At 39.7% G+C, this 71540-nt stretch overlaps 4 protein-coding genes and 1 non-coding gene across 9 annotated transcripts; 2 read left to right on the plus strand and 3 right to left on the minus strand.

The window, feature by feature from the left end:
• Window positions 1–15035: 15035 nt before the first annotated feature.
• LOC121970705 (pentatricopeptide repeat-containing protein At1g15510, chloroplastic-like) lies at window positions 15036–19885 on the minus strand. Of its 3 annotated transcripts, none has more exons than XR_006109000.1 (2): window positions 17138–19885; window positions 15036–15873 (listed from the first exon to the last, which is right to left on the minus strand). XR_006109000.1 is itself a non-coding variant. In XM_042521597.1 (1 exon), the coding sequence occupies exon 1, from the start codon at window positions 19837–19839 to the stop codon at window positions 17200–17202; it is 2640 nt and encodes an 879-aa protein (XP_042377531.1). In that variant the 5' UTR covers window positions 19840–19885; the 3' UTR covers window positions 17071–17199. The 3 variants fall into 3 exon arrangements, 1 of the variants encoding a protein (XP_042377531.1); XR_006109002.1 differs by lacking the exon at window positions 15036–15873 and adding an exon at window positions 16565–16798; XM_042521597.1 differs by lacking the exon at window positions 15036–15873 and having other exon boundaries at window positions 17071–19885.
• A 14473-nt stretch (window positions 19886–34358) lies between these two features.
• On the minus strand, window positions 34359–36334 carry LOC121970721 (cytokinin riboside 5'-monophosphate phosphoribohydrolase LOG-like). Of its 2 annotated transcripts, none has more exons than XM_042521615.1 (7): window positions 36086–36334; window positions 35818–35921; window positions 35715–35745; window positions 35193–35292; window positions 35025–35095; window positions 34797–34940; window positions 34359–34609 (listed from the first exon to the last, which is right to left on the minus strand). In XM_042521615.1, the coding sequence occupies exons 1-7, from the start codon at window positions 36212–36214 to the stop codon at window positions 34535–34537; spliced, it is 654 nt and encodes a 217-aa protein (XP_042377549.1). In that variant the 5' UTR covers window positions 36215–36334; the 3' UTR covers window positions 34359–34534. The 2 variants fall into 2 exon arrangements, with proteins under 2 accessions (XP_042377549.1, XP_042377558.1); XM_042521624.1 differs by having other exon boundaries at window positions 35818–35915; window positions 36086–36325.
• A 929-nt stretch (window positions 36335–37263) lies between these two features.
• TRNAG-GCC lies at window positions 37264–37334 on the minus strand. The gene has a single exon. It is a non-coding gene; the product is annotated as a tRNA-Gly (tRNA).
• A 535-nt stretch (window positions 37335–37869) lies between these two features.
• Window positions 37870–42574, plus strand: LOC121970735. 2 transcript variants are annotated; one of them, XM_042521644.1, is made up of 3 exons: window positions 37870–38051; window positions 39609–40260; window positions 42176–42574. In XM_042521644.1, the coding sequence occupies exons 2-3, from the start codon at window positions 39722–39724 to the stop codon at window positions 42243–42245; spliced, it is 609 nt and encodes a 202-aa protein (XP_042377578.1). In that variant the 5' UTR covers window positions 37870–38051; window positions 39609–39721; the 3' UTR covers window positions 42246–42574. The 2 variants fall into 2 exon arrangements, with proteins under 2 accessions (XP_042377578.1, XP_042377570.1); XM_042521636.1 differs by having other exon boundaries at window positions 37873–38051; window positions 39588–40260.
• Window positions 42575–42811: 237 nt separating this feature from the next.
• On the plus strand, window positions 42812–46074 carry LOC121970746 (light-harvesting complex-like protein OHP2, chloroplastic). Its single transcript, XM_042521657.1, has 2 exons — window positions 42812–43305; window positions 45803–46074. The coding sequence occupies exons 1-2, from the start codon at window positions 42926–42928 to the stop codon at window positions 45915–45917; spliced, it is 495 nt and encodes a 164-aa protein (XP_042377591.1). The 5' UTR covers window positions 42812–42925; the 3' UTR covers window positions 45918–46074.
• Window positions 46075–71540: the final 25466 nt, after the last annotated feature.

Genomic DNA, 71540 nt, shown 5'->3' on the forward strand with positions numbered 1-71540 from the left:
AAATTAATTAGGACTTGAATATCAATTAGGATTGATAATTTAATTTATGTTTTGAAAAATTATTAAGATTTGAAAATTAATTTATGTTTTGAAAAGTAATTAAGATTTGAAAATTAATTTATGTTTTTAAAAGTTAATTAAAATTTTAAAAATTAATTTAAATTTTAAAGATTAATTATGATTTAAAAATTAATTTATATTTTAAAAAATTAATCAATATTTTTTAATTAATTAGGATTTGAAATTTAATTCAGATTTGAAAATTAATTTATGTTTTGATAAATTATGAAAATTTGATAATTATTTTAAGTTTAAAAAAATAATTAAGGTTTTAAAAAAATATTACATTAGAAAATTAATTAAATTTGATTAAGTTTGAGTTAAGTCTGATTTAAGATTGATTAAACTAATTCTCAATTTTAAAGTAAATCCATCTCATCATTTTCTAGATTTTTCAAACAGGTAACTATTGGTGCAGGGAGCACTAGATGATCAAACCTAAGTTTTGATTATGACAAAGTGTTTAAAGTTAAAATGTCTTGTTATCTAACAAGTATGAATGAGCATGCAGGAAAGTCCTAAGTGTCTTTAGACAAAAGTCCTAGTGGATTATGGGCAGGTGGAAACCCTAGGAGTAGGTAACCCTAGATCATAAGGGGTGGTAACCCTAGGTTATAGAAAGTCCTAGATATGGTTAAGCAACTACGTCCTGGTGCAGGGCACTGGGCAAAGTCTTAGCGGGTCGAGGACTTTGGCCGAAATCCTAGAGTCGAGGACTCTAGGTGAAAATCCTAGGGGTCGCGAACCAGGTGGAAGTCTAGACGGGTCATGGAGTGGACGTTCAACATGAAATCCTCGAGTCTCAAACGTTGAGCAAAAGTCCAGACGGTCTGGATGACCTGTTTGGCAAAAGGTAATTTCTTCTTAGAGAAGTAGGTAAGGACGTGTTCTCCGAAGAGGGAACAATAGGTGTCAGTTTGACCTAGGATTTTCGGGAAATCGGAAAGCCAAAACCAGATAGTCCAGAGACTGTCAAAAGTTAAATTTCATATTATTTTCTATTGTTCTAACTCTATTTTGTAGGACGACTAACATTTTTACAAGGTCAGATTTTACCTTGTTCGATTAACCTAACGTCTGGATCGGTCGACCAAACCCACAAACAAATGGATCAAATTTCCAACGAGTTGATCGGGTTCAACCAAGGAATCGGTCGACTGAACCTTGGGTTCAGTCGAATGAAAGGTGGATAGACACTGACTCGATCAAACCTGGTTTACCGGACCAGATAAGCTAGCGAGGAAAGTGAGATCGGTCGACCGAACGAAGGCTCTATCCAAAGCGACAGAATTTGGATGAGAAGCTGGGCAGGTTCAGAAGGTTCGACCGACCGAATACCTAGATCGGTCGACCGATCAGTGTTTAGTCAAAAATTGATCCCGAGATCAGTGGATTTGGATCAGGTCTACCTCGGCTATAAAAGGGGGTTCGACCAACATCTTTGAAACATCGAATTTTAACAATCATTAGCATCTATGCGTTGCTCCGAGAACCTCTATGATGCTCAAACTCTGCTCCAACGATGGAAAGCTCGACCTTTCAAATCCTTAGAAGTCGTCGATATAATTTTAATTAAGAATACTTCAATTGTATTATTCGTGTACTTCATATATATATTTGTAATTTTCAAATTGATAGTGAATTACCCAATGAAAGCGATCAACGATTGCGGACCTTAGAGTAGGAGTCGTCAAAGGCTCCGAACCAAGTAAAACCAAAAGTGTTAGTGCTTGCTTTATTTTATCTTCTATATCTGCTGTGTTTTACTCTTCGATTATTTTTAAATGAGTAAAAAAGTCATGAGTGTTATTCATCCCCCCTCTAGCACATCTTGATCCTACAAGAACCTTATGAGTTTTGTGATAAGGTTATTAATTTTATCTTTAATTTAAATTGAAATATAAGAATTGATTTATATTTGAGTTAGACTTAGGTTTAATAGTTAGTCGGTTAAATATCTATTTCGATAATTAGATTCCAGGCTATGGCGAGCCACAGGAGCCTTCTTAGTTATCGAAACAACGACCACTTCTAGACAAAGCCTTTTAAAGAAATTGAATATTTAGTTTTCTTTCTAAAAATCCTTAGCCTAACTAATCAAGTGTCGATTAAGCCTAAATCCTTATCTAACTATCCTAATCTAAGTAGAAATAGGGAAAGCAATAAATCAAATAATCAAGAAAATTTATTTAATAATAAAGATGGTCTTTCTATTGACTCCTCCTAAATCATAGCCTTGATAAGGTCTATCAAGGTAATGGATTTGATCTTTGGGGATCAAAAATTGATTAAGTCTCACTTGATTCGTCAAATTAGACTTAGAGACTCATGCTTGGTCTGGATTTCTATTGGTTTAATTCACTAATGATAAGTAAAATTTGAATCGATGTTTAGCTTTGTATCGGAGTTCGGTTCGGTTGTATATGACCCTTTGCTTTTCAAGAATCATATAAAGGTTCTTGCAACCCAAAGTGAACCATTTCAATGAGTCCTTGAGTTCTTTGACTTAAGTTTTTTAATTGGAATTCTCTTCCTCAAGTTGTTGGACTTGAGTTGAGGTTTCATCTTAAACTTGGTCAGTCAAAGGACTTGGGTTAGTCTCCTCATTAAGAGTTTTGATCTCCTTTTAGAGTGACTTGACCTAGATATTGGATTTAGCTAATTTACACATCAAATAATTTATCAAATTATGAAACTTATCTACTTGAGAACTTACAGTGTTGTTTGACCCTTCATAAATGGATACGAATCCGTGGCTTCACTCTGACTCGGCATCCGATTTGGTTCGGACCTGGTCTTAACAACGTGAACTTGTACTGGTAGAGCAAGGAAGCTTGCTTGAGCTTGTTCTTTTTCTTCAGTCTTATGATGACTCAGACCACATTGCTTTCAGGACTTTTCTTTTTCTTTGCTTCTTTAGCAATTTTCGAACTCGTCTGACTAGTTTGGAGGTGATCTTCTTGTTGCCTTCTAAGTCCAATTCGAATTCCAGTTCGGGTTAGAATTTGAGCTTTGATTTCTTAGTCTTACTTGTACCTACAACCAAAGTAATACCTTTTTCTATCATAAGTGTATTAGTCTGTTCATGTAATTCAAATTTGGAAAATATTTCATTTAATCAAATATTTGAAAGATCTTTGGATACCTTGTAAGTATCTACCATCGATGCCCACAAAGTATTCATTCGAAAAGCGTTTAACACATACCTTATTACATCGCAGCTCTCCACTTTATGTCCAATCTAGTGGAGATCGATGAGTTGTCCCCAGGGCGTAGCACAGCTGGGGGCGCATGGTTTCGTGGTCGAAAGGTCCAGGATTCGATCCTCGGGGTGTCATTGCATGGGGTTAGCGTCCCGGCTATGCGCTTTTAGCTGTGTACCTGCATTTACCTCCCTCCATATCTGTGGGACCGGCTCTAGGGGGGCTGCTGATGTGGCGGTTCCACATTTTTTTTTAGTGGAGATCGATGAGCAGATCTTGGATCCAGGCGTGTAGTTGACTTGCCGATTCACCATCCTATATTTTAATATTATATAATTTATTTAAAAATAGATCTTTTTACATACCTTTGCGCCGGAGGTTCCTTCGTGATGTTTAATCAATTTTTGCCAGAGATCCTTTGTGCTTGTGAACAAACCGACTCGGTTCAGTTCCTCTTTGGTTAGTCTGCATTGTAGGACTCAAATCGTCTTAGTGTCAGCCTTGACCTTCTTCATTATGTGAGGGTCCTAGTTGTCGCATGTCACCAGTTTTCTAGTACCGTCAAGTAGTAGTGAGAAGTCCGTTTGGATGATGATCCACATCTCAACTTGAGTCTTCAAATAGTATTCCATCCGACCTTTCCAGTATCCGAAATCCTCGGTGGAGAAGAGGGGAGGGCATGTAGTACTGTAACCTTCTTGATGGGCCATTTAAGAATCTCACACAACAAAAATGAAAAGCAAAGTGTACTAAGACTTGGTCTTGGATTACTAATACATGAGTAGAAAAGGTGAAAAAGTGGCTCGAGTGGTGTTACACTAATTTCAAGAAAAATTGAAGAATCGACAAATTTATTAGGAGAGGTTATTAGACCAATTCTGACTTCTGGCGAAAATTTAAAAATATAAAAAAGACATTGTACCAATTAAGAGTGACCCCACTTTAATGCCAATTATAGAATCATTGCACTAGAAGGGGGTGAATAGCGCTCTTGGCTTTTCATATTTTTTGAAAAACAATATATCAGAATAATGAAGCAAAATAGAAAGAGTAAAAGAAAACAAACAGTTGAGACACGTTGGTTTTACTTAGTTCGGAGCTTATGACGACTCCTACTCCAAGGTCTACGATCAACGATCGCTTTCGTTGGGCAATTCACTAATCAGTCGAAGAGTTACAAGTGAGATTTTAATTAAAATGTAATGCAAATATGTAAAGTTTACTGACAACTAAGGTTTTGAAGATTCGGCTTTTGGTTGTTGGAATAGCGTTTCGGTGTCGTAGAGTCATTTTCGGAGCAACGCACAAGAGTGGAAGTTGTTTGAATTGATGTGTTGGAGTTGCTAGTCGAACTTTCTTTTAATAACCCACTCTGGGGGCTCGGACCCCTCCCCGAGCACCCCCATAGGGCTAACATGATTGCACCTCGTCGAAACTTCATCCAGGAAGTTTATCCATGTCTAAGCGCCCGAACCACCACCGGGCACCTGGACCCGCTAACATGGGTCTTCCAGTCGATGCGCTCCAACTCAGCCTGCGAATGAATTTTGCCGGTCCGGGCACCTGGAGCAACTCCGGACGCCTGGATCGTCTGGGTGCCTGCGGTGACGGAGGTTGGTCGCCCGAGTGCTTCCTTGAAGCCCTTGACCTAGGCGCCTAGAGCAACTCCAAGCACCCAGATGTCAGGGCGCCTGGACATGCTCCATGCGCCTGGACTCCCCTTTTTCATCCATTAACTTTTTACAACACAAGGTTAGCACAAGCACAAATAATATATATAAAAGCAGGGTAAATTTTGATAGTCTCAAGATTATCTCCGGACTCTCCGGTCCTGACTTCGAGTTTCGTTGAAATTCTAGGTTGGACCAATGTCTACTATTCCCTCTACGAGGAGCGCATCCTCACCTACTCCTTTCAGGAGAGATTACCTTTTGTCAAACCGATCCTCCGAACCATTTGGACTTTTGCTCAGCATTTGAGAGCTCGGGACTTTCCGCTGGACGTCCAAACCCCGACCCATCTAGTCTTCCTCCTGGTGTCTATGACCCCCAGAACTTTCACCTAGTGTCCTTGACCCTAGGATTTTTCCCGATGTCCTCTACCTACCAAGACTTTGCCTAGTCCCATAGACCAGGACTTCATTGCCTAGCCGCAGCTAGGACTTTCTACCTACCTAGTGTTCACTAGGACTTATTTGCCTAGTCTCAACTAGGACTTTCACCTTGCCTAAGATCATTAAGGACTTTTCTGCACACTCAATTAAACTTTGTTAGATTACAACATAACTTAATTTTGAACCTTTGCCAAATATCAAAACATAAGTTTGATTAGCTGGTGCTTTCAGCACCAACAATGTATTGAGCGATCTACATTTTTCCATCCATATTTTCTTCATTGAAGTGTCACGATACTTCCATATTCTGCTATCATAGCTTGGTCCTAATTTCTTCCACATTCTGACTGGGGTCGTGATTATATTTCACTTGTATTGCATTCCATTTTCTCCTCATTTTTTACATTTTTTTTCTTTTACCAAGAGAAAACGGAAGATGAAGTCTTCTTCTTTTGCTCCCGTTCTAGGGTTAGTTTAATTAAGGAACTTCCTTTGTCCCACAAAGGATAGAAACCTCAATTTTTTTGTTGTTAACCCCCCAGGCTACATCTCCTGACTAACTCGTTGGCAGCAAGAATTGCCTCCTCCTCCGACTCTGAAAGTCTTTCATTTAGAACGAGGTTACTATAGTGTATCTCAGGAGCTACTCAATTTGCAATTCAACAGCAACATCCTACTTAAGGAAGGATTTCTGCACATGATTGGTCTTAGCCCTCGACCGGCTCCTCTCATGGCTTCATTTAGTTAGAATCCTTATCTTCATAAGTTTTGATGTCTAATTGAAGACATGTTATCTCTTGCAGTTGACACCATGATAAGAACATCTCTTAACAAGGTGATGAAGCTTACGGTTGCAGAGTTGGAAGTGCGCCATGCGGAAATCATAAATCTTACTAAAGAGACGCCCAAGGAGGGAGCATCACCAGCTCCAACTATAACCCCAACAGAGGGGACTTCTCGACTGGCAGCAAGGGCGCCCAACACAATTAGGGAGTTGGGATCTCTTGCTAGTCCTCCCAATGCTCCATATCGACTTCATCCGTAGAATCGAAGGCTTCCCTCTGAATTTCAAGGAAAAGGCGTCGCCCATCTGGTCTCTCAACGGAACTAGAAGGCCCCTCCTCCCCTGTACAAATTTTTGTTGAATCACCAACGCACATGGGATCAAGATGCTACTCGACTACCACTAACTTTCCATTGGTGCACCTCTCCCCTTCCCTTAGAACTCAACCTCCCATCCTCCCATTGAAGCAAGAACTCCCCTCATGGGAGATGGCTCGTCTCGTGTTCCTAAGGATTTACCAGATGAAGACATTCCTCTAGTGGAGCTTGCCCAAGACCTAGTCTAGACCGAGCACTGATAGACCTTTCTTTCTACGATCCAGTAACCCTTGCTTGGGAGGATGAGGAAGCATCAGCCAAAGACATGCCTATTCAAGATTTAGCAGAAGAACTTTTGTGAAATGGTGTCAAGCACATGTCTTAGTTGATGATTTTTGGACGATGATATCCCAAACTCTGCTAGGGTCGTTGAGATTTGAAGGCCAACATCACTGAACTAGAGGCCTAGCTAGCTACAGCTCCTTCCTAAGAGGTTTTGGCTACAGCTCAATAAGAAATAATCGATGTGCAATAGGAGATCGATCAATTAAAGCAACTACAAGCAGGCACTACCTCTGATTAGGTGATGATCAATAGACTAAGGAGGGAGATTGTAGATGCGATGATCGAAAGAACAGTCTGACACATACTCTGAGTTAGCTATAGTTGAAGATAGACACATGACCACTGCTGTAGTTGACCATCATAAGAAATTAGAGGCAACCATAGTTAAGGACGTAGCCACTCAAACTGATTTGGATGTCAATCGGCAAGCTCTAGGGATTCTAAAGGTACAACTGGGAGTTACTCGGGTGGGGGGAGGTTTGAGTTAGCTAAAGTTTTGACAGAAACCCATGGTAGTGACCTAGAAGCTACCATTATTATCGTTGAAGATGGTCGAGATGAGGTGAGGAACCAGAAGATTTTCGTGATGGAGTTGCAAACTTCTGTGGAGAAGCTATAGACCTAGAAGAACCAACTGAAGAGCCAAGTGTTTGAGCTTAAAGAGCATCAGACAAGAGAAGACGAGCACTAGGCCACCAGAAAAAAGGAATTCCTTCAATCAGAGGAATTTTATGAAATGGTCAGCATCCATTTCATTTGAATGGTGCAACATGACATTGATGGAACCTTGAAGTAGTTGGTAAAAAATAGGAAGCTCCCTATTGACTCCCCCCTCCAATCATTGAAGTTTTGAAGATCAACGAGCATCCCCGATGAAGATGCTACTAACTTTTTAACTTCAAGATGTATTTATCCTTTTGTATCTTTTGCTTGCATTAGTGAAAGTTTGAAATCATGATGTTCTCTATTGTAATAGAGGAAAGGAACTCGGTCCCAACTATGTTAGAGAAGTTATGCCCTACAAAGCTAAAGGGAGTATGATACCACAGTCGGGAGGATCTCAACCCCAATTACGTCCAAGTCCGAGAGAGTTTAGGCCCCGAAAAGGATATGATTATAGGATACTCGCTTGACCCATGTACGAATGGGAGTCCGCTACCTCAATTGAGAGGATCACAACCCCAATTACGTCCAAGTCCATAGGAGTTTGGGCCTTAAAAGGGACATGGTGATACGGTACTTATTCAACGCTTGTATGAAGGGTAGTTCAATACAGCAGTCGAGAGGATCTCGACCTCGACTATGTCCAAGTCTGGAGGAGTTTGGGCCCTGAAAAGGACACGATGATATGGTAATTGCATGACTCTTGTATGAAAGGGAGTCCTCTACTATAGTCGGGATGATCTCTGTTGGCGCTACTCGGAATTCCATTCTTTTTCCTCTGTACAAAAATTTGTACAAGCACAGAACTTTTCCTAGTAACTCATGTGCTTTTCAGAAGTTAAACTTGGATTATAAATGAAACTTAACATTATTAATCCAAGTTTAACCCATGTATTCATCAGAAGTTAAACCATATTACAGAAGTTGATTAAATATCTATTTCAATGATTGACTTCAAGGTCGTGTGTGAAACACTTGACCTTCTTGGGTATGGAATCATCCACCACTTCCTAGTCAAAGTCTTTCAAAGAAATTGAATATTTAAACTCCTTACAGTAAACCCTAGGTTAAACTACAGAGACCTCAATCAAAGCACAAGATCGCTAGCCTCTTGTGTTGATACTTCAGGATCCATACAAAGGAAAAATAAACTAGTACACAGCGAAAATAATTAACTAGTTATACCTTCTTTATAGCTTAAAGACATCTTGATCTTCTGCTGTATTCCTCTCCTTCTCTTGGACGTCGTGTGGACGACGATCTACCAAGACGCAAAAACCACCCAAGTCCTTCTTTCTTCCAAGACTTTCGGCCACCAAGGGATCAAAGCTAGGAACACCACCTCTTCTTCTTCTTTCTTCCTTGTAACCCACCGGCCACAAGATGGTTGAAGCCTCTTGATGCCGCCGACCTTAGGTGAGAAAGCAAGGGGAGAATAAGAATATGAGGGGGTCGGCCACAAGGAGAATAGAAGAGGAATAGAAATAGTGTAGATGATTATTTCCTCTAAGACACCATGTATCCTCTTTTATAATCGTTGGTAATGGCTAAAAAGGAAAGATTTTAACAACAATTAAAATCTCTCTTTTAAATTTCCTATTGTGGATGATTACAAAAGGAAAGTTTTAAAATTAAAAATCCCCCTTTTAAACATTGTAAATGGCTACAAAAAGGAAAGATTTTTAAAATTAAAACCTTTCTTTTAAATCATTGTTACAAAAAATACAATTTTTTACTAAGGATCTAAAAAAATTTCCATCAACCAAGACTTGAGAGAAGACACTAACCTACACTTCTAGGGTAACCGAGGGGGCATCCATGGCTACTCGATTAAACCGTTACAAGTATTCTCAAACTCAAACTTGTATATATAATCCTCCGGATATGTAGTATCATTATACTCTTAAATCTACAATACTCAAAATTGTTTTGGTAATTTATGCATTTAGAATGTGTAAAGTTACAATCAGATGAAATCTATACTTTTGGAATACTAAAATAAAATAATTATCATTTAGGGGGTGAACATAAAGAACCACAATAGCTCATTAGCAAATTTTGAGAAAAAAAGGAAGTCAAAATACACCAACCCACTATGTTTTTTTTTTTTTTTTTTTTATTGTTGTTGGTGGTGGATGAATTACACCAACCTATTATGTTGAATTTGGTAAAGGGGATGAATTTAGTCGTTAGAGGACGATCCAAAGGCAGATCAGGATCTTCTTGATTGTTGTGTCATATCAGTATTTGTCTTTTGTCCCCCAGTGTTGATGGATTACAAATTTTCCCATTCTGATTTTCTTTGACTTGGTGCATTGTCTTAATGCTTTCCAGTCCACCAATTCTCATGGCGTGGACCTGTGTATGTTGCTCAAATCCTGTGCTAGTGAAAGGGAAATATGTCACTGGCCTTTTTTTTTTTCCTTTTGTTTTTATCCTATATTCAATTCCGACTAACTGTGGGATGGACGATCCAACCTTATATTTTGTTTACCAAGTAAAATCAGAAACAGGATAATATAGTTCAATTTCGCTGTAGATATCCTATGTCGAAATTGAGAATGTATCATTTCTCCTATCCCCAATCATACCCTGGCTACAGGTCACTTGCCATTGCTTCTCGTCAGTCGTCAAAGTGAAAGTGTGATCCACAATTAATTTCTCTCTATCTCTCTTTTTGGAAAAATTATTGTCAAACTATATATGATCACTTTATAAAAGAGAACACTTTATTTAAAGATGTCTCCTACTTTAAAAGACTTATTTCTACCACATAATTTTGTGAAAGTGATTGATAATCATTAATATGCCGTTAAATATATATATACTATTTGATAAAGAAATTTGACGATCTCAAAGATCTTAAACTCGTGCAACATTGTGTTTTCGGGACGGTGCGGTACGATGATGATTAAGTTATAAAATATTATTATATGAGATCTTAATATTAAAATTTGACGTATCTAAATATGTCATTTTCTTATATCTTGGCCATGTATATTAATAGTTAATAGTCATCCGTGATTTATTTCCTCCTTATTAATCTAGGGACGGATTGACGAGGGTGCTAAAATAAATGAATCATCTTTTTACCACATAAACTCATAAAAAATTGCCCTGGACTATAGTACAACAGTAGGACATCCAAATTAATATTGGAATAATCTGTTGTCGGAGATTTACGGGTTATTAGCTGAATTTAAACTACACTGAATTAAATTCAACTTACAATCCTGAGCGGATAATCTTAGGCTACCAGTAGGGGTTGGTTTCTGCTACGAGCCAAAGAGCAACAGAGCGGATTGAGTCACCGAGTGGGAAGATCAGTTGAGTAGCAGGTCTGTGTTGTCGAGTGAGCAGATCAGCCAAGCAACAGATCACAAAGTCCACTCGGGTAGAGCAGTCGTCTAATTAGATAGGTCGACCGAGCAATACGATCGGGCGGGTAGAATGGTCGATTGAGCAAACAGAAAGAGAGGTCGACCGGGAAGACAAAGAGTCGGTCGGGCGAGAGGTTGGCCCGGGCGAGTAGGCAGACCAAACTAAGCCGGTCGAGCGAAAAGACTGGGAGATTGAGATGGTGGCGGTCGGGCGAACAGACAGGCAGGTAGAGAAGGTGTCGGTCGGGCGAAGACAGGCAGGTCGAGACGGTGTCGGTCAGGCGAACAGACAGGTGGGGTAAAGATACCGAGCGGAGAGGCTGATCGGGCAAGTGGTCAGTCGAGCTTTGAGTAGCAAACCGAGCCTTGCGATTAACGTAGTTTCCTTGAAATAGATCTGCCCACCTCCGGTTGTGCTTCGAGGCTTACTAGGGTCGTCTATTTCTCAGGATACAACGGTTGACCGTAATTTCTATCAAGCACTGGTGGTCACGGCAAACTGAGTGGCACCCGATTGCTATCACGGATACTCTGCTGAGCAAGAGTTGCACGATAGAGGAGGATGGGAATGAAGGTGAAGAGCTTCTGCTTGTGTTGTTGCGTGTTCTCTGTCTGTTATCGCAACCTCCTTATATTTAGGAGCTCAGATCAATGCCAGCGTTAATGGTTGATTAATGACCATTACTCACCGAGCAGTGAAACGCCTAGCGTTTCACTCATTATCACTCGACCGTTTTGATTCTGCAATAATCTCGAATTTAATGCATCCATTTTCCTCGACCGGTTTGGCATTCGGTGCGCGCAGGTCATGCCCGCACACGAGTCAACATGGTTCAGCGCAATTCGGGCCCCGGATTTGCACCCCCCCTGCACACCCATGCGTGAAAGAGAGTTTCTCCTTATGTATTTGTTCACATCCTCAATGCATGTGAATCGATATAAACCAACCAACATGCCATGAAACTCCCAATGTGAGACTAAAATCTCATTCACAATTGAACCTCTTTCCTCTTCCACCTCTTCTCCATTCACATCACTTATATCCAACAATCCCCCACATGAATAGAGATAGGATATGTGATAGCATTCAACAGTTGAATCAAGTATATGATAGGTAGGTTTTACTCTTTGAACCTTCCCTTATGAAGATCTAGTTGTTTACTGGTTAATAGTAGACACAATGTCCTTGAACTATACTGCTGTTTGTGTAAGCAGTGACAAATCTCACCCAAGACTCCCTGATACAACTTAGTTCTCATGAGTGTGTTCGTTCTTGGCCATGAACACGCCTGGTTCTGTGAGAAGCTCTAAGAATTATGCCTCCAATTCTCTTCGAAGCAGCCTCACTTCTTTCTCACATAGGTGATCCCTCGAGAGTAGTCATCTACTCTTCTTGATCATTAAAAGTCATGTGCTTAACCTTCATCCTTCACTGATTCATTGGGTTGTTCTCCCACAGTGTGTCTAGTCAGTGCAAATTAATTATTCCTTTGAATCTAATTCTTGGGATCTCTAGTCAGCATAGGTTCGATGTCCTTTGCATTGATCGTTGATAACGGCATCAAGCTCATTCCTCGTAATGAGCTCGCAACTAACTCTTAATTTAACCCTTTGGTTAGCGGATCCGCTAGGTTATCCTTTAACCTCACATAGTTAACAGTGATAACTCCCGTTGAAAGTAGTTGTTTAATGGTATTATGTCTAAGACATATATGTCTAGACTTATCATTATACAGATGGCTCTATGCCCGACCAATTGTTAATTGACTATCGCAATGTATGCAAATTACCGGCACATGTTTCGACCATCATGGAATATCTTCCAAGAATTGTCGTAGTCATTCAGTCTCTTCACCATATTTGTCAAGGGCTACAAACTCAAATTCCATCATGGATCTGGTTATTATCGTTTACTTAGAAGATTTCCAGGATATAGTTGCACCTCCAAGAGTAAATACATATTCATTCATAGACTTAAAGTATTTTATATCATATATCCAACTTATATCGTTGTATCCTTCGATCATAGCAGGATATCTCGTATAGTGCAATCCATATTCACGAGTATATTTCAAGTACCTCAGAACTCTTGTTATCCCTTTCCAGTGCTCAACACTAGGATTACTCGTGTATATACTTAGTTTACTTACTGCGTAGGTCAAGTCTGGTCATGTACAACTCATCAAATATATCAAACTTCCAATCACTCGAGAGTACTCTATATGAGAGATACTTTCACCTCGATTTTTCAATAGATGTTGACTCATATCTATCAATGTTTGTACCAACGCAGCATCACCCTTGGTGAATTTCTCAAGAATTTTGTCCACGTAATGGGACTGACTAAGAACAAGTCATTCTGTTGTTCAAAGAATTTTGATTCCTAAAATCACATCAACTAGGCTCATGTCTTTCATATCAAATCTTGAGTTCAAACATATCTTTAGTGGATTTGATTATTTTATCATTACTCCCAATGATAACTATATCATCAACATATAGGCACAAGATGACATAGTCATTCTCTATAATTTTAATATAGAAACATTTATCAAATTCATTAATCTTGAATCCACATTCGTTCATGACATTATCAAATTTCTCATGTCACTGCTTTGGTGCTTGTTTCAAACCATATAATGACTTTACCAATCTACATACCTTGTTTTTCTGTCCTTGCACAGAAAATCCCTCAGATTGCTCCATGTGGATTTCCTCTTCTAAATCCCCATTTAAAAAGACAGACTTTACATCCATCTAATGTATTTCGAGATTCCAAATAGCGACAATAGCCAACAATACTCTAATGGAAGTTATCATCGACACTAAAAAATACGTATCAAAGTAATCAAGGTTTTCTCGTTGTCGGTAACCTTTGATTACCAATCTGGTCTTATACTTATCAATTGTGTCATCTAACTTTATTTTCTTCTTGAAAATCCACTTGAAACTAGTGGTTTACTTCCAGGAGGAAGAACCACAAATTCCCAAGTATGATTTTGCAAGATAGAGTCTATCTCAAATGCAATTACTTCTCTCCAGTGAGATCCATCAGAAGAACCTACAGCTTCTGAGTAACTTCGAGGCTAACTTTCTAACATAAAAGTGATAAAATATGATCCATAGGATTTTTCTATCCGAGCTCTTTTGCTCCGCCTAAGCTCAACCTCCACTGGTTCCTCATCATCATCTTCACCTTGTGTTTCATATCCCCGCTTTGAGGAGCTAGCATCCTCTAGGGTCTTATACGGAAACACATGGTCGAAAAATGAGACATTTCTCTATTCTATTATCGAGTTCTTGTATATCTCTAGTATTTATGATTCATACATAACAAACCGTACGCACTGCTATTCTGTGCATATCCAATAAATATGCAATCAACAATCTTTAGTCCTATCTTAATCCTTTTCGGATCAGGTACCAACACTTTGACAAGACACCCCCATATTCGTAAGTATTTGTAGGACAGTTGTCTTCCATTCCACAACTTATAAAGACTCTTATCTATTTTCTTTCGGGACACCTTATTTAAAAGGTAATTAGCTGTTAACACAGCTCCCCCCCCCACATGAACTCTGGCAATTCAAAGCTCAATAGAAGAACATTCATCATCTCCTTTAGAGTTCGATTCTTTTGTTCAGCAAATTCATTTTGCTGAGGAGTACAAGGAGTTGTTGTTTCATGTCTGATCACATGTTCAGCACACAACTCGACAAACGGTGATACATATTCACCGTCTCGTTCACTTAGAACCACCTTAATCTTTCTATTAAGTTATTTTTCAACCTCATTCTTATAAAGAGCAAATTTCTCTATAGCTTCATCCTTTTGAGAAGATACACATAATAATATTTTGTGTTATCCTTTACAAAAGTGATGAAATATTTATTATCACCAAGTGTTAGTGTACCTTCTAAGTCGCACACATCAGTGTGGATTAGGTCAAGTGGTTCGTTACTATTTTAATTATGTTAAAAGGATGACATTGTCATTTTCACTTCAACACAAATCTCGCATTTGTGTTTTGGGTCAAGGTATAATGTAGGTATGTTTTGCATATTTATTAATCTACGCAACACATCGTAGTTAACATGTCCTAGTCTATCATGCCACAAACACGAAGACTCAAGTATATAAGTGGAAAATCTTTCATTTTTATTTCTTTTGGGTCTAATGGCTATTACATGGAGCTTGAATAGCCCATCAGATACATAGCCTCTTCCTACAAACATTTCATTCTTGGACAATACAACTCTATCCGACTCAAAATAATGTGAAAGTCATGCTTGTTTAACAGTGATCGGAACACTAGATTCTTCCGAATCTCCGGAATATACAACACGTTGTTCAGAGTAAGGTTCTTGCCTGAGATCATCTTCAGCACCACCTTTCCTTGGCCCATGATGTCCGAGGTTGTTGAGTTCCCCATGAACAGTTTGTCTCTAGTGACTTCTTCAAAGTTGTGGAGCAGTTCCTTGTTGCAACACCCATGTTTGGTGGCTCCAGTATCGATCCACCATTGTCGCGAGTTAGAACCGACCAGGTTCAGTTCTGAGACCATTGCGCAGAGGTCGTCCATTTTTGGTCTCTTATTCAGGTTGGTCTCCTGCTTCTTCTTTGGCTTCCTGCACTCCGAAGATTTGTGACCTACTCTGTCACAGTTGAAGCACTTCTCAGAGAATTTCTTCTCGTTGATGCCTCATCTGGGTCCCATCTTAGAACACTTGGGGTTCTTTCGTTTCGAGTTTTTACTGTGCTCGACCACGTTGGCTTTCACAGTAGCCTGAGAGAACAGCTTTCTCTCTGAACTCTTGTTGTTTTCTTCGATGCAAAGTCTAATAATGAATTCCTCCACATTCATCTCCTTCCTCTAGTGCTTCAGGTAGTTCTTGAAGTCCTTCCAGCCAAGAGACGTCTTCTCAATGATAGCAGTCATCTGGAAGGTTTCACTCGGAATCATCCCTTCTGAGTGTTTCTTCTTAGACTTTGGGTTGCCAGCTCAATCCTGTGAAAGATATCCACTGTGTTTGTAGGATCTTTGACAACAAATAAGAAATAATAGTTTTTTGCAAGATCTTTGATAACAAATAAGAAATAATAGTTTTTTGCAATGGATTTAGGTAAGCTCTTCACTAGTTATTGTTTCGATTTTCAATATTTCTTAAAAATTTATGATAGATAGATCCTATTATAGATACATCCGTATAATAGATCCTTTAGTTTATTATTGGTGTATCATAATCCTAACATATGAATGACTCAAATAATAAATGTTTAGATGAATTCAAACAATTCGAGTTTTTACATGTCAATAACACATTTTTTGCATGTAGATCTTTGAGAAGTGGGTGTATGTGTGTCAAGCATATAGGTACTTGTATGCTTAAAGGGCACTACTGATCACCATCAACAAAGTGTAAGAATGTGCTATGTTAGTTTCCACATTGATCATGTTAAAGGAACTTCACTACCAAATATATATATATTTAATTTGAAAACTGTTCCACTATGTTTTTTTTACTCTTCTAGCTTTGCAAATGGAAGATTTGGAAATGGAATTCCTTGACCCATAAACCTCAGCTCCATTGTAAGCTTTACTTAGTGGTTAACTTCCATGTCCAAGGTTTGTTCTACTTTTCAAGGATAAGTTTGCTGCAAAATGGCTAAACTCAATCTCTAGTCCGACTAATTTTATAGATAGACGGTCTTCCCCTTAATTTATCTATCAAATAAATCAGAGTATAATTTATGCACGCTCAAAAATTGACTTTCACATATTCATCCTATTTAGGATTCAAAGACAAATCCTCTTATTATTCCTTGAGGCCGTGAGGTTACGCAAGGCTAGCTTTTTTTTCTTTCCTTTTTTTTTCCTTTCGTTGGAGTTTTTTTTTTCCTACCATTGATTTCTTTCCTTCCTCAATCCACACCTAGGAATAAACAAAGCATTAGCATAGTTTATTGAGAGTATTTTGAGTGACAATGGATATGAATTGGTAAATAAATAAATACATAAAGGACAGGAATTTGCTGGTCTGAAAATGGTAGGCATGATTTGGTAGAATACCCTAGTTGTTTAGGTTCACGAAGTTGTACTGAATTTTCATATAGCAAAAAATGACTTCATCTTACCATTTTGAACAATATATTTAAGATAGCAGTAGACCGCTTATTCGAGTTATTCGCATTCACTTTGATCATCTTTCATCTGAATTTGATATGAACTTAAGCAACCAACATTGAAACAAAATCTAAGAGGAGCAACTTACTGGGGGAAAGAGTAAGCCACATATCTGAAATTTAACCGAGCAGCTTCCGTCATATTATCGTTTCAATTGGCACTTCCACTCCAATAACCTTCCTCTCCACACGAGCAGCTTCCATCCTTAAAATGGTGGAATTGTTCGATATCCCTGATTGTTATTTCTCGGCGAACAATCTTTGAGATGGATTTCAGAATGGCATGGCAGCTCCGGCACATATATAAGTTTTTGGTAACCCAGATTGGCATTCCAGGTGTGGTATTCATGAGCCCGAAAGCCACTGCTAATCTCTCACTATGGCCGCAAAAGATATCAGACTCAGATGCTTCCATTTCATCGATGGATCCATTATCAGGCAGAACCATGCCTGCTCTTCCTATCCTTTCATACAAGCCACTTAACACTGCATAAATCTGATTTATCTGAGGGTGTGACTCGTCGAAGCTGAGAAATGCATGAACAGACCCCTTCACCTCTACCCAACTGCACCCTGGATCGACCGCTAGGCCTTTCTCTCTCATCACCTTCCTTACCTTTGCCACTTGATCCCACCTTCCATTATCTCTATACAAGATACATAACAGCTCATAATACCTAGCACTCGAATCATCCAATTCAAATATTTTTCTGGCAGCAAATTCGCCGAGCTCTAGGTTGTGGTGAATTCTGCATCCATTCAACAAGGCTCCCCATATGGCAGCATCTGGATCGAGAGTCATATCTTTTACAAACTGGTATGCTCGCTCCAAGTGCCCAGCACGACCCAAAAGGTCCACCATGCAAGCATAGTGTTTCAGATTTGGAGTTACTGAGTACTTCATTTTCATGGTATTAAAGTAGTCCCAACCTTGCGAGACCATCCCCGACCTACTACAAGCACACAAGATACCCACCATTGTAACCTCGTCCGGTTGCACACCAGCTTCAATCATCTGGCTGAACAGTGATACAGCGAGATCTCCATGCCCTTTCACAGCATAACCTGTCAGCATGATGTTCCATGAGACAACATCCTTGCTCCTATGCACATTAAACTGTGTCCTAGCGTATTTAGTCCTTCCACACTTGGCATATAGGTCGAGCAAAGCGTTTGGCAAATATCCTTCTGATCCTAACCTTCTTCTCAGAGCTTGGGCATGTATCTCCTTCCCACACATCAATGCTCCAACCGAAGCACAAGCCGATAGGGAAGCTACCATGGTGGTGGAGTTAGGCAACACATCTACATGCATTTGGCGCAACAAACTCAGAGCGTCAAAGCTCCTGCTGTTGATCCTCAGACCTGAAATAATGGAGCTCCAAGTAATCACATCCTTCTCAGACATGTACTTGAAGACCTCTAGAGCCTTATCGACGCACCTACACTTGGAATACATGTCTATCAATGCATTTCCTACCATGGTGCTGGGCATGACCCTCATGTCCTGTGCTAGCTTGTGTACCTTGGTGCCAATGTCTAAACGTCCTAAAGAAGTGCAAGATGAAAGAACAGTGGAAATGGCAATCTCATCCGGAATGACATTGTTATCCCGCATTTGTTCAAACATTTCCAAGGCCTTCTCAGGAAATCCATTTTTCTCATATCCTGATATCGTTGCGGTCCATGATATCACATCCTTGGATTCCAGGCGCAAGAAAATTTTCTCGGCTTCTCCCAAATCCCCAAAGGTGGAGTACATCTGGATCAATGAGTTATGCACTGAAACATCTGCAAGAAAGTTCATCTTTATCACATAGCCATGAATCTCCTTACCAAATTTCCTATCGCACAGCAAATCAGAAGCAGAGATCACGCTCGTCATCGTCTCTGGAACAGGCTTCAGGGAGAGATCCCTCATCGTCAAGAACAGCTCCAGCCCTTCAGCGCAATTCTCATTCTCAAAGTAGCCTGAAATCATCGCATTCCAAGAGATGCAGTCTCTCCTCGGCATACCATCGAACACCTCCCTGGCGACGGCAGAGTTCCCGCACTTGGCATACATGGTGATGAGAGCATTCATGGCATCGATTTCTGTGCTGAATCCGAATCTGATGACATGGGCATGGACCTCCCTTCCTCTGATCAAGTCTGGGACGGCGGCACAAGACCTGAGAATGCAGGGGAACGTGTACAGATCCGGCCGGGCGCCGGCCCAGAGCATGCACTGGTATAAATCTAAGGCCTCGTCGAGAAACCCAGCCTTGGCGTAGCCCCCGATCATCACATTCCAGGAGAAGACGTTCCTCTCGACCATCTTCCCGAACACCGACCACGCAGCGAGTAGGTCGCCGAACCGCACGAGCATGCTCAAGATGGCGTTGCCGAGGCGAACGCTCAAGCTGGAAGCGAAAGAGGAGGTGGAGGAGATGTGGTAACAGACGCGAAAGCCTTGCTCGACGGCGACCTTCCACTCGCAGAGGCGGAGGAGGGCGACGTAGGCGTCATCGTTCAGGCTGCGCCCCTTGGCTTCCGCCAAGAGGCGAAGGGCGCCGTCCAGGTCGCCTCTGATGCAGAGGCGGCAGATTTCGGCGTTTGGGTCGGCAGGGCTGAGGGCAGAGGCCTGGAGTGAACTGCGAGCGGCAAGGTGGGAATTTGGGGCGAGTCTGGAGGGAAGACCGAGGGGTTTCGAGCGCGAAAGATTGGCTGGCAGGAGGAGGCGGCGGCGACAAGGGTGGTTGTGGTCGGAGAAGAAGGGCGAATTTGGTGGGCTGCGAGCAGAAAGCGCCATTGGAAGAGAGGAGAAGATGACATGGTCGTCACTCGTCAGCAGGTGATTTTAGTAAGCAAATAGTAGGGTTTTAAACTCTCCAACAAGATTTTGAGAATATAGTTTTTTTTTTATCCCACAAAAATTAAGTGGGCACCATTTTTTTTTTTATCCAAGTCATTAAATTTTATTTTTATTTTAGATTTTTATGACCATTGCCCGACTTTTGAAGCAAGAAAGTTGGAAAAAAAAAAGTCCACTTTTTATTAGAAACATCGAAAAGCGGCCCACTTTTATTTTCAAAACTACCTTTAATTTTGAGATTATTGTAACTACGATCCTATATAATTATAATATTTTTGATGATGTAATTATCCTACGGTTTTAATAGTTGATCCTGTCCGAAAATTGGACAGATGTTGAGATATAGCGCTCCTGTTGATCTCCTGGGCTTCGCTCCAACCTGCAACACAAATGACGTCAGTACCGAACCAGGGAAGGGGTCCCGGCGATGACCCTCCGATGTTCAAGTCAGTCTCCGACGAAAAAGAAGCAAAGAGCGAAGCAACAAGAAGACTGTAGCGCAACAGTAAAATATTGCATACCTCCGCCGATGCTTGGACCCCTTTTAACAGATACATCCTCTTAATTTTTTATTTTTATTTTCTAATTGACAGGAAGTTTTAGACAAGATTTTTATAAACTTATACAATTTGTCAAGAAGTAGAGATCGTACCTGACTTACTTCATCGATCCCTTTATCTGAAGCTCCCCCTGTAGTGCTACTTCCTGTTAGGGATCGTACGGCCGGCATGAAGAGGGGTTGGATAGACGACGGCCCCAAATCGATTGATCTTCCTACACTTGTTAGTATGTGCAGCGGAATATACAAAACAAACAAGCTAAAGGAAATTAAACTAAAGACAAGAAAGAATGCAAACCAAGCTACACGATCATTTACATGGTTCGGAGATAAAGCTCCTACTCCACGGCGTGTCCTTGAGGTGGGCGATCCCTATCCATCGGTGGATTACTCCCCGGAAGACCTCTGGCTAGCTTACGTAGCTCCTTGTGGGTGGAGAAACCTCACCACAACCCTCACCAAGGAATCTTTACAAACTATGACACAGGTAGACTACTAATAGAGATTAACCACCTCTATTTCGTCGGGCCATAACCAAGCTTCCAAGCTTTGGTTATATAGGTCGTGGGTTGAAAACCCCGCCTACCAGTCGACTGCTAAAACATGTAGTCGACTGCCCTCTGTGAAAATTCGACCGTTACATCCCAACATCTCGATACCAGTCGACTGCTAAAACTAGCAGTCAACTGCTCCACATTGGTTGAGCGAACAGAAGCATTCTGTTCACTCCCAGTCGACTGATGAAACATGCAGTCGATTGGTACCGAGTACATTCTCTCACAGCACTCGGACCCTCACCCTTACGACTCATTTGACGCTTCCTTCACAGCCTTGACTTTTTGCCTTCAAGCCTACTTCCTCTTTAGCTCTCGTCCCTCGGATGCATGCAAGCCCGCGGCTCACCCCCAATGTCATCCTTCGTGTATGCCTCGAAGTCGCTTCCCTCCGCCCTTGTCCTTGCTGCCTTATCCACGGTCCCTCGGATGTTCCATCTTTCACCGAACCCAAAGCCGTCAACCTGAGTCACATGTGTATCCTGCAGTCCTGCATAACTCAAGTACACATATCAAATAACAAGGGTGAACCTAACTTAAACCCTTTGCCCAAACACCAAAATACATGGTCCCACAAACCATTGAGATTGCTCCAACAATCTCCCCCTTTTTGATGTTTGCCAATACGTTTAAGTTAGGGAAAACATAATAACAAATGACATGCTAAAGCAAATGGACTTACGTTGCCAAAACTACACATTGGACTTACACTGCCGAATGGACTCACGATGCCAAGGCTACACACTTGGACTTACAACGCCGAATGGACTTATGATGCCAAGGCTATACGCTTGGACTTACAACGCCGAATGGACTTACGATGCCAAGGCTACACACTTGGACTTACAACGCCGAATGGACTTACGATGCAAGGCTACACACTTGGACTTACACTGCCGAATCAAAAACAATGCAACATGCATTTGAACCTATCACAAGGCTCCCCCTACACCTAAGCTCCCCATTGAGCTAGGAATTTTACCACAGTGCTATTTAAGAACCTACAAGGCTCCCCCTACTTAAAGGCACTAAGATTTCCCAACTAAACCTTACTTTTCCCCCTTTGCCTAACATCCAAAAGGTTCTTCAACAATATCCCAATTGTTAAAAACTTGTCATCCAAATTGACTCTAAACTCATGTATTCATCCCCCATGAATCTCATACACATATATGAGCTGACTCGGTCACAAACCAAGGCTGAAAACAGAATCAACCTGGTATCAATCGACTGCCCCAATCGACTGACCTCATCGAAACAGCACACAGAATCATTCTATGCTCAATTTTCACTGTTACCAGTCGACTGGTATCGTTACCAGTCGACTGGCACTGTTTCGACCCTTTTCAACATTTTTGACCCAATTTCAAAAATGTACCATTAAATCTACAAACCTCCAAAAATCCTCAAATTTTGTGGAGAGATCTGTTTTACCCATGTCTACTTGGGAAAAATATATTCAAAAATATATTTATTACCAATCCCAAGATTGGCACAAAATTCAAAACTAGCTAAATAGTTCAATTGAACCTTGACCTAAAGTCCTAGTTTTATCTTCCTCTTGATGTATTTACTCATACTAACCCACAATGCATCCCTAGCTGTAAAATACCGGAAAAATGACGAATAATGATGAGGGAATTTTCCGGGATTTTTGGAAATTTTTCTGGAATTTTTCGGAGCTCGTATGGACGAGTTAATGGGGATAAAAACGGGGCCCGGGAAAGCCTGTTTGGGTTACCCCATTTAAACGAGGAAAAATTTTATTTATTTATTTAATTTCTTTTCCTCGTTACTGTGCCCTAACCCTTTCCTCTTCGACGCCGCGCGCCCCTCTTCTTCCCTGCCGACGCTGTGATCTTCCCGACGCCACTCCTCTTCCTCTCCTCTCTGCACCGGGCCACCGGCCATCTTCTCTTCAGCCTTTCTTCTTCGCTGAGCACTGCGCCGCCGACGCAGATCTTGTTTTCTTCCACGGCTGTCCACCGAATCTAGGAGAGGAGACCTAGTTCAGATTTGTCTCCACCGGATCGCCAGCGACGCCATATCCTCACAGCGACGCCCCATCCTCACTGCCAGCCTCCCCTGTGCTCTAGCGCCGACACTGATTGCCTTCTTCTGCTGTGATTTGGGAGCACAACAGTCGTGCCCTAGCGCCTGTGCCGTAGCCGCTTAGCACCGCCCGACACCTCCTGGCACAGCCGAGCCCTCTCCCGATCTCCCATACTTCGTGCCCTAGCCCCGGTTTGGCACCGCTGACCATCAGATCCCTACCTTCAATCGCCAACCTAATTTCAAGATTGGTGCTAGACTTGATCCTTGGTCCGACATGAAGTTTCTGATCAAGTAGATTTATCCGGCAATGTGACCGAAAGGTAAGGGTTGAGGGTTTGATTTTATGCTCAATTATGGAAGCGTTGATTTTGATCTAGGGGTGTTGGGTTGCAGATTGTTAGTTGTGGCAATTCTTATGGGGTCAAGGATTTCTGTTAGAGTTCGTACAAGTCATCTTTTCCGGCAGCAACCTTCTACAGCAGCGTATCATCAGTTGAGGATTTAAAGGAGGTAAGTTGTTAGTTAAATGTTATTAATCAAGAATTAGAGTTGAATTCTTGGTTGTGGTTCTATGGATATTGATTTGGAATGTTTGAATGGAAAGGTGCAGCGGGTTTACTTTGGTTTTGGCTAAGTTTCCAGCAGCATACAGTTTCATCTATTCAATTGTGGGTCAACAGAAATTCATCTGGTTTTAGGTGAGTTTTGAAGTTTTATTCTTGTCTACATTTGGATGTGAGTAGTGTGATGTGGGTAGGATGAATGATTGTTGGTTGGATTATCAGATGTGGTGGTTTGGTTAGTTGTAGACGATGATGTTTGGTTGTTGTGGATTTATGATGGAAATCTTATTGATTGATTGATGTAGAAGGTCACATGATCATTTATAAGATTATGGGATTAGTATCATGATTTGTTATGATGGATTGTTAATTAAATTGACATCGTGATAAATAGAAGAGTTTATGAATGATTTAATCATTGGATTGATTATAAAATGTGGAGTGTCTTGGAAAGATTAAAGGATTCATGGATGGTTTGATTTAGGTTTTCCCTAATTAGGTTGAGTTGAGATTTAGCTAACTGTTGCATATGTAATTAGCTAAATTATAATCATGTGATTTGCAGGATGTTGATTCGGGACGAGCACTTCGACATAGAGGTTGATTAGCTCGATCTACATTGGAGGCGGGTACCTCTTGACTTATCTTTTATGATATTGTCATTGGATATGCATAGTATTTTATAACTACAAGCAATGAACATGTTTGCCTTTGGTATGTCACTGTTTGATATTCATAGCATGTTAGATTTGTCGCCTGTGAAGTATCCGTACTTATGTCTCGTGATTTGTTACCATGAGTATCTTGTTGCCATGAGTACTTTATTACCATGAGTATCTTAGTTTCTAGAGTGGCATACCATGCTTTACCGAGGTTAGGAATAGGCTATGGATTTTTGTTTCTGGCGTGTGTATCCAAATTATCTGATACTTAGGTTTTTATGTCATGCCTGGATTGTGTATTTCTATTAGTATATCATATATGATTCGTGTACCTAGACCTTGTGGCTTTGATTTGTGCATATTGTTGGTACATATGCTATGGAAGGGGGATAGGTTTAGGATCTAGGTTGTTATACCATAGAGGACCTGTATACCCTAGATCCGTGGATTTGACCTACTGATATTGTGGTACCCATATTATATATATATGGATTTTTCTATGCTGATCAGGATGTACCATACTTGTTATGTTCAGGACATATGTTTTGATATTCTATCTGACCTGTGTACTCTAGATTTTGGTATGTGACCATCGCTTTTACAGTACCCATTTTGTATATATGGATATGGTTATGTTGATCAGTTTTTGCTATGCATAGTGACATGCATCATGATGGCATGCTGTGCGATTGTCGGCTCCATTATGGTTGAGCCCATCGCCAGTTACATGTACTGCACACACCCCCACTCATGGTTTAGTGGTATATCAGGCAGGTGTGTGGCGGTTCTGCTGTTTGGCTCCGTTGGTCATATGACTCAGCATGGTAGCCGGCAGTCAGTTCCGCTCTGTTTGGCTCCGCTGGCATTTAGTGTAGCAGCGTGGTAGCCGGCAGATGGTGGACTCTGTTTGGCTCCGTTGGTCAGGTGACTCAGCGTGGTAGCCGGCAGAGATATCCTCCCCGTCATCGTGTACCGGGAGATGAGAGCATTGAGCTCCCCCATTTATGATTTGGGGTCAGAGGACAGGAGTACTCCGACAGCATCCGTCCACTCGGTCACTGTTCAGGAGCAGTGATGTTAGAGTGCACGGTCATCACATGCATTGATTGTATTTATTTGCTTGTGTTTGCTGCACTTATATGCTGCATTTTGGTGGATACATTTGTTTGACATGCATACAGGAGACATACTGCGTATCGGTTTGATGACCCTTTAGTTCAGGATAGGAGTTCCTGGTGAGTACAGCTTCCTTGGTTACTTTTCAGTTTGGTATATTTCCTATATATTATTCGAAAGTTGTATTCCATGTTTATTGCTGTTAGATATATCTTACTAGGCATGTCTATTGGTATTCGCTGAGTTGTTGAACTCACCCCCGTGGACACTATATTTTCAGGTACCAGGTTATTTATGGTGTCGTTTGGAGCATCCTGTTTGCTGGTCCCCACGTCACATCAGAAGACATGTCGCTGTCTTTTTGCTGTTTTATCATGGTATATGATATGTGAGTTTTTGGTTCTGTGTTCTGGTTTTGTTTCTGGAAATGTTGCTTTGTTTATTGTGTAAGTCTAGCCGGCTAGCAGTTTTCGTTTTGGGTGGTATGTGTTGTCTTTTCCCGCTGTGTTTTTTTTGGTTTTAGTACAGCTGTGTAGGTTGTTAAATATATATATAACTGCGTGGTTGTTTATTTTGTTCCAGCCGAGTGGGCTGATGATATAAACTGCGTGGTTGTGTGTATATTCCAGCCGCTTGTGGCTGATGTATATTTTGTATGTAGAATTGCTTCAGATTGTCACCCGTACAGGGGAGGTGCTGCCGAAATTTCTTCGGACAGGGACTCCCTCGGGGCGTGACAATTTAGTGGTATCAGAGAAGGTATACGATACTTGCTATGTGTTTTGGATTTTCGAGATTTATCTGATATCAATTTATTTGGTATCAGAGATCGGCTTACGAGTCTTATTTTCCCGGTGTTTCGGATTTTCTGTTTTGGTCTTCTCGATGTGACTTATCGGGTTTTGGGACCTGGCAGCAGCAGGACATCTCCAAGCTATAGGAAGTATGTTGGTATACTGTTATCCTACTATTTAGTTAGTGTATGCATCGTTGACTATTATAGTTTATGACATGTATTATTATGACATGTATTAGCACTCTTTACTAGTACCTGTCTAGTTGAGATAGTAGATATTTTATGTATTAGGTAAAACCCTGATGATGATTGACCTTGATAGAGATTAAGGGTTACAGTTTCTGGTGATTTATCATATCATACATCAGTAGTTTTTAGCTTATGTTATTACTAGTTGGTTAGCAGATTGAGGCACATACCAGCGTCTGTTTTTAATAGCTGGGTAGTGGATTGTATTTATATCTTTATGTTGACCTAGCCAGTAGTATACCATGTTATCTTAGTTAATTTCATTAGTAGATAATTGATCTACTCTTGTGAGATCGGTCAGTAGAAGTTTGATTTACCATAGTTGCTTGAAGGGGATTAATGTAATCTTGATCAGTTGGTAGATGGCCGATTTAGTTTTGTTGGACCGATCAGTAGAGGACCATCATACCCTATTTTATGGAGATGTTGATCTTTGGGTTGTTTGTACTTAGTTTGGTATCTAGAGCACATTTGAGTACATGTTTTGTACTGACGTGGAAAAGACTGAGTTGATCGTATATCATTGTCGATTTTGGTCAGTCTTTAGATGATTGATTTATCCTATTCCGTGGGTACCTTAAATTTAGACTGTTTGTATCTTGTAGGATAACTTAGAAGGTGGCGTAGGGTTTGTGTGGTAGATTGGATTTAAAATATGTTGATTATGCATATTTATGTGGTGTGTAGATATGATTGTTATGAGTTGAAGGAATTCTATGATGGATAGTTCATTTGCAGATAGTGTGGGTATTCCCATCTTGATGTGGTTATTGTAGGTTCCTTGTGGATTATAGCTATTTAGTTAGCTGTACGTGCCTGATTGACATGTTGGAGGTATCTTATCGATTTAAATCTGTGTCGTGGTATGTGTACATGAGTGTGAGTGTCATGTTGGAAGTATCTTGTCGATTACATCGGTGTTGTGATATGTACATATGTGTTTGGTGTGGTATCTGAGGTATCTTGTTGATTATGTGTGATTTGTGAGTGCACCTGGGTTTAGTATGCCTTATTGGAAGTATATGTTGATTATACTCTTGGCATATGTGTATATTTGTCATGTGAGTGTTGTTTGAGGGTATTGTTGATTTTACCTACGATGATATGTGCACACGGGTTCGGTATACATTGTTGGAGGTATCATGGTGAATTATACCTATGATGTGAGTATTTTTGGTGTGTACTAATTGGAGGATTATGTCGATCATACATATGTTGTGTGTGCACGTGTGTCAGATGTATGGTTGGTAGCATCATGATGATTCTACCTATGTTAAAAGTAGAATGTTAAATGTCTACATTATGATATTGGTTGTTTTACCTTGTCAACTAATTCTTCCATTAGTGGGTGACCAACCCACTAGGAGGATGATAGAGTTGACTATGGATTTGATTTGCTTACTGGGTGGTTATACCCTAGGCTACCCACAGTGATCTGTGGTAGAGAGATCTCGTGCAATCTCTAGTTAGATAGTTAGGTGCTTTGGGCACTTATGTATTGTTGTGGTAGAGCGTAGCTTCCACATGTTATGGATCGTTTGTGGTAGAGCGTAGCTTCCACATATTCTGAATTCCCACATATTTAGGGATTGTTTTGTAGTGGAGCGTTGCTCCCACATATTGCGGATTGCTTGTAGTGGAGCATTGCTCCCATGTTTATTGTAGATACATATTTCGGATTATCCCACATATGGAGGATTTCTTGTGGTAGAGCGTTGCTCCCACATATGTGGTGTTTCGTGTGATGGAGCATTGCTCTCACACTAGAGGATCTATTCTTTGGTGATTATATATCGTTGGTGATCAGATCTGTTTATTGTTGAGGATCTTATGGTTAGGAATGTCTGTGATACGGACATTATGTGTCTTGGTTTTACCATTAGTGCTTGCGGTGCCCTAGATATTATCATGGACTCGATGATTTGGGTATCCCTAGGATGTTCGGATTGGTTTCCATTGTCTTTGTTGACGATGTGGCGATATATTTCTGATCCGTGGTGGGTCACGTACACCATCTTTGCATAGTTCTAGAGATGTTTTGTCAGAAACGTCTATATGTGAAGATCAGTAGTGTGTATTTTTGGTTGTCTTCTGTGAGATATTTGAGACACACGGTCACCAGTAGGAGTGTACCGTGGTTTCCATAGGAGATAGAGGTTGTTATCGTTGGGAGTAGACGGAGTCTATAGAAGAGGCTCGCAACTTCCTTTGGTTTGACTCGATATTTCCGGAGATACGTTGAGGGTTTCTCTCGGATTGTTATGCCACTGACACGTCTGACCAGAAAGGGCGTGAAGTTTACTTGGACTGAGGATTTCAAGACCAGCTTCCAGGAGCTGAAGCAGAGACTAGTGTCGGCTTTGATTTTTGGTTTTACCTTCTGGAGAGAACGGATTCGTGCTCTATACCGAAGCATCTCTACAGGGTTGAGCGCTGTTTTGATGCAGCACGGCAGGGTAGTCTCCTACTTCTCGGTAGTTGAGGGAGTATGAGGAGAACTACCCAGTACATGACTTGTGACTGAACGCCAGTATGTTTGACTTGAAGATTTAGTAGCATTATCGGTGCGGTGTTACAATTGAGATTCTCACTGACCATAAGAATCTCAAATGCTTGTTCACTCAGCAGGAACTTAATCTCCGACAGAGGAGATGGATGGAGTTCCTGAAGGATTATGGTTGTACCATTAGCTATTACCCGAGGAGAGCTGATGTTGTTGCCGTTGCACTTAGCAGGAAGTCCGGAGGGACTTTAGCTTGCCACCGAGTTGTGGTCACAGACTTGATTCAAGGTTTCTCCGGGTTAGGCCTTGAGGAGTAAGAATGGACAGAGAAAGGTATTCTTGTTACCATGGTTGTTCAGTCGTCGATCAGGACGAGGATCCGAGAGGTATAGGCTGGTGATCAGCACTTGCAGTTCATTAGTAGCCAGACAGCTTCCGGGCAGCAAACCGAGTTCACACGAGACGAGGAGGGTGTTGTATACTTCCGAGGCAGATTATGCGTACCTCAGTCTCATCCGGTCTTACAGGAGCTACTTCAGGAGGCTAATCGCTCTCGATTTACGATCCATCCAGGCGGGACGCGTACGTATCAAGATTTGCGACGTTCCTGTTGGTGGAACGGTATGAAGGAGGACATCGCGGAATTTGTAGCTGGATGTCTTGTTTGTTAGCAGGTGAAGTATGAGCACCAGAGACCTGCCGGTTTAATTCAGCAGATTCCTATTCCTGAGTGGAAATGGGAACTTTTACCATGGACTTTGTGGTGGGTTTGCCGAGGACACGACGAGGGCATGACGCGATTTGGGTAGTCGTTAATCGATTAACCAAATCTGCACACTTTTTAGCGATCCGGAAAACTGATTCTCTAGATCGATTGGCAGATCTGCATTGCCGAGAGATCATCGGATTACATGGTGTTCCTTTGAGTATTATTTCGGATAGAGACCCCCAGTTCACGACTCATTTCTGTCAGAGTCTGCAGCCGGTGGTAGGTTTTGTCGGACACCCACCCTCTGGGATGAGATTGGGAAGGCCCAGTTGTTGGGACCTCATAGAGCCCAGCATGAGGCAGAGTTGGTCCGTACTATTAGATGGAGGATGGCAGAGGCGTAGGACCGCCAGAAGGGTTATGCAGACCGGAGTCGGAGACTCTTAGAGTTCTCTGCAAGTGACCATGAATTTCTGCGAGTTTCACCCACGAAAGGGGTGAAGAGATTGACCTCAGAGGTAAGCCAGCTCTGCGGTACGTTGAACCTTTCCAAATCTTGGAGAGGATTGGAGCGGTAGCTTACTGGTAGCACTACCACCGTTCTTGGTAGGCGTGTACGATGTGATCTACGCGTCTATGTTGAGGAGATACTTATCCGACACGACGCATGTGCTGACAGATATCTCAGTTTTCGTACAGCCTGACGTGACCTACGAGAAGGTTTCGGTACGAATTTTTGACCAGAAAGAGTATTAGTTGCGGAACAAAACTATCCGACTGGTTAAAGTCGGATGATAGTATCATTTGGACGAGGAGGTTATTTGGGAGCTCGAGGATACTATCCGAGCTCGATACCCCATTTTTCATTTGAGATATGTGATTTTATTTACCGTTCAGCATTTATACTCGTTACCTGTTGATGGTATTTGCTGATGGTAGATGACGAAATTTGGGGACCAAATTTTTATAAGTGGGGGAGAATGTAAAATACCGGAAAAATGACGAATAATGATGAGGGAATTTTCCGGGATTTTTGGAAATTTTTCTGGAATTTTTCGGAGCTCGTATGGACGAGTTAATGGGGATAAAAACGGGGCCCGGGAAAGCCTGTTTGGGTTACCCCATTTAAACGAGGAAAAATTTTATTTATTTATTTAATTTCTTTTCCTCGTTACTGTGCCCTAACCCTTTCCTCTTCGACGCCGCGCGCCCCTCTTCTTCCCTGCCGACGCTGTGATCTTCCCGACGCCACTCCTCTTCCTCTCCTCTCTGCACCGGGCCACCGGCCATCTTCTCTTCAGCCTTTCTTCTTCGCTGAGCACTGCGCCGCCGACGCAGATCTTGTTTTCTTCCACGGCTGTCCACCGAATCTAGGAGAGGAGACCTAGTTCAGATTTGTCTCCACCGGATTGCCAGCGACGCCATATCCTCACAGCGACGCCCCATCCTCACTGCCGGCCTCCCCTGTGCTCTAGCGCCGACACTGATTGCCTTCTTCTGCTGCGATTTGGGAGCACAACAGTCGTGCCCTAGCGCCTGTGCCGTAGCCGCTTAGCACCGCCCGACACCTCCTGGCACAGCCGAGCCCTCTCCCGATCTCCCATACTTCGTGCCCTAGCCCCGGTTTGGCACCGCTGACCATCGGATCCCTACCTTCAATCGCCAACCTAATTTCAAGATTGGTGCTAGACTTGATCCTTGGTCCGACATGAAGTTTCTGATCAAGTAGATTTATCCGGCAATGTGACCGAAAGGTAAGGGTTGAGGGTTTGATTTTATGCTCAATTATGGAAGCGTTGATTTTGATCTAGGGGTGTTGGGTTGCAGATTGTTAGTTGTGGCAATTCTTATGGGGTCGAGGATTTTTGTTAAAAAATTAAAATCAACGCCGTAAAATAAAAAAATATATATTTCAATTTTATCCCTGTTCTTAATAGTTTAAGAAATTTTTTAATTTCTAATTTTGCTATGTCGCCGGAGTCCAATTTCCTCGCCTTCTTCATAGCTCGCTTGCTGTCAGATCATAAGAGGAGGAGATTCGACACGTCTTCTAACTGAATTGAAGGGAGAAACCAATTTTACCATCAAAATTTAAGAGGATATCTACTATTTTTTAATTTTGCCATCAAAATTTAATAAATTTTTAAAGAATAGGAATTCTCGTTATCAGCGTTATCTTTCAAATTTTTTTATTTAAGATTTCTAAAATCATTATTTTCATTATTTCTCATTTAATTACTTGATTATCAATAATTCATCGTTTTGTTATGAATAGTATAAAAATATTAATTTTTTTATTAAAAAACTAATTTAAATGATACTATAAAAATTAATGTTATCATTAAAAATATCTAATTTATATTTATAAAATAAATATTAATATTATGAAAAATGTCTAATTTAAAAAGTAAGGATATTTTTGTAATTTTATCTATTTAACCTTCATTCTCCTTCCTTTCCTCTTAATCTATGTTACGTTAATGAACTTTCCCTCCCTCCCAAATAAAAAGAGGTTAAATACTTTACTTCCTCTCACTTCCCCTTCCTTCCCCTTCCGTTAATGAATCTTCCCTCACTCCATCCAAATAGAGGGTAAGGGAGGGAAGTAAATATAAAGGTGTCATATTTATTTTATTAATATTAATGTTATTATTTAACCAATTTTAATTTAATTTATTTATAAAAATAAAAAATATTAATATTATACACTATAAATACTAAATATTAATTAAGAACCGTCAAATTACACTATGTTTTATTTTTAAATAAAAAATAATAGTAAAATAATAATGTCTAATAATAAATAAATTGATAAAAATAAAAATTATCATGAAAAATAAAAATTGTAATTATTATTATTTAATAAAATTAAATAATAATAATAATAATAATAAGAGAATAAAAAAGAGGATGTAAATAATATATATTTTTTATCATTATGTAAATTAATCTAAAATTTAAATCCTAAATAGTCTGAAATGTGTGCACCCTTTATTAAATCTATGCACGCGATCTTTAAAAGTGGTCTTAACAGTTTTGAAAAGTAACTTATAAAATCAGTCAAATAAACCGCTTCTAAAGTAATAATTTTTCAATAGCGTAAAAACAAAACTCTAATTAAAATAGTTTTGGGAGCGATTAACTTCAATTGATTCTCCTAGTTCTATTTTTACAATCACTTTGTCGACCTCTTCTAAAATTTTGATCTAGATAATCATTTTTTAGTGATGATAACTGTTAAAGTGTTAATTAGAATTTCAAAAAAGTACTCACTCTAATTTGTAACTACTATAATTAACTAGTATTAACTAATGTTACCTAGATAAAGTATTCGCAATTATGTAATTGCTACGTTTATTAGTATTTATAAATATGAAAGGGTTGCCATAGTATAATATTTATTAATGTTGACAGAGATTAAATAATAATTATGCACTATAATGGTAACTATTATAAACGTATAAAAACTGTGAATTCATAATCGCTACAATAATACTAAAAGTAAGAGTGGTTTTGAAAAAAAAAAAGTATTAATATTGAAATAAAGATGATAACTCTCACTCGAGAGCCATAGAAAACTATCTCATATGATTTAGAAAGGAGGTAAATTATAAAAAACTTTGTCTAAAAAATGATTTTTTGTATGAGGTTAGGTGATTTACGATGTATTTTACACATGTTAAAATTGATCATATGATTTATTATAATAACATTACTAATTGAAAAAAAAAATGCTGATACTCGATATATATGATATTATTTTGATAATAAATTAAAATAGAACGCCACGGTTATTATGACATTCTAATTTAAAAAAAGCCTTTTGATTTTTTACAAAAATTTTTATATAATTTTTTTTGACAAAATTACAAATGCATTTTGTTAAAAGAGCATTTTATTTATTGAAATGATGACTAATATTATGAAAGTAGTGTTGTGTTCTAATTGGATGTTTTAACGTTGGAGCAATTTTAATCAAAAGTTGCTTTAATATATATGTTAAAGTAATTTTGAATTTTATTCACATTATAATAATTTTAATTAAAACTATTTCAATTGTACATCAAATTGTTTCTAATAATATTTTAACTAATTGTAATTAAGTTACCTTAATTTTGATTAAATTAGAGTAGTTTTGATTATTTAAATAATTATAATTATTTAATAATTTTTAATAAAGAATTAAGATGCTTGAATTTTTTTTTTTTTTGATTTTTTTCTTCTGTAAAATCTTACAGCTTGTGGCAGGGAGCAAAGCAAGCAATATTTATTGGTTATTAAAAAAACAAAAAACAAGCTCCAATATTAGTGGAATTTAAGACCAGTTCCTTGATTCCTTGAAAAGAAAAGGTCAATATGTATTAGTTCTATTGATTGTTTAATTTATTATTATTATTATGAATTTGATTAAGATGGCAGCAGCCGAAGAGAATGCGAGTCATGATTTCATGAACTTCCTGAAGAAGGAAAAAAAAGAAAGAGAAAGGAAGTGATTCAAAGGAGAAGACAAGTGACCCAGCCAAACCAAGGACCAAGGTTGAAAAGCTTGATGCCAAGATCGATGTCTTGAAGGCCAAAAGGGAAGGATCATAGAGCAATTCTATGGACTTGAAGAAGCTGCATCTTGATTTATTTTTTTTTATTTTTTATTTTTTATAAAGGAGAGTATTTTTGAGTTTGTGGTATTTTTGATTCATATATATTCGAAGCTGACCAGCTCCCGCCAATAGTTCTAAATGTGCATCTTGTTGAATGCGTATGCATAACAAAAAACATAGTTCTAGTTGCTATTTCCAAAAGCAAATCGATCGCGCCAAGCATGTCCAATTCGGCCTCATGTTTACGATAATTCAAACCAATTTAGGCTCAAACAGTGAGTTCTAGTGGCTGCTGGTTATCAGGATCCCAAACCAAGTTTATCTCATACTTGCGAGTGTAATCCTGCAAAGTCATTAGAACAAGAATGAATACTCTATTTTGTATATCAAAGGGCAATCAAGCAAGAACAGCGAGCTTTTATCGGTGGTATCTTTATCGATAATAATTCGTCGCTATTTTACTTATTTCTTGTATTGCGACTAATTTACCCATTTCTTTAGTGCTAAAATGTTCCTAACAGGTTAGTTACCTCTAATTTTCTGATAAGTTCCTTGGCCGAGGGAGCAGAGATGATGATGTGCTGAGCTGCCTCACTTATGAACCCTTCGTCGACAGCCATATCGATAAATAACAGAAGGGAATCGTAGAAACCTTCGACATTCAGCAGCCCAACCTGACAAATTCAAGATAAAACACACACAGAAACACTCAATTCTGCAACTTGATAAGAACTCAAATATCATGAGCAAGACAATACCGGCTTCTTATGAATCCCTAGCTGAGCCCATGTAATGACCTCAAGAAGTTCTTCCAGCGTTTCGTATCCGCCTACAAACCAATTAATTCATATATCGATCGATGATGCCCGAAGGTTAACTAACTAGCAGAGATCAAAGCATCATATATATCTATGGTGTATCTAAACCAGGTAATGCAATGAAGGCATCTGCTCGGCGAGCCATCTCAGCTTTCCGGGCATGCAAATCGGTAACGGTTAGCACTTCTCCTACAGCATGATCAGTTAACTGCAAATAGCTCAATGAGGTAAACAACCTGATCCTCACATGAAAAACAATTGAGCTTACATCTAACAACAAATATTTAGAAATAATTTGCAGAAAAAGAAAAGCATAAATACTAAAGTACAAATTGAAATCAATAAGAATATATATAATCTGAATTCTCATAATATCATACATTAAAAAAAAATCCAGAATTATATGGAACACTGCTTCATGTTCACTTTTGACTTAAAAGCACATACTTTTCCAGTCTATTTCTTTTCGATAAGAGGTTAGGAAACATTGAATTATTGAATAAAGAATAAGAATCCAAAATAAAAGTGTGAGCCCCATGAACACTTTCTAAGGTAGACATTTGCTTAGTGTAGATGAAATACATGAAATGAATAAGAATTAGAAGTTAGAAAAGCTCGATTATATATTACCTCGCTTGGCATCAAGGACCTTGTAGTCACCCTGCACAGAAAACATAGTAAAAGAAACATCACATACAGTGTTTAAGTATGCATATAGAGAAAGAGTATAAACCCTAGAACATGACGGCCGCCGTCATGCACTGCATGAGAAAGAAGCCCCATCAGTCCAATGCTCCCTCCTCCGTACACCAAATCAATTCCACTCTTCACCTGCATCTTATGCCGAATAGAGCAAGCTAAGCTAAGCTAAGCTAAAGAGGAAGAACAAAGAAGCATCTGTTTATCCTTCTTTTTTTTTTTCCTTTTTATTATAATGGAAAAAAGAGAAAAAAAAAAAAAAAAAGAGAGATCAGTTGATTTGGTGGAAAAAAGCAAGTTACCAATTCATTTCCTAGATCCACGGCAGCTTGTTGATAGCTTGCCTTCTTCCCTGGTTGACTTCCACAGAAGACACATATTCTCTTAAACCTTGATCTCTCCTCCTCCTCCTTCACTCTTTCTACCTCCATACCTTTCTTGATGATCAGAATAAGGTTTCTCTGCGCTATTTATACGAAAAAAAGAAGTCGAAACTAAATCTTATAAGAAAAAGGAATAGATTTGGAATAGAAATTTGCTTTTGTAATGGATCCGACGGCGGCGGATCACGTGTGCATCGTTGACTAAAGAGCGTGGACGATTGGTAGCAGCATAAATATACATGTACATATATCGCCGTATTATACATATGTCGGCGGTTATTAGTTGATTAAATAATAAACCGGTTTCATACTGACAATGGCGGCTTCTTCCTAATTAATTATTTTTTCAGAGCGAACCATACCATTTCCGTGATAACAAATTAACATTAACGAAATAAACCGGTTTGCTGACGTCGTAAGTGACGCCGCCGCCGCCGCCGCGCCACGTGCGTACGCTATCTTCCTAAGCTGCTACGAGAGTCGGAACGCGACTCTGAAAACGTACGCATTCACGATTACGCAGAATATTACTCATTCGCCTATTGGTCCTGGACACAGGCGTGGCCTCAACGCGAGAAAGATCAACCCACGAATTGAGCCGGGTTAATTGAAGATGAAAAAAAAACACCTAATTGGAATAGGAAGCAATGATTATTTATGGCAGACATATTTAATCGCATGTCATTTCGTGTTAAAGGGAGTATTCCCTTTCCGAGGAAGGCTTTTTTAAAGATTTTTTGTCCTTTTAGTTTTGATGTAAAGAGGAAGGAGGCGAGAGATGGACGATGACGATGAGGGAGTTTTGGGAGATGTGCTTCTTTAAATGCTCCGAAATGACATGACAGGGGAGATGTAAAAGCTCTTGTTATGAATTTATTTTATCTTTAAATACGCAAGAAATATGATAAGGTTGCCCTACGAGTTTACTTTACGTTTCAAACATCTTAAATGATATGATAGAAGGCTCACTTTTTTTTTTTTTTTTTTTTTTTTTTTTTTTTAAGCTCCTGGAAAAAAATATTTTATTTTCCCATATTTTTGACATGGTTCTTCTCTTTAGGTATTTTTTTCACACTCTAAATCTGCAAAAATTAAACTGCACCAGCCGGGAATCGAACCCGGGTCTGTACCGTGGCAGGGTACTATTCTACCACTAGACCACTGGTGCTATTGGTAGCTAAAATGATTTACAGTATTTAATTATTTTCTTTTGGTAATGAAATAATGATAATATTAGAATAACAAAATAAGATTAGTGTTTTTTCTTGTTTTTTTTTTCAGAATATCTAATTTTGAAAAAAAAAAAAAAACAACAACAACAAACCAAAAGGCGGTGAAATCTAGACGAGACCCATTAAAAACCGTACCGACACTTCCATTGGTCCACCTAATGCGTGGACACAAGTCACGGAACGCGAGCCCACTTTTTTACTTACGAACATAAATTATTCGAAGGGTGTAGCTAGCGGGTGGCGCTCAATACGTAACAATTAGAAATTCTCTCGACAATTTAAAAACTCTCGTCTCTCCTGATGAGTAGCATTCTGCAAAGCGAGTCATGAATACGTAATCCGAGCCGGGTCAGATTGTGTCTCCATCGGGCGGCCCATGCGGTACGGACACCGACCTTTCGCTAATCTGACGGCCGTGATCGTTTCGCAGATCCGGACCGGGTCTGCGAGCGGAAAAGAAAAGGCGAAGGCGGTGACCGACTCCGCTCCCCGCTTTGGTGTGCGCTTTTTAATTATTTCCCGGCGCCGATTCGTTGGCGTGCGCAGCGAAGGAGAAGCAAAATAGATCTCCGAGTTCAACGCAAGTACCACTGTCGCTGCCATTTTTGTCAAATCTCTCCGCTTCTGTTTCTGTGTCCGTGATCCCATTCGAGGTTCGATGTCTTCAGATTAGCTATGATCCTTGGTTTTTGTTTTGTTTTGTTTTGTTTGTGAAATAATTAGTTTTTAGATTGATTTTGTTGTTCTTTTTGGATGTGATAGCGTGGGAGCCCTAGATTTGTAGCCATAAGTACGCGTTAAATTAGGGGGGAAAAGGAAGATTACTGAGATTTCGGGTCGAGCATTTGTAGTTCAGATTCTTATCCATCTCCTTTGGTTCTGTGGATCCCTGACTTCATATGAATGCTAGATTTTGGTTGGAAGAGACTCTTTTGCCGTTCATCTAGTATTGCTCATGATTTCCTCCGCGGAGGTTATTTTCGTGGAAACTTCATTGGATTTTCGTTTCTGGTCCAGTGCTTTCGTTGACAGTATAAGAGGTTTCCATTTTTCCATACGAGATGTAACGGTTACATGGTGGTGTGTTGGTTCTAATGGCGGAAAGGGTTATGCCCATCGGAAATTGTTACCTGATCTTTCATGGTCTTTTTCTCTTGCGGTTTTTCTGGAAGGTTGGGAAAGAAAATAGCTCCTCGTTTCTGGAAAAAACAATGATTAACATCCTGACAGTCAAGGAGAAATTTTTTTAATAATATGCTGCATTTTAGTCTCCAATTCTATATTGTTAATTTGAGGATCTAATCATGACACTATGTCCCCGGACACAATTAAGACCTTTTTTTTGAAAAAAAAATGTAAATTCTCTATTTAATGGCCTGCTTAGTGTCGGTTATATGGAGGAAGATAAATACTGATACATAGGTCATAAGTGAGGTAAACATTGACCCCTTGGCTACCTCCTTTCTTGAAGCATTGACAAAGGGAGGATTGTTGCTAGATTTGATAAGCTAACTGATGCATCCAATGTATCAATATGAGTAAATGACTGTGAGATCCTTTGATCGTGTGCAATCTTTTTTTTTGTTTGGTTAATTTCTTAGCGTGTAGAGATGTGTCCTGTCAGCCGACTAAAAATTTAACTGGGGTGAGCTCATTCAAATTGCTTTTCATTTTCGTTGCTATCTTAATGCTTAAACGTATATCAAACTTTTTATTTGTTTCTCTCTCCATTGGCTAATGTGCATTTGTCAACGACATACTGTGTAGACGTGCCCTTTTCCATAGGAAGAAGGCATTGTTATGATGCTGTCAGCTGTCAGTCTATACTATATTTTCATGGTCCCCCCTTTTGTTTGCATAACAATAGTTCTGCCTATAATATGTTTATTTTGAATGATTTCTAGTTCTATCCTTCCCCAAAGATATGATCCAAAGCAAAATTTGGATCTACATGGGTTCCATATTGTGAAACTTTTTGCTACATACAAGTTCCTATTGATTCTATAAAAGAAAAATAGAAGAATTGAGCACTAGCTTCCTTTTGCAAGGATTGATCTGGGATGGCCATTGTAATAGGTCACATCAAACCCACACTATTTTTCAGTCTAGTGCAAATGCACACTTCTTTTAACACTAGACTTACATTTGGGGCCTCCTTATTGATCTCTACTGTCTTCTATTGTTTTCAGAGTTTCTGTCACTGCATGCAGGAAGTTGAATTCATGGATTGAAGAGAAAAATTTTGATGTTTAAGAAAGCAATACATCTGGGCATTAAAAAACTTGATGTGGCTTCAGCTAATTGGCTGTAGTGAACTGTGGAAATGCTTTTGACTGTTGAAGGAGGAGGATTCTTTTCTTCTTCTGCATCGGGATATACCAATGGTCTTGCCCTTTTGCTTTTTGGGAGGAAAAATGAACAGCCCATGAAAGTTTCACCTTGGAGTAGTTACCAGTTAGTGGAGCATGAATTTGAGCCCGAACCTCAGTCAACTACCACAAAAACCCAAGGATCTGGGGGCTGCATTTCCTTCAATTGCTTTAGGCATGCTCATGCACAACTTGATGGGCAATCTCCAAGCAAAATTCGCCTAGTTAAACAATCTGAAATTTCAACTGATATCTCTTCTGACACAAGCAAGACAACAGCAAGTGATACTTGTTACAAGAGTGACAGAAAGCCTTGCCTAAAGGATAAGCTAAAGAAACCTTCCAGAGATTGTTCCACATACAGAGATGTTGATGCCAATGAGCTCATAGAGCAAAATGAAACTGAGACATCTTGTTGCACTGTGGGTAGAAAAGTTCAGTGGACAGATAAATGTGGCAAAGAACTTGTTGAGGTCAGAGAATTTGAGCTCAGGTATGTTTTACTATGATATTAGTAAATAAAATATACAAAGCATCATATGGTTAGTATTCTGTTCACAGTTCCTACCATACTTGAAATAGATTATTGTAGGTAAGGAATTTTATGTTTCTTTCATTTGAATTTGTAATCTGTTTTCCTGAGTTTTATCTCATTTTTTTTGCTTATTCTAAAGTCATATCATTAACGACTTGTGGTATTGTAACCAGGAACCACAAAATTGAGTTATGTGAAATATCTCAAACTTTATTTCTAGTGATCTTGTATGATGCCATAGAAAATAATAATAATAAGAGAAATTTTGGTTGTAATTATACTGGTTCACTTAACTCTTAATAGTTTCATATTTAAATTTTTTCACCTATTTTTCCTGTCATAGTGCTGAAGTGCTCACATAGAAAAGCAACTTCATGTTGTTCAAATTGTCAGTTGCAACCACATTAGTTTTCTGAAATTTACTTGTCTACCTTTGTTGGGAGCTTTCTATTCATTTAACTATAGTTTAGAATTTATTGATGATTAATATAACCAGATGACTCGTAGGAAGAAACCTGTAGATCATGTATTCGTTTCAGCTATGGTCCGCATTACAATTTGATATATTCATTTAAACTATTTTAAAGAACATAATGAGTGTAAGTCAGCGGAGATAGCTTGAGATTAGTCCAGGATTAGGGTAAAATCATTGTGTCTAACTAGCAATGGATGCAAGATGATCAGTTTTTTTTAAGTATTTTCGAAAGGGCTTTCGAGCTATGGAAAAGTTGAAAAGGGAGATGTTGCACGTCATGGGAAGCTCATGTAGGAACTTTAGTCAACATCTAGCTTTTAGAGGGAGTTTGTAAAAACATAGATATACTCATCAAGTTAATCTTCAAAAAGGTAGAGTTATTGGAGCCATTCGCAATGCTCATGAGTGTTGCAATGCAATGCACATGATAGGCATAGTGCACTGCACTGTTATTGCACAATTGCCCATGCGCGCCTGAGCTAATATGACACTTGGCAATGAAGCTTACATAGTGCAATGTGACACTTAATTCACATTTTATTTTGCTTTATTGCGTTGAGGCACATAATTTGATAATTGTCGGAAGCTCTCCACCTAGGTTTCTATATAGGAAGATGGATCTACCAATCAAATGTGCTTATCAACTATTGCCTTACTGGTGCAACCTAATGATTGAGCGGATCTGGGTTAAATAGTTTGGTACAAACTAGATTGTTCCAGCAATCCAAGAGCCAAGTCTAGTTGGGTGCAGTCTAAGAGATATAGTCCAGCCAAGGGACGAAATTAGTCTATGTTAAGGGCCAGAGGGGGCTTGGAAGACTCACTTGAATTTTATAGAATTCTCAGCAAGCAAGCAACGAGCTTCCTCTTTTTCTCCTGCAGTAACCTTCTTCCTCACTCTAGACTAAGTTTCAGCCATTGAATTTCCACACTCTGGTATACAGATTCAGCGACATGTTTTTTCTGTCAAATGGGTTGTCGGTTGTTCTTGGGCAGTGCAAGTCGATAAAAGGTTACTCTATCTCATTGTATTGTTGAGGAAATTCATCGGCACAACATTGATGAGCACAAATGGAGCCTCTTGAAAATGATCATGTGCAACGGCTATAATGTCGCTAATAAAATTTTATGCTGGCCAAATAGTGAAATCATGAACAACTAATACACAGTATGAAAACCATAACTAATTTCATGTAAGCTCAGTAACACACTGTCAATTTTGGCTCCAGATTAATTCTAATTCTGGTATTCTGCATAAGCTATCAAATCCAGTATCATTGTGTCCTTATTTCTCTGTTCCACTCATATTAAGCAAAAGATCACTGACTTGATGTTCTCTCTTTTCATTATAGTGCTCGTCCAGTGTTTATGTTGATATCTGCCTTTCAAATGTTACAGTGATTATGGTGTATCCGACGATGAATTTGAACACGAAAAATTGAGAAGATGTGAATGTGTAATTCAGTAAATTTGCATTTGCCATGCCTATGTAAAGGCAAACAGATCCGCGTATCACATAATTTACTACATCCACTGTGCCACTGCTCCATTACAATGATCAAGGATGCCCATTCAAGTGTTACGAGGAACCTCAGGACTGCAGTGAGGCAGCCTTTGTTTTTGGTAATTTTTTTTCTGTCCATGTATCCTTGCCCTCCTGATTCTTTGGAGGTTTTTTGAACGTTGGTAATCTATGTGTAATCTCTCGGTCGAGTCATTCAGTGTTTCCTTTTCTCAACAACGTGCTATTGTATTAGAATTGCTATGAGATAAAATCAATGATTTTGTTATAGAATATAGAAAATAAATATAATGCAATTATAATACCCATCTTTTTTTCTCAGATCCTATCTATATTTCACAGGTAGAGGATTTCACATTAAATTACTTAAAACATATTTCTAAAATTTGTAGATCTGATTTTAAAAGTAATTAAGCAACCACAACCAGAAACTGGAAATAACAAAGGAACTTAGCCAAATCTTATCCCGGCCGCAGGTCGCAACACAGACTTGTCTACGTCTCGTCCACTTCTTTCCTTCCCTTCCTTATATCCCCTATAAAGCCACTGCAAAATCCACAAAAAAAGAAATGGAAGATAGAGAGGGAGAGATAGGGGGAGATTAAGAGAAGCAAATCTCAGGAATCATGTCGATAGCAGCTCCCTCAATCCCTTCCATCAAGATCAAGACTTCCTCTCCTCACCCTTGTTCAAGTCTGTCTTTGAGGCCGCTGATCACCACCATCAGGAGCTCCCAGGCTGAGGGTCCTCTGAGGAGGCCTGCAACCCCCTCTTTGTCCCCTCCCCCTCCTTTACCTTCTTCACCACCTTCCGTTTCTCCTCCTCCTCCTCCTCCTGCTGCTCCTGTTCTTGCTGCTGCAGCCGCCAAGGAGGTGGTGGTGACCTTGGAGTTCCAGAGGAAGGTGGCGAAGGAGTTGCAGGACTACTTCAAGCAGAAGAAGCTGGAGGAGGCGAACCAGGGGCCTTTCTTTGGCTTCTTACCTAAGAATGAGATCAGCAATGGCAGGTAAATTGACTTATCCATTGATTTTTTAGGATCTGGGTGATCTTTATTTTGCCCCCTTTATGTGTCTTTAATCTTCTTCTCGATATTCTAGCTTTTAGGATAACGATCTCTCACTCAAACTCAATAAAAACTTACATATGAACCTCCAACTGTTAGGCATTGGTTTTTTTTTAGATGAATTGTTGTTATACAGTTGGATTCGGCATGAGGAACTGATTTCTCATTCGAATTGTTTTTCGTTCCGAGGCTTTTGAAATTATCTAGGGCATTCAACTGGTTGTGGGAGGCTGTGAAATTGGACAATTAGCTTTCATAATCCAGACAGAGTTGTGAACATGAGAATGACACAATTCAAAGTGGAAAAACAATCAGATCGGAAGATGGTAATTGTGAAATTTAGTTGAACTTCCAACAGTAGGTTAGTTGTCTTATGGTGCAATGATAAGATTGTTGAGGATACCGAAATTTCCATTAGCTTTTGCTGTGTGTTTGGATCATGGGAATAGCAATTCTATCTCCTATAAATCTCATGGAATAGACATTCTTGTGTTTAGTTGCAAATTGACCTTGGAATATCAATTCCCAGCAAATTGTAATCTCATTTCATAAGGAATAATGATTCTTTTCTCTATTTTAGGAATCATTACTTATTAATTCAATTTTTCAAATAATACATCTAATGGACCTCCCAACCATCTTCTTTGGAATGGATAGAGGTTGCACCCAGGGCTATGGTGCAGCGGTAAGGGCGCTCAGTTGTCTCCCTGGCACCCACGGTTCGATTCCCAGCTACAGCATATTTACAGGAATTTTTCCTCCAAATGGGACCTACAACTAAGGGATGTCGGGCTTATGGGCCATCCATCGTAAGTGCTTCTCGATTTATCCTAGTGGCCGGTGAGAAACTTCCGTAAGGCCATACTGGTCTGGGTAATCATTTTTTTGAAATGGATAGAGGTCAGTCCAATCAAATGATCAAATTGGTTGAGTTGGGTAGGCTAATCAGATCAAGCAAGCCAAGTGGCTGGCTGAGACAATTAGACAATCATATCGATTGGGGTATTACATGATACTTGGGTTGTGCAAGTCAGATGGATTAGTAGGGTAAATTGAGCTAGATGATTGGATGGGTTGATTGCGCCAAGTGGCATAGCCTAGCTGCACTCACTAGTTACACTTATTGAGGCTAGTGGCCTTATCATGTTAGACTGGTCAGACAAGCCTGTCATGCCAATTAGGTTGATCAAACTTGGCGGCTAGAAGAGTCAAGTAGGCTCGACAAACTAATTGAGTCAGGGCTATCATGTTGGATGAGTTAGACAAGTTGACTATACTTGTGGTTAGGTGGACCAATCTCAACAAATGTGTGAATCAAGCTAGACAGTCACACTAGTCAGGCGTGGATTAGTCTATTGGTCGAATATGCTAGCATGGCCAAGAAGGGCAATCTATAGTCGAATGGACTAGTCGATCAAATTGACAAGTTGAACCTAGTGACATCAATCATGTTAATTGGGTTTATGGGAGTAGGCAAATAGGCTTGCTACTAGTAAACACAAGTGGAGTCGGAGTCAAGGGTGAAGGCAAGTGTTATCCTACCGGGCCTTGCCCTAAATCCCCAAATCAAATTCCACGATAAGCCCGGGGTCTTTTGTTATATATATACAACTCTTATCATCGACCGATTAGCCTGGCTAGATTATAATTGTTGGCTCCGCCACTAATTTAGGTAGCCATACCCGCTTAGATTTTAGTATCCTTGTATAATGTATAAAAGTCAATATATATATTTTTTTTAAAAAAAATTCTTAATGCCCCCCATGCTAAAAAAATAAAGTGTAGTTTTGTCTCCCTAAACTCAAAATCCCATGTGTGCCACAGGTATTGATTAGACTAGAAGCTTCAAGCAGGCAAGCCATTTGAGCTAGATAAGTTGGACAAACAAAATTACAGAGGGATATTTGTTTTCTTTGTCAAAATTAGCCCTTGTAATTGATTATACCATTTCTACCAACCAATTATAAAAATAATTATATATGCCTATTCGATTCTATCAACCAATATAAAGAATACTTATTCCTTTTTTTCCCCTTATCTATTCTATTCTTTAGAAATATTTATTTCATATCTCATCTATATTCCGTGTATTAAAAGCATCATTAGTTCTTTTACATTATAGCAACAAAACAACATTGCTGTTATATACTGTCTATATATGTCTCTTCACTGCTAGCAACACTAACTTTGCCTTAAGAAAACTGCACTTAAAATCAATATTAATCAAGTCCTTACATGGTTTTACATCGACTGTCGTGTTAATTCTACAACTCTTCTTTTTCATCCAGACTTGGTTTGCCATTTACATCGTGAAGCAAACTTTTACCAGTCAATAAAATATACTTGATAATGAAAAAAAAAGGTTTACAGTGACAAGTATAATAACAGAACATCGAGCAAATCTTGGTTTTGATGTGATTGTTGTCTGGTGCTTTGGCAGATGGGCGATGTTTGGATTTGCAGTTGGGTTATTGACAGAGTATGCGACAGGTGCTAGTTTCGTCCAGCAGCTTAAGATCCTCGTCTCCAATTTTGGCATCCTCGATTTGGAGTGAAACTTGTGATTGTTAATCTGTACAAGATTTCAACCATCAACTCTCTTGTTCTTGAATTTGATTGAGAACTCAAAGCTCTACAGACTCTCACTCCTTTTCCTGTATTGTAAACATATGCTTAAGACAGATGGTGTGAATATCAGTTGAATATTTCAGATGGTGTTGTGTCTCAGTTTTCTTCTTCCATATAATTTCTTCAGTTTTATTCTTCTAGATAAAGAAGCATTCATCAGGTTCTTGTTCTCTGGAATATATTTTTTTTGGTGGTCAAGCACATCTGAACTATCCTCTGTGTTTAATTGATACCTTTTTGAAATTTTCATAATAAAGTGATGATCAATATTATCAATGACAGTTGAGTAAGTTCTCTAGTGAGAAATGGATCTAACAATGTTAACCGTCTGAATGAACCTTTATTAGAACTTCTCGATTTAAGCGTTGAATACTTGGTGCCAAAAAAACAAACTTGAGAAAGTCCAAAAAAAAACTTGAGAAAGTCCAAAAAAAAAAAAACTTGAGAAAGTTAGATGACTGATTTAGGGATTAAATAATCTAGTTTTATTGTCAATACATTTAGTCTTATTGTATTATCTTGTCTAAGAATGTCGATGGTCAACTTGCCAGCGATTGTATGTTGAGGTTGACTATCTGGGTGATCACCTGGCCATGTGATCTTGTGAAACTTTTTCAAGGAGCCTAGGATGAGAAACATGCCAAGAAGAGCAGGCTGGAATGACAGCTAGGGAATTCTCTGGCACAGCCACTCCGATGTTTAAATAAGTTTTCGAAGAAAGAGAAGTAGAAGATGCGTAAGGGAATTAGATTTTGATGCATTATGTGCACACACCTTTTCTCATGAGGAGATGCTACCTTTTATAAGATCGTGACTCTCCACATTCTTCCAATATCCCTAGTTTTTTGCGATCATTCCCACATTTCTGTGCGCTTTTATTTTGGGGTGTGAATATCTATGTTTCCCTCCTTTCTCGCGATAACGGGTATGTTGTCCACGTCTTTAATAAATGATGGTTCATTACTTTAATTTCAGACAACTGGGACCGTTTTGGGTTAGTCGTGAGTAGGGAGTCGAGTCTGAATTGGATCCTGAATCGAGAACTGAGTCTGATCTTGGATCCATGCCGGGAGTCGAGAGTCGGGTCTGGATTGGATCCTGAATCGAGAATCGAGTCTGATGTTGGATTCAAGTCGGGAGTAGGGAGTCATGCCCGTTTTGGGTTAGTTGGGAGTAGGGAGTCGTCTTAATTGGATCCTAAATCGAGAACTGAGCCTGATTTTGGATCCATGCCAAGAGTCGAGAGTCGGGGTCTGGATTGGATCTTGAATCGAGAACCAAGTCTGATCTTGGATTCTAGTCGGGAGTAGGGAGTCGTGCCTCGAGTTGCCAATGATCATAGCACAATTTCTTTCGACTTTTGACCATCATCTTGACAAGACTACTGACCCCTCATTCCACGTGACACACCTCCTAATTACCTCTTGTATTACTAATATTCCCTTTAAGTCTGGTCGAAGGAGGTGGAAGTCCTACTGATTTGACCAGTAAGATGTGGCAAGACATCCTTCTTCATTTTGGTTAGCTGGACATGTGGCCAAGAGTAAATCCTAGCGTGACTTTTAACAAGATCTACACCTTAATTGTTGCCACACCTCTTAAATGTAGAACATGATTTTATCAACTTTGGTTTCTGAACCCAAAAGGTGTCGTTATCTCCAAAGTTATATTACATTAATGTGAGGTGACCCTTAGCAGGGAGGACTGAGCGTCTACCTCAACATAATGATGGTTTGGAGCTGCTGTGACCCATGTACTTGATTGGGCAGCCAATTATCCTCTTTGCTTTCTAGATGATCCAGATCTAACGGTCATGACCAGACACATGCAAATATAAATTAGGTTGTGAGGGTTGTTGTCTTATTATACAACCCTTGTTCGTGTATACGCCTCTCTTTGTTGTCTTCATTTTAAGCTTTTCTGGGTTTCTGCCCTTAATTAAGTTGTTCCCTTTCTTGCTATTTGTCATTCACCAGTTTGCCTTTGGCCCTCCCCTTTTTCTGCTGGTGTCAATCCGAGTATTAGTCTGGTGATGGCTGCGAGGTCTTCATCTACTACTTGGCATAAGTCTATGAAGTCAAGTTTTAGCAATGGTGCATTAGACCGACTAAGGATCACCTACGGGATTCCAACTGATCATGGTCTAATACTTTCCAACAAGAACAATCGCCTTAACTGTCCTCCTTTGGGATGTGTGACATTCTTCCAAAGTCACCTGTTACGCTTTCCTATTCCTATTTTTTCATTGAGGTGTCCCAATATTTTCGTATTCCCTTGTCTCTATTGGGGCCAAACTTATTCATAATTTTAACTGGAGTGGTTATCCTATTTTATTTGTACCAAATTTCTATACCTGCTTGACTATTCCATTGCTTCTTCTATCTAAAGAAAATGGAAGATGTAGTATTCTTCTTCTCCTCTCGAGTTGGGCATGCCCTACTCAAGGGCCTTCCCTCATCACATAACGTGTGGAAACTACAATTTTTTTTCGTCCAACCCCTAAGTCCCTTTTCCTAACTAACTCATTGGCAATGCAAATTACCCCCACCTCCTCATCTAAAAGATCATCACCTAGATTAGGGTTATTTTCATGCCTTAGAGTGATTGCAAGACCTGAAGTTTGATAGCACTTCATTACTGGAGGAAGGGTTGCTTCACATGTTTGATCTGTTGGATCGTGAGAGTTCGATAGAGGGGGAGGGGGAGGGGGGGGGGGGGGGTGAATATCGATTCGAAAAACAGCATTGAAAAGAGTTAAGCGCAGCGGAATTTAAGAGAACATACATAGTAATTTTACTTCGTTCGGAGCCTGTGACGACTCCTACTCGAAGGCCCGTACTCCGTGAGTACTTTCGTTGGGCAATCACTATCAATTCGAATGATGATTACAAAATAATTAAGTACAAGAATTGACAGAAATAAAATACCGACAAGAGAAGAAGAATTAGACTTAAGAAAGCGCTTTGTCGTAATAGCCTCTTGGCGTCGTAGAAGCGTAGAGCAGCAGAGCAAGCAGTAGATTCTCAGTTCTAAATTGATGTATGAAGCTCCACCCCTGGGGCTTCTTTTATATGCTGCTCTGGGCGCCTGGATCCCTTCCGGGCGCCCTGGTGCGACGTGGCAAGTCTAATCAACGAACTCCACGTGGCGACGACTCGGCTTGGATAAAACTTGCCTCCGGGCACCCGTATCCCTTCCGGGCGCCCGGATCCCCTCCGAGCGCCCGGATCCCCTCCGAGCGCCCGGACCCCTCTTCTCCAGAAACTTCTTCTCCTGCAAGAAAAGGTTAGTCCAAGGCAAATATACCCTGCAACACAGATTGTTAGCACAGTCTTATAGATAAGCAAAGTGAGTATGAATTAGCAAAAAGAGTATGACTTAGATTCCGTCTTTCCGAGACCGGAATCTAGTCATGATCTCGACTTAGATATCCGAAATGGATCTAAGCCGGATCGACGCCTAATGTTCCCTTCCCGTGAACGCTTCCTCGCAGTCACTCCCCTCCAGTGACTTACCTCACTTACCTGTCAGACGTCCGGTCAGCCCGTCGACCCGTCTGGACTTCGTGCCAACTATCCGGTCAGCCCATCGGCCTAGCTGGACTTCGTGCCTAAGCGTCCGGTCAGCCCGTCGACCCGCTTGGACTTCGTGCCAACTATCCGGTCAGCCCGTCGACCTAGCTGGGCTTCGTGCCAGACATCTGGTCAGCCTGTCGACCTGTCTAGACTTCTCCTGCGCACTCGATCAAAGTGTTAGACAACAACAAACTAACTTAACCTAATTTGTCATTCATCAAAACCTGAGTTAGACCGTTAGTGCTACCCGCACCAACAATCTCCCTCTTTTTGATGGAATGACAACCTGGTTAAGTTAGTGAAACATAGCAAGAAAAAGCAAGTAAAAAAAACGAGTAAATGGTTTTTAAGTTAAGTTTTGTGTTTTCAAATTGGTTTAGCTAACTTAACCACCTAACCCTCCCCCTTTGTCATTCATCAAAAGAACTAACGTCAAGTAAGCCTAAATACAGACTTCAGACAAAGTAAAAATAATGTCAAGTTAACCTAGGGGAGTTTTAAAATTAAAAGATAGTTTTAAAGAATGGCTGATTTATAACTTAGTAACTTTGAAAAAAAAAATTTAAGTTTACAAACAACACTTTCAAAAAGGGAATTTTTAACATTAAGTTTATGCAAATCGAATTATCAAAATTAAGTTTCAAAACCATGGTTTAAAATACTTGAAAAGTTCATTTTTCAAAGACCAAGTAAAAAAAAGGAAAAAAAATTTGTGATTTAAAACAACCAATTTTGAGTTGATTTAAAATTTTCACAATTTTAAACAAGTTGATTTTTAAACTTTGAACTTCAAAACTAAGTTTAAAATTCAATTTAAAAAAAAATTGAATTAGTTTTATTTCTCCCCCTGAACCTGACATTAAATCAAATGTCTAACCAGTTACTTACTGACTGACTATCAAAAGATAGCAGCTTTCACTTGGTTAGCCAAGTTAAGTTCAAACTTAACTTGATTAATGTATATTTTGTATTTAACGCCCAGACTTATATCGATGCACTGAAATAAGAATCTTAAGTCTTAGGCAAGTGGCCTATACATCTCACCCCTTTCTATGTTCGTCAAACACAAGCAAGGTAAGCTTAGGGTTTTAGTGAGATGCTCAAAAACTAGTCCTATGGGTACATGCTTTCTAAGGATTTTGAACTAGTCTAAGGCTAAAAGTATTTTTAAAACTCTAAAAATAGGAAAGTTTTGAAAATGAAACATGTTTAACCTATAATTTGAGAACAATCATTTTGAAAATATTTTTAAAATTTGAAACTCCTAGTCTATTAGGCACATTCCTAGTTTTCTACGCAAATTGATAAATTCACTTTCAGGGAGTGGTTTGGTGAATATGTCAGCTAAGTTTGACTTGGACTCAATGTATTTGAGCTCAATGTCACCCTTAGTAACATGATCCCTGATAAAGTGGTGCCTAATTTCAATGTGTTTGGTTCTTGAATGATGCACTGGATTTTTTGTTAAATTGATTGAGCTAATATTGTCAATTAAAACTTTTACATTTGTGATTTTTAAGTTGAAATCTTTTAAGGTGTGCATCATCCATAATAATTGGACTACACATTCTCCTATGGCTATGTATTCTAACTCAGTTGTAGATAGTGCAACACAGTGTTGCTTTCTACTAAACCAGCTAACAAGTGATGGGCCTAGTAGTTGGCATCCACCACTTGTGCTTTTGCGGTCTAATTTGCACCCAACATAATCTGAGTCAGAATACCCTATTAATTCAAAGTTATTGGTCCTAGGATACCAAATTCCTACATTTGTTGTTCCCTTAAGATATCTAAAAATTCTTTTGACTTGAGTCAAATGGGATTCTTTAGCACAGGTTTGGTATCTAGCACACATACTAATTGCAAATAAGATATCAGGTCGACTTGCAGTTAAGTAAAGTAGACTACCTATTGCACTTCTATAATACCTTAGATCCACTGGTTTTTCATTTGGATCATTGTCCAAGATTGTGTTTACTGCCATAGGTGTTTTTATTTCTTTTGTATTTTCCATTCCGAATTTTCTAAGTAATTCTTTAGTGTATTTGTGTTGATAAATGTAATTTTCTTCATTTGTTTGTTTGATTTGTAATCCTAGGAAATAGGTCAATTTTCCTACTAAGCTCATTTCAAATTCTTGTTCCATTAGGTTAATAAATTCTTCTAAAAAGTCTGAGTTAGTTGAACCAAATATTATATCATCTACATATATTTGCGCTATAAATATGTCGTTATTTAGTAATTTAACAAACAAGGTTGGGTCAATTTGACCTTGGTTGAATCCTTTGGATGTTAAGTAAGATGTTAGCCTTTCATACCATGCCCTGGGTGCTTGTTTAAGTCCATATAATGCTTTCTTTAATTTAAAGACATAGTCAAGGTGTTCTAGATTTTCAAACCCAGGAGGCTGACCTACATAAACTTCTTCTTTTATTAGTCCATTGAGAAAAGCTGACTTAACATCCATTTGATATAGCTTGAATCCCTTATGGGCTGCATAACTTAGTAACATTCTAATGGATTCTAATCTGGCTACTGGGGCATAGGTCTCATCGTAGTCAAGTCCTTCAACTTGACTGAACCCTTTGGCAACTAGCCTAGCCTTATTCCTAGTAATTTCCCTAGTTTCACTTAATTTGTTTCTAAATACCCATTTTGTTTCTATTATTTTCTTATCTTTAGGTGGTGGTACTAGATCCCAAACTTCATTACGCTCAAATTGAGCTAGTTCTTCTTGCATAGCGATGATCCAATCTGGATCAAGTAGGGATTCAGCTACAGTTTTGGGTTCAATTTTTGAGATCAGGGAAATTTGACTTAGGTTCCTAAAGGATGATCTGGTCTGAACCCTTAGGTCTGGGTCACCAATTATTTGATGAGTTGGATGGTTAGGGTTGACTCTTATAGTTCTAGGGGGTTGATTTTCTTGAGTGTGTTCATCTTCTTCATAGTCTAGGGATTGATTGGTTTCTTCAGAATTATTATTTTCAATAGGTTGAAGTTGAGTTTGTCCTTGGATTTCTTCAAATTTTACATTTGTGGTTTCCTCGATTTTTAACGTAATTTTATTATATATTCTGTAACCCCTACTATTTAGAGAATATCCTATAAAAATTCCATTTTCTACTTTCGAGGTAAATTTTCCTAAATGTTCTCTAGTATTTAAGATAAAGGCTGGACACCCAAATACTTTAAAATATTTTATGTTGGGTTATTTGTTATAAAATATTTCAAAGAAGGTTTTATTATGTCTTTTATTTAATGTTGTTCTATTTTGCACATAGCAGGCTGTACTAACAGCTTCTGCCCAAAAATATTTAGGTAAGTTATATTCATTTAACATAGTTCTAGAGGCTTCCAGTAAGGTTCTATTTTTTCTTTCTACAATTCCATTTTGTTGGGGGGTTTTAGGACACGAAAATTCGTGATGGTAGCCATTTTCAAGACAGAATTTGTTAAAATTATGATTTTTAAATTCTCCTCCGTTGTCACTCCAAATTCTTTTAATTTTAAGATCTTTTTCGTTTTCAATTTGTTTGCAGAAGTTTGTAAAGATTTCAAAAGTTTCGTCTTTATGTTTTAAGAATTTTACCCAAGTAAACCTAGAATAATCATCTATTATTACTAAACAATATAAGTTTTCATTTATGGATTTGACTCCATGGGAGTCAAAAACGTCTAAATGTAGAAGTTCTAATATTGAGTTGGTTTGAGGCTGATTGGTTGGTTTGTGAGTGGATTTTGTTTGTTTACCTTGTTGACAAGCATTACATATGGTTGAATCTAGGTTAGGTAATTTTGGTAAGCCTCTCACTAGTCCATTTAATTTGCTTATATTTCTAAAGTTGGTGTGAGACATTCTCCTATGCCATAACCAAGTTTCTTCTTTTTGTGTTTGATCCTGTCCGAGTCGCTGAATCGACGGACGTTGGGCACGTGGCGCTCTCCTCTATCTCCGACCAGCTGCACAGACCTCCGGCGAACCTGCACAGAAGTCGGGCCGGGGAGGGGTCCCCGGCGACGACCCTCCGACGCTCAAGTCAGGCAAGAAGAAGACGATGAAATAGCTCCGAAGATCAGAGTTTTCATACCTCCGGCGAAGTCTGCGGGCTCTTATATAGAGCTCTGAGGAGGCTGATGCACATACACCGAGGCACACACGTGTCCTCAGCCCATACCCAGTATGGGCTTGTCAGAGGAGCTTGCCTGACCCCTTACTGCTACAGTCCGAGCATGTCTCTGATGGGACAGCATAATCTTCTGATGAGATAGCATAATCTTCTGTCTTGTCATTCTAGCCCTTCTGTTTCCGCACCGAGCGGCATGCCGCTCGGCAGTCCCATCACGTCCGACCGGACTAAGGTATACATCCGTTCGGGGTATTCCTGGTCATGTGCTCTGGACTGTTCGCAGTGTTGATACTTTATTCCTTCGGCCGAGCGGGCCATCCGCTCGGCACTACTATACTGTTCATCATGAGCGTCGGAACCCCGACTTCCCGCCGGGGTGTATTGCTTCCGCTCGAAAGCTTCAGCTGGTCGTCACCATCATTATCCGCTCGGCCAAGCTTCTGGTTGGCCTTTTACCTTTCGACCTCCACGTGGCGTTGACTCTGCTAAATGGGGACTCCCATTCTTACTGCCGGATCACTTTCCTCCCCTTCAAGTCTAGTCGAAGGAGGCGATTAGTCCGACTGACTGGACTATTGTTTCGCCGAACGGCTCTTCCAGGAAATCATTATCCGCTCGGCCGATGAGGCGGTAATTACGGCCTCCGTCAACGCCATCGTCCCTCCTTTCTTGTGCTCGAAAGGGGATTTCTGTCGAAGTATTCTTGATAAGCGAGTCGAACGGCCGTACGTTGCCTTATCCTTCCGCTCGGACGTTTATAGACGCCGGCTCGACTCTCGATTTTTAACGACGGAGCTCGTCGGCGCAGATATTTATAGCCGGTCGGCGCGGCTCTCGATCTTTAACGACGGAGCTCGTCGGCGCGGATATTTATAGCCGGTCGGCGCGGCTCTCGATCTTTAACGACGGAGCTCGTCGGCGCGGATATTTATAGCCGGTCGGCGCGGCTCTCGATCTTTAACGACGGAGCTCGTCGGCGCGGATATTTATAGCCGGTCGGCGCGGCTCTCGGCGTTTATCGTCGGAGCCGGTCGGCGCGGCTCTCGATCTTTAACGACGGAGCTCGTCGGCGCGGATATTTATAGCCGGTCGGCGCAGCTCTCGATCTTTAACGACGAAGCTCGTCGACGCGGATATTTATAGCCGGTCGGCGCGGCTCTCGATCTTTAACGACGGAGCTCGTCGGCGCGGATATTTATAGCCGGTCGGCGCGGCTCTCGATCTTTAACGACGGAGCTCGTCGGCCTTCCGCTCGGACGTTTATAGACGCCGGCTCGTCTCCCGGTTTCCCGGCCGGAGGGTTTATAGACGTCGGACCGTCTCTCGATCTTTAACGACGGAGCTCGTCGGCGCGGATATTTATAGCCGGTCGGCGCGGCTCTCGATCTTTAACGACGGAGCTCGTCGGCGCGGATATTTATAGCCGGTCGGCGCGGCTCTCGATCTTTAACGACGGAGCTCGTCGGCGCGGATATTTATAGCCGGTCGGCGCGGCTCTCGATCTTTAACGACGGAGCTCGTCGGCGCGGATATTTATAGCCGGTCGGCGCGGCTCTCGATCCTTAACGACGGAGCTCATCGGCGCGGATATTTATAGCCGGTCGGCGCGGCTCTCGATCTTTAACGACGGAGCTCGTCGGCGCGGATATTTATAGCCGGTCGGCGCGGCTCTCGATCTTTAACGACGGAGCTCGTCGGCGCGGATATTTATAGCCGGTCGGCGCGGCTCTCGATCTTTAACGACGGAGCTTGTCGGGCTTTTAAGCCTAATTTGGACAACGTTTACCTGGCCGAACGACACAGGGTCTTCGGAATTGAGCCTTTGGCTCGTACAATATACCTCCGGCTGAGCAGCTCGGGGCCTTCGTCGTCGAGCGCTTGGCTCAGATAATTTACCTCCGGCCAAGCGGCACGGGGCCTTCAGATACTATACCCTCGGCTGAGCAGCTCGGGGCCTTAATCGTCGAGCGCTTGGCTCAGATAATTTACCTCCGGCCACGGGCCTTGAGATACTATACCTTGGTGGCGGGGGCCTTCGTCGTCGGCGCTTGGCTCAGATAATTACCTCCCGGCACGGGGCCTTCAGATACTATACCTCCGGCACTGGGGCCTTCGTCGTCGGCGCTTGGCTCGATAATTACCTCGGCCGGCACGGGCCTTCAAATACTATACCTCCGGCAGCTCGGGGCCTTCGTCGTCGGCGCTTGGCTCGGATAATTACCTCCGGGCTCGGATACTATACCTCCAGGTGAGCAGCTCGGGGCCTTAATCGTCGGCGCTTGGCTCGGATAATTTACCTCCGGCCGGCAGGGCCTTCAGATACTATACCTCCGGCTGAGCAGCTCGGGGCCTTCGTCGTCGAGCGCTTGGCTCAGATAATTTACCTCCGGCCGAGCGGCACGGGGCCTTCAGATACTATACCTCCGGCTGAGCAGCTCGGGGCCTTCGTCGTCGAGCGCTTGGCTCAGATAATTTACCTCCGGCCGAGCGGCACGGGGCCTTCAGATACTATACCTCCGGCTGAGCAGCTCGGGGCCTTCGTCGTCGAGCGCTTGGCTCAGATAATTTACCTCCGGCCGAGCGGCACGGGGCCTTCGGATACTATACCTCCGGCTGAGCAGCCGGGCTCCCGCGCCGTCGAGCGCTTGGCTCAGATAATTTACCTCCGGCCGAGCGGCACGGGGCCTTCAGATACTATACCTCCGGTTGAGCAGCTCGGGGCCTTCGTCGTCGAGCGCTTGGCTCGGATAATTTACCTCTGGCCGAGCGGCACGGGGCCTTCCCATCGAGCCTTTGGCTCGGCTAATACACTCCCAGCCGAGCGGCACGGGCTTCCCATCGAGCCTTGGGCTCGGTTTATACACTCCCGGCCGAGCGGCACGGGAGTTTTTACTCAAGAAACCACAAATTTATGAGCAACAGAAATAATTGAAGAACTGACCTGCCGACCAGCAAGGGATCTGACCCAATTTCTTGACTCCCAAATACCCGTGGAGTGAGAAGAATATATATACTTGTCGAAACTCATCAAGGCTTCCTCGTCGGACCGATATCGGGGCAGGCGTTGCTCCCACTTGAATTCCGGTCGGACCCCCATTTTGCCCCCATTTCGCCTGTTGCTCCGGTCGGTCCGCTCAACTGTGCTATCCGCTCAGCTTGAGCCTTCTGTTTCTGTTGCTCCACGAGCTTAGCTGCTTTTGCCTCAATTAGAGCGTCGGGCCTCTCCTGGGAGAGCATCACGGTGTGAGGTCATCCAGCCTCGTCCATCTATTCCGCTCAGATACAGGCGCGTTCCCACAGACGGCGCCAATTTGATCCTGTCCGAGTCGCTGAATCGACGGACGCTGGGCACGTGGCGCTCTCCTCTATCTCCGGCGAACCTGCACAGAAGTCGGGCCGGGGAGGGGTCCCCGGCGACGACCCTCCGACGCTCAAGTCAGGCAAGAAGAAGACGATGAAATAGCTCCGAAGATCAGAGTTTTCATACCTCCGGCGAAGTCTGCGGGCTCTTATATAGAGCTCTGAGGAGGCTGATGCACATACACCGAGGCACACACGTGTCCTCAGCCCATACCCAGTATGGGCTTGTCAGAGGAGCTTGCCTGACCCCTTACTGCTACAGTCCGAGCACGTCTCTGATGGGACAGCATAATCTTCTGATGAGATAACATAATCTTCTGATGAGATAGCATAATCTTCTGTCTTGTCATTCTAGCCCTTCTGTTTCCGCACCGAGCAGCATGCCGCTCGGCAGTCCCATCACGTCTGACCGGACTAAGGTATACATCCGTTCGGGGTATTCCTGGTCATGTGCTCTGGACTGTTCGCAGTGTTGATACTTTATTCCTTTGGCCGAGCGGGCCATCCGCTCGGCACTACTATACTGTTCATCATGAGCGTCGGAACCCCGACTTCCCGCCGGGGTGTATTGCTTCCGCTCGGAAGCTTCAGCTGGTCGTCACCATCATTATCCGCTCGGCCAAGCTTCTGGTTGGCCTTTTACCTTTCAACCTCCACGTGGCGTTGACTCTGCTAAATGGGGACTCCCATTCTTACTGCCGGATCAGTGTTAAATAACACTTAATTGAAGAAGTGGTTAGGTTGATAGTATAGATGTTGTCTTTTCTAAAACCTTTTAGGCTTATAGTAGGATTATCTAGATGTTTGATTAAACACTCTGTGGATAGAAATTTAACATTATACCTAGTATCACATAATTGACTTATACTCAGGAGATTGTATTTAAAATTCTCGACAAGTAGAACATTTGTAATTATGAAGTCTATTTTTAATTCAATATTATCTATACCAATTACCTTGAGTTTGTCGTTATTTCCAAAGGCAATTGTTCCTAAGCTTTTGTAAGTGAGTTGAGTGAACTTGGTGTGATCTCTAGTCATGTGTTTGGAGCAACCACTATCCAAAATCCACTTAGTTTCCTATAATGAGTAGGAATTAAGGTTAGTCTTTCAAGATTGAGCAAACATTGTATAGGTTAAATTTTAAAATAATTTTTAAAATTAAAATAAATAAATTTTTAAAGTTATATTTTAAAATAAACTTTTAAAGTTAAATTAAATTTTTTTTTTAAAGTTAATTTAATTTTTAAAATAATTTTTTAAATTTAATAACTTTTAAAATAATTTTTTAAATTTAATAATTTTTAAAATAATTTTTTAAAGTTTAAGTTAATTTTTAAAATAATTTTTTAAAGTTAATTTAATAATTTTTAAAATAAGTAAATTTTTAAAGTTACATAATTTTTAAAATAATTTTTAAAGTTAATTTAATAATTTGTAAAAATAACTAAATTTTTAAAGTTACATAATTTTTAAAGTTATATTTTTAAAATAATTTTTAAAGTTAATTTAAAATAATTTTTAACTTTAATTTAATAATTTTTAAAATAATTTTTTAAACTTAATCTAATAATTTTAAAATAATTTTTAAAGTTAATTTAATAATTTTAAAATAATTTTTAAAGTTAATTTAATAATTTTAAAATAATTTTTAAAGTTGATTTAATAATTTTTAAGGTTAATTTAATAATTTTAAAATAATTTTTTAAAGTTAATTTAATAATTTTAAAATAATTTTTAAAGTTAATTTAATAATTTTTAAAATAATTTTTAAAGTTAATTTAATAATTTTAAAATAAATTTTTAAAGTTAATTTAATAATTTTAAAATAATTTTTAAAGTTAATTTAATAATTTTTAAAATTAAAATAAATAAATTTAAAGTTAAGTTAATTTTAAAAATAAATTGATCGTAATTCATTTTAGTTATTTAATTCAAAATTTAATTTAATTAACTTGATTTGAAAGTTAATTCTGATCCTTAGTCATCTCACCCGATTTAAGTTTTCAATCAGGGAATCCTATAATTTTGTGAGATGAATTAGATTTAATTATAGAGTTTGGTTTAACTTGTGTTAGATTCAGGTTTAGCTTTGGTCTCAACAAATAGACATTTTTCGGATAAACTTCTAAGCTTGGTGAGTCACTTGGACGTCATTAGAAGTAACCAACCTTTCGAGGTTTTCCGAATAGTCCTATCCACAGAGCTTAGTACTAAACCTTGGTCTAACTAGTTAGGATCCATTTAAAGGTAGCTTCGGTCGGTTCCACTTGGCTAAATTCACCAGATTGAATCCATATCTTTCTAGACATGCGATGCTCAAGTTTCCCCAACGTACTATCATCAAAAAACTTCACCAGTACCAAGATTCAAGTTAAACTGGGTCCCTTTTTAACTAATCCTAATTACCCTGCCGGGTTAGTTTATTTGGGTTACCCTGTCGGGTAAGTTAGTTTCGGAGGTGCCAGCTATTCTGGAGCCTCCCCCTGAATTATTAGCTTTTAATTTAAATTTTCGTTTTAGGTTTGTGTCTATTTCTTTTATAGTTATAATTAACTTGGTGATAATTTATATTTTGTTGAGTTTTAAAATGTTTAAATTTTGAATTTTTTGATTTAGGTTTGTATTTTGGTTTTTGATTTGGTTTATTCGAGTTTATATAATATATTTTTTTCTTTAGGTATGTAATATTGATTAAGTCCTACTTGCATGGTCAAACACGCTTTCGAAACCCAAGCTTGATTAGTTGATTTGTATTGAGTTATTAATGATTTAAAAGTTTTATTTGAGTTCGACTTGTATCCGAGTTCGGTTTTATTATAACACGCCTTTTGATTATTCAGGATTAAGTCTAGATTTTTTGATCTTGTAGTGAATTTTTCTAGCATTTCTTTTAACTTATTAATTTCTGATTTTAATGATGAATTCTCTTCAAGTGTTAGATCTTGAGTTGGATTTGAATTTTTTATTTGTTCTTTGAGGTCTTGATTTTCCTCAAGGAGTGATTTGTTTTCATTTTCTATTTTAACCAATTTACTATTTAAGCAGGAAATAATTTTTTAAAAAAATTTGTTTAAATTGAAATATACCTCATTCGGGCCTTCGGAAACGAGTACGGACTCGTGGCTCGATTCGGGTTCGGACCCGTCTTCCGATTCATCTCCTGATTCGTCTTCCGTTTCAGCTTCGCGGGTCATCAGCGCGAGGTGACTCTGGTGCTTCTACTCTTCTACCTCCGATTCGTCCGAGGAGTCGTCCCACGTTGCTTTGAGGGCTTTCTTTTTGGTCGGCTTCGGTTTGTCGAACTTCAGTCTTGGGCATTCGCTCTTGTAGTGCCCCTTTTTGCTGCATCCGAAGTAAGTCACATTCTTTTGTTCCGCGGGAGAACTGATCTTTTGAAGGTCCTTCTTGCTGAAGCTCCTTTTTCTCCTGGTGAACATTTTTCTTACCAAGTTCACCAGGTATTCTTCGTCTTCTAAATCTTGATCGGAATCTTCTTCAGATTCAGACTTGCTCCTCTTTTCTTTGGAGGAGCCTGCAAATAAAGCAACACCTTTCTCGGCTCCAGCATTAGTTTGTTCATGCAATTCTAACTCACAAAAAAGCTCGTCTAACTTTAATTTAGATAAATTTTTAGAAATTTTGTAGGCATCTACGATCGATGCCCACAAATTATTACGTGGAAAAGCATTTAGTGCATACCTTATTAAGTCTCTGTTTTCCATCTGGTGGCCTATCGCGTGGACTCCAGAGTCCGTTGAGGATGTCCTTGATCCTCGCGTGCAGTTGACTTGCTGTTTCCCCTTCCTGCATTTTTATATTAAATATTTTATTTAAAAGTAAGTCTCTTTTTGTTACCTTTGCGTCGTTCATTCCTTCGTGCAGCTCGATCAGTTTGTCCCATAACTCTTTAGCGTTCTGATGCGGTCTGACCCGGTTCAGCTCTTCTCGTGTTAGACCGCAGTGTAGCGTGTTGATTGCTTTGTTTTCCGTCGGCGCCTTTTTCCTCATATCCGGAGTCCACTGTTCCGGGTCTAGTGGATTTCCGGAGTTGTCGGCTGGAGCTCGGTAGGCTTTTATGACGCTGAACCATTGATCGTAGTCCGTCTTTAGGTACACCTCCATTCTTTTCTTCCAGTACGAGAAGTCATCCCCGTTGAATAGGGGAGGACGTACTGTGCTGAAGCATTCTAGTTGAGACATCCTGCACACAAGTAAACAACGAAAAAAAAATATCCCAAGACTTGGTCTTGGATTAGCAGTGCGGGAAAAAATAATAGAAATATCTAAATTGGTGTTGCACCAATTTAGATTTAATTGCAACGAAAAACATTTCCAAACCAGGTAATAATACCAGATTAGAATTAAGCGTAAAACTGAAAACCGAAAAAATAAAAGTTAATGTTTCACCCCCTGTCTGATTGGTGGTTACACCAAATCAGAGTGGTACCTGCTCTGATACCACTTGTTGGATCGTGAGAGTTTGATAGAGGGGGGGTGAATATCGATTCGAAAAACAACGTTGAAAAGAGTTAAGCGCAGCGGAATTTAAGAGAACAGACACAGTAATTTTACTTCGTTTGGAGCATGTGACGACTCCTACTCGAAGGCCCGTACTCCGTGAGTACTTTCGTTGGGCAATCACTATCAATTCGAATGATGATTACAAAATAATTAAGTACAAGAATTGACAGAAATAAAATACCGACAAGAGAAGAAGAATTAGACTTAAGAAAGCGCTTTGTCGGAATAGCCTCTTGGCGTCGCAGAAGCGTAGAGCAGCAGAGCAAGCAGTAGATTCTCAGTTCTGAATTGATGTATGAAACTCCACCCCTGGGGCTTCTTTTATATGCTGCTCCGGGCGCCCTGGTGCAACGTGGCAAGTCTAATCAACGAACTCCACGTGGCGACGACTCGGCTTGGATAAAACTTGCCTCCGGGCGCCCGGATCCCCTCCGGGCGCCCGGACCCCTCTTCTCCAGAAACTCCTTCTCCTGCAAGAAAAGGTTAGTCCAAGGCAAATATACCCTGCAACACAGATTGTTAGCACAGTCTTATAGATAAGCAAAGTGAGTATGAATTAGCAAAAAGAGTATGACTTAGATTCCGTCTTTCCGAGACCGGAATCTAGTCACGATCTCGACTTAGATATCCGAAATGGATCTAAGTCGGATCGACGCCTAATGTTCCCTTCCCGGGAACGCGTCCTCGCAGTCACTCCCCTCCAGTGACTTACCTCACTTACCTGCCAGACGTCCGGTCAGCCCGTCGACCTGTCTGGACTTCGTGCCAGCTATCTGGTTAGCCCGTCGACCTAGCTGGACTTCATGCCTAAGCGTCCGGTCAGCCCATCGACCTGCTTGGACTTCGTGCTAGCTATCCGGTCAGCCCGTCGACCTAGCTGAGCTTCGTGCCAGACATCTGGTCAGCCCGTCGACCTGTCTGGACTTCTCCTGCACACTCGATCAAAGTGTTAGACAACAGCAAACTAACTTAACCTGATTTTTCATTCATCAAAACCTGAGTTAGACCGTTAGTGCTACCCGCACCAACATGAGCTAAGCCTCGTTTCGGTTCCCCTTCAACTCTCTTTTAGTAAGGTTTTCCTCTTTTCTGAATTTTGATTTTTAACTGAAGGTTTATCTTTGTTTCTATAGCTTCCACTTGTTAGGATCAAAAGATTTCAGATATCTCCATAATAGTATGATATTATCTATTTTGGGTCTAAGCCCTCATGGATTTATTTTTAGGCTCTACCCAAAAGTTATCATACTAATAGAGATATCTTCATCTTATAAATCTATGATCTTTTCTATGTATTTCTAATGTAGTACTTTGATAGTATTTCCAACAATCCTTCCCTCAAATGAAGGACCACTATTACTCTCATAGTTCGAACTTCTTTGTAAGCATCTGGTCATCTTGACCTGCTCCGGATCTCCTCGGAAGCATTTGGTCACTCTTGTCCTACTCTGGGTCTCTCTACAAATATTCGGTCACTCTTGACCTACTCTGAGCCTCCCCACAATTTAGTTCAAGACCATCCCACATGACATATGTCTGGACCATGTCTCTGATACCATTTATTAGAACCAAAAATATTTCAAATATCTCCACAATAGTATGATATTATTCACTTTGGATCTAAACCCTGATAGATTTATTTTTGGACTCTACCCAAAATATCTCATACCAATAGAGATATCTTTATCTTATAAATTTATAATTTTTTCCATATATTTCTAATGTGGGACTTTGATTGTATTCCCAACACTACTATATTGAAAGCCTTTCTAGGTCAAGCGATGAAGTTGTCAGACGCCGAGTTGGAAGCTCGTGGTACTAAAATTACTGACCCAATGAAGGAGGCAACAATCAATAGGGAAGTTCTACCTAATCCAACGCTCATCTTGGTGGAAGCAACACCTCCATCATCAGCATGTGCAGAGCCCCCACTCTCGAGGGACTCTAGGTCCCTTTATAGATGACCCGGAAATGCGTTGATTGTTTGAGCACAACCCCTCTCCATCGTGGGCTTAGGGCTCGGCTTCCCCTTCCCACTCTTAAAATTCTCATGCAAGAATCTTGTCTCTCGGTGGTCCTTCACATTTGCTTGTTCATCTCCCAACTCCCCCTATAGAAATGCCTAGTGATCCAATGGATGCCAGTTCTCTGCATCTGCTTGTTTCGACTCCTCTTGAGGCCACAACCTTAACTTCCCTCTTGCAAATAGACATAGGGGGCAACTCCTCATACCCCTCGTTGCAGCTTGATCTCCTGGCCCCTCAAGCCGGCGACTACCACTCCCCCCTCCCTAAGGACAACCAGCTCAAGGAGAATTCCAATTAGACCTCACTCTCTTTAGCCCGATGACGACAAGGTGGAAGGATGGTGAAGCGGGTGCAGAAGGTCTTTCTCTTATAGCTCTAGTAGAGGAGATGATGGGAACCGGGGTCAATCATATGCCAAAACTGATGGTCTTTAGTCAATGATTCCCAACAGTATGGTAGGGTCATCATGAAATGTGTGCACGTATAAACAAACTAGAGACCTAGTTGGTTTCTCTGAAACCAAAGTTACCTTGGTGTAAGTAGAGCTGACTCGTCTGAAAAACCTAAGGAATGATCCAGTTATAGAGCAATCAGAAATTCTTCATTTAAGGAAGATTATATCTGAGGGGAAATCAGGCAGTCTCTAAGCGAAGTATGAGATTGATTGGCTAAAAAGGGAGATATATTCCCTGGAAGCTCAAAATAAGAAGCTGGAGTCGAGGAGGAAAAAGCAACAGAAGGAGATCAAGAAGCTAAAAACCACGGTGGAGGCACAAGAGGTGAAACTCGAGATAGCTAAAGCAAGGATAAATACAGCCAAAGGAGAGCTAGATGTCTGTTAAAAAAGGGCTTAATCATTTGAAGGTGGAGTTGGGAGCTACTCGGGAGGAGACTGAGTCTAGCAAAGCTTTGGTGGAGGATGGGCTTCGTGAGTTGGAGTTTTTTTGTGGCAAGGCGGAGGCCACTCTTGCAGGAGTTGAGAACGAGCTTTGGGTGGGCAACATTAGAGGTTGCGCACTAAGAATGGAATCTACGCAAGCATTACCTGAGGCCCAACTCCGTGAGCTTGAGACTACCCGTTCAATGGCTGAGATCATTCAAGATGAGGTTGAGGGACTAAAAGTCCCTAAGGTCGAATTGCAAACATCTCATGAAGCCTAAAGAGACAAGCTAGCAAGTACAATGATCGAGCTCTTGGGGTATCGCACTGGGGAACACTCTAAGAAATTTTATGGCATAGTTGGTAGATGTTTTGTCCGAATGGTACGATATGGTGCGGATGGTACTTTGAAGCAGTTGCAAGAGTTCGGCCATGGGCCCGTCAACAAACCTCCTCAAGTCGTTAAATTTTTTAAAATTACAAACAGTATCCCCGAAGAGGATGTGGAGGATTTTACTTAATGCTTCTTCCCTTTTAGGGCCAAGTCTGCTGGTGCAGCAGGGCCGACAAAAGAGGGGTGAATTACTTATCAAATATAAAAAAAAATCTTTCCCGATCTCTCAACTAAGATTAGTAGAAGTCGCACAATTATAACAGGTTAATTGAATAACTACAAAATAAAAAAGGCAGAATAATTTACTTGGTTACAACCTAGGTGGTTGTTAATCCAAGATAAATAAAAAAGTACTAAAAATCTCCTTCGTTGAAGACGGAGAAGCCTCTTACACTTGTTGAATTCTTAGAAAAAACTAGGAAATGAATACTAGAGTTGTTGTCTATTTCCAAGGTCCATGAGTCTTTTTATAGCCCTTGGAAAACTCTATCGCAGCTTGAAGACGCCTCCAAGTTAGTCCAAGGCATCTTCCATTGGATAAGTTTTATTTGCAGTAGATAAAACTCTATCCGCGATAAATGGCTATTGGAAGGCGCCTTCAAAGGCTGGAAGGAGTCTTCGTACTGTTCATCGAAGGCGCCTTCCAACCATAGAAGACGTCTTCCACAGCGCAAGTGATAGAATGTATACTAAAAGCCTAGCTTTTGTATAAACATTTATTTTGAAATGAGAATTACATTGGTCAAATGTCTGCATTTAGTTAAATGCAGTTGTCCATTTAATTTATATTATAGACAACATGATGTGTGGTATTACACAGAAGATCATGTTATCAGTTTCTTATAAATTATAAATAGTAGCTCACAACCAAGATGGATTGGGGCAAACTATTGGAATGGTTGTAGTGTAATTTGGTATTAGTTTATCTTGACTATAAAATTACACGAGTACACTATGTGTGTATTGAGCAGGATCATTTGAGGTTGTTCCTTTTATACTTGCTGCATAAAAGAACAGAACCTCTGTTATTATGGATGTGCGTACTCTTAATCCCGATATAATAACAAGCACATGTACTTAGTATTTATTTCTTTAATTTATAAAAGGGTGAGATTTATTCGTTAAATCAATAGGTCCGATAAGTTGGGAAAATAATATTATTTATATGGTGTGTTGTTGATTATAAAAGGAAACTGTGTCCTAGTTATCTAAGTTGATGATGTCCCCTTGAGAAGCTCATAAGGATTGTCATGTAAACCCTGCAGGTGAACTTAGTCCGACATGACAATGAAGCTGAGTGATACTACTATTGGAGTTAGATGTTAATTAAGTGAGTTGTCAGTAACTCATTTAATTAATGGACATTCGATATCTTAAACACATGGAGATTAATACACTCATGATAAGAAGGAGCCCATAATGTAATATGGGATTGGTGCGGTAGTTCAATAATAACTCTTTAGTGGTATGAGTTATTATTGATGAACTTGAGTTGGGTGTTCGGGTCGAACACAGGAAGCTCAAGCTCATCAGGAGGCCAAAACTAATTCCTCCTCTAGGTCTCTGTTGTAGCCTCTATAAAGCCTCGCACTCACCCATTTTGATTATCCTTCCTACTATGTGAAAATCGACAATAGACTTCGGATATTATCCGAAGTAATAGATAGTTAATTACCGAAGTAGACGCACGTGAAGTAAAAGGGTCAATTTTTTACTTCACCACATGTTTACCGAAGTCTATCATCGGTCTAAAATCGGTTCAAAATCGGACCGTTTTCGAAGTAAAAAAACTCTATTACTTCATCGAGACCAGTAACAATACCGAAGTATTTGATGATATATTACTGCATAGGTTTCGTTGTTTGACGAAGTAAAATATGTATACAACTTCACATTTTTTGAATTTTGGTGTAGTAAATGTTTAATTTTACTTCTGCATAATTTGGCTTGGTCGAAGTATTTATTATTGTATTACTTCATCGTAGTATAGAAGTAATAGAGTATATTTACTACAACAAAAAATTTAATGTAGCGAAGTAATTTATACAAACCACTTCATAAATTTGATCAGTAGTGAAGTAAATAGTTTCTTTAACTACACCACTATTTAAATTTAGCGAAGTCTTTTTTATTGTATTACTTCATCATATATTTATAGTGTCGAAGTAATTGATCATATTTTACTACAATACAATTTTAATTGATAAAAATTTATATTATAATATTTTACTACAACACAATTTTTTTTACCACCAAAATTAAATAAATATATCACAAATATGTATCAAATATAATTCAAAACTGTATTCATAAAAGATATGTTTAACCATAACCCAAAAACTTTTGTATCCATAAATATCTAAATACATGTTTAAAATTTATATCATAGCCTACACTTTGGCACCCACATAGAAGTAGACGAATTCGCTCCATTCACTTCTGACTTCATCATACTAATATTGATTGTAATACTGTTTATTTTTTGATGCTGCAAACTGAAACATTAACAAAAGTTTGAGGATTAATCAATAAAAAATGACTCAATATTTTATAAAGAAAATATTAGATAAATAAGAAATTCACCTTCCTCTCCAATTGTGGATCTTCATCCAAGACTATCTATTTCATATACCGCATCACACAATATCCACATTCAATACTCTCATTTTGTTTAAGATTACCCTAATGAAATTAAAAATGTCATGCAAGAAGTCACAATCCAAATAATAAAAATTATTAATTGTTATCTAAATACATAGTCACAATACATACTGTCAATTGTTTAAAACCTAGTACTTTTGAAATACCCCTTGATGCATTGTATATCTTGACCCCACTACATTGACTTTCTTTTCCAACAAGTCATCCTACAATATGGAATGTAACAAATCAATCCAAGAATTCCAATATTATTTAGCAAGGCAATATGAAAATTAGATAAAAAAAAATATTTACAATTTTTTCAGCGACTTCTGCTATCTCCATATTTGTTATGTTGCCAGGTTTGTCCTCGCGGGTTTTACGCCAAAGTATCGATCTATCAACTTCCTTCCTCATTTTCAGCAATTAATTTTGTCTCTCTCTATAAATCCAAAAAAATGATTAGTTACATAATATTAAATACTTGTTTGAAAATGATAAACTTAATGCTCTGAAGCTTACCAATTCAGCCTCTAAGCCGATGTAACTCTTGCGAGACAATCTGTGATGATATTTATAATGCATCATTCGCTCTTTTTACTTTTTATGAATAACCTACATAGAAGATATATTTATAAACACCTGTATACATATATATGCATTGGCTCTGTTGAATTAACACAACACTCATATTAAAACATAGCATATGCCGTTGAAAACAAACATTCAGGTGTAAGCATTATTACAACTAATTTAATTATTCAGGTGTAAGCAATTGCCGTTGAAAACAAACATTAATACAAACGTACATTAATTTAATTATTCAGGTAAGCTAGCGATGGGAATAAGAAAGGCGTTTCACTGAGGAGAAATTATGCCCAGTGAAAAAGACGTGTCCAGTTAAATCAGAAGCAATAGCTACCTGAAGAAGAAGTTATAGCTTCTGCCCTCTAAAGAGGAATTTCAATTCAGTAATTTGGCTCAAATCACGTAATCTTGGAAATTCAAGCATCATAAGTGTGTCCTGTATGGCTTAACACGAAATAAATACTTATAATGCAAATATAAGATTATAGCTTGGAGTTAAGAAGTGGGGAGTCCAGTGGGAGTTTGAAATTGAAATGCAACTCTTATTATATTAAATAGTTATTAAATTGAGTACTGCACCATTACGTGCTGCAATCCTATTTAAGCAAACAAACTTTAAATGTCCAAGCAAACAAACTTTAAAATGTTTAAGCAAACAAACTATAAAGACTTAACACCATTACGTGCTGCAATCCTTAACTATAAAGACTTATAATCAAACAAACTATATTCCAAAGAATTACAAATGCAAAGAATTATTTAAATGTAAACAAATAACACCCTATAATTCTATTAGTTATACAACAAGTTATATAAGGAAGATTTTTCTATGAAATATTTTAAAGATTTCCAGCTAACACCATATGAATACGTACCTCCAATATAGATTTGTAAATATAATTTTAGCATAGCTTTTAGCACCAATAATAATGATCGTGATGAGCAATTTCATGACACGTATAAAAAGATAAGGAATCTATGGTTTTGTGGTCTTAGGATCAAACACTTTATTGTAAATTCACTTTTATAAGACATTGGAAAATACAATCTTCCCCTCCCCTATTTTAAAGATCATATGTATGCAAACAAAGACGAATTGTAAAAGATGATAAAAATTGAAATAGAGATTTCTCCTTTGCAAATCATGGGACTTCAATTTGTAAAATCTAATTCCAAAAGCATTGGACAAGCCATCAAAAGAACGGTCAAAAGAATAAATTTATTAGTGTTAATGAAAAAGAAAAAGAATATGAGATGCAATAATCTTGGGATCATAGGATTTAACCATCAAGATAATTAAGACTATCTTTTAACTCCTTCCACTTCCGGAGAAATACATCACAATAGAATAACAAGTTTTCAATTTTTTTTTTTTGCACGAATACAGGGAAAAGTACAAGATCAGGAAGATTAACAAGAGGATCTCACCAACAAATTGCTAAGATCTTGAAGATTAACAAAAGAAGAGATTCAATCTAGAAGAAGAAAATAAATACAACATTAGTAAGAAGGAGGATCTTACAGTGGAATCGAGCGGCGAACACAACCCTAGCACTGTCGCGAACCCTAGCACTATCGTGTCGCTGAAGAACACAACCCTAGCCTATCGGGTTGATGAAGAAGAAGGAAACCTAGCAGGTCATGTTGATGAAGAAGGAAATCGTCGAACCTTGATGAAGAAGAGGAAATCGTCGAACCTTGATGAAGAAGAGGAAATCGCCGCTTGAACATGTTTGTCGCATCGTCGCGAAGAAATAAGTCGCGAGAAAATTAAAGAGGGTGAATTGTGCAGAGAAAAATAAAGGGTTTAGTAACGTGGAGATTAGTTGGATTGAAAAAATTAACCGGTTTAACTCATGTTTCAATTGGTTCAAACTTACTACTTCATCACTTAAAATTATAAATTTTATTTTGACACTTATTACTTCATAGAATTACATATTATGAAGTAAATCCTCACTTAAAATTATAAGTGAAACATATTTTTTTTTAATTTATGAAGTCTAAAATAGTTTTTACTATGCCAATTTTATTACCGAATTGTATTAGCATATATTACTTCGTAATCAACAATCGCCGAAGTAACTAGTGGCGAAGTCTATCATCAAAATTCACATAGACCCAAGAAAGGGGTCGGCCACATCCTTGCTTGGTGCCCAAGCAAGGGGTCGGCCATAACTTAATAGAAAAGGAAGTTTTTTTTTAAAATAAAATTTTGTTAAAATCTTTCCTTTTATGGTTATCTACAATGGTTAAAAAGAGAGATTTTAATTTTGTTAAAATCTTTTCTTTTTTGTAACCAACCATAATAGGAATAAAAGAAAGATTTTATTTAAAATAAAATTTTGTTATAATCTTTTCTTTTATAGCTATTTACAATGGTTTAAAAAGAGAGTTTTTATTTTTGTTAAAATCTTTCCTTTTATATAAACCATCCACAATAGAAATAAAAAGAAAATTTTATTAAAAACTTTCCTTTTTAGCCACTAGCAAAGAATATAAAAAAGGAGGAGGGTGGTGCCCAAAGAGAACCGAAGTTATCTATTCTCTTCTTGTGTGGTCGGCCCCCTTCTTCTCCTGTTTTCTATCCTTAAGGTTGGCGGCACCTATTGTTAGGGATCGGTGGCCGGCTAGAAAGGGGGTTGGATAGCGTCTCACCCAAATCGTCGCTTCCTACAATGGTTAGTGTGCACAGCGGAAATACAAGATAAACACTAACAATAGAAAGCAAACATAGCACGTTGATTTAACGTGGTTCGGAGATAAAGCTCCTACTCCACGGCTGTCTGTAAGGTGGATGATCCCTATCCGTCGGTGGATGATTCTCCGGAGAACTTCCGGCTAGCTCGCGTAGCTCCTTGTGGGTGGAGAAACCTCGCCACAACCTCGTACAAGCACGCTAGATCACTTGGGCACTTGGAGACTCTAATTAGGGTTAACCACCACTAATTTCGTCAACTTCAACCAAGCTTCCAATGCTTGGTTATATAGGCCATGGGTTAGAAAACCACGCCTACCAGTCGACTGCCAAAACATGCAGTCGACTGCCCTTCGTGGAAATTCGACCGTTGCAGCCCAACGGCTCGATACCAACCCTCTGTTCACTACCAGTCGACTGATGAAACCACCAGTCGACTGCTATAGTAACGCTACAGTACTGTTACAGTAACACTACATTGTTGCTACAGTAACCCCTAATTTTGGGATTTTACCCCGAGTACATTCACTCAGCACTCGTTCTCGCCCGACCAACCTAGACCTAGCCTTCTAGCCTCCTCCATCAGCCTTGCGTCCATCGGATGCCTCCCCATCCTTCACGTCTTACCTTCTGGAGCTTCCATCGGCCTTGTCATTGTTGTCGGGTCTTCTTTTGCCAAGAGGTCGCGCCTCCGGGACTTTATCCATTGCCAAGTCACACTTGGACTTACGTTGC

Source organism: Zingiber officinale, chromosome 1B (assembly GCF_018446385.1).
Source record: "Zingiber officinale cultivar Zhangliang chromosome 1B, Zo_v1.1, whole genome shotgun sequence".
Taxonomy (NCBI): domain Eukaryota; kingdom Viridiplantae; phylum Streptophyta; class Magnoliopsida; order Zingiberales; family Zingiberaceae; genus Zingiber; species Zingiber officinale.

Bases quoted from the DNA above. Each gene is read 5' to 3' on its own strand.
- LOC121970746 (XM_042521657.1), top strand. From the start codon at position 42,926: ATGTCGATAGCAGCTCCCTCAATCCCTTCCATCAAGATCAAGACTTCC. The intron at 43,306-45,802 runs GTAAATTGACTT...GTGCTTTGGCAG, and splicing joins AATGAGATCAGCAATGGCAG to ATGGGCGATGTTTGGATTTG.
- LOC121970705 (XM_042521597.1), bottom strand. From the start codon at position 19,839: ATGGCGCTTTCTGCTCGCAGCCCACCAAATTCGCCCTTCTTCTCCGAC.
- LOC121970735 (XM_042521644.1), top strand. From the start codon at position 39,722: ATGCTTTTGACTGTTGAAGGAGGAGGATTCTTTTCTTCTTCTGCATCG. The intron at 40,261-42,175 runs GTATGTTTTACT...CAAATGTTACAG, and splicing joins GTCAGAGAATTTGAGCTCAG to TGATTATGGTGTATCCGACG.
- LOC121970721 (XM_042521615.1), bottom strand. From the start codon at position 36,214: ATGGAGGTAGAAAGAGTGAAGGAGGAGGAGGAGAGATCAAGGTTTAAG. The intron at 35,746-35,817 runs GTTTATACTCTT...TTTTCTGTGCAG, and splicing joins GGCGGCCGTCATGTTCTAGG to GGTGACTACAAGGTCCTTGA. The intron at 35,293-35,714 runs GTAATATATAAT...AGCTATTTGCAG, and splicing joins GGTCCTTGATGCCAAGCGAG to TTAACTGATCATGCTGTAGG.